Source organism: Chanodichthys erythropterus, chromosome 14, assembly GCF_024489055.1.
Source record: "Chanodichthys erythropterus isolate Z2021 chromosome 14, ASM2448905v1, whole genome shotgun sequence".
In the NCBI taxonomy this organism is placed as follows: domain Eukaryota; kingdom Metazoa; phylum Chordata; class Actinopteri; order Cypriniformes; family Xenocyprididae; genus Chanodichthys; species Chanodichthys erythropterus.
This window is the reverse complement of record NC_090234.1, coordinates 21,497,133-21,553,092: the sequence shown is the minus strand read 5'-3', so window position 1 is coordinate 21,553,092 and position 55,960 is coordinate 21,497,133. Positions and strand designations below refer to the sequence as shown.

The 55,960-nt window shown below is 36.8% G+C and overlaps 2 protein-coding genes across 2 annotated transcripts; one reads left to right on the top strand and one right to left on the bottom strand.

The window, feature by feature from the left end:
* Nucleotides 1-20,138: 20,138 nt before the first annotated feature.
* Nucleotides 20,139-36,089, top strand: nemp2 (nuclear envelope integral membrane protein 2). The gene is made up of 9 exons (XM_067409015.1): nucleotides 20,139-20,332; nucleotides 23,170-23,279; nucleotides 23,446-23,677; nucleotides 23,751-23,823; nucleotides 25,889-25,982; nucleotides 26,291-26,405; nucleotides 29,889-30,114; nucleotides 30,543-30,731; nucleotides 34,225-36,089. The coding sequence occupies exons 1-9, from the start codon at nucleotides 20,242-20,244 to the stop codon at nucleotides 34,529-34,531; spliced, it is 1,437 nt and encodes a 478-aa protein (XP_067265116.1). The 5' UTR covers nucleotides 20,139-20,241; the 3' UTR covers nucleotides 34,532-36,089.
* Nucleotides 36,090-37,806: 1,717 nt separating this feature from the next.
* mfsd6b (major facilitator superfamily domain containing 6b) lies at nucleotides 37,807-54,401 on the bottom strand. The gene is made up of 7 exons (XM_067409014.1): nucleotides 54,157-54,401; nucleotides 51,544-53,089; nucleotides 44,082-44,179; nucleotides 42,818-42,979; nucleotides 40,326-40,424; nucleotides 39,957-40,234; nucleotides 37,807-38,667 (listed from the first exon to the last, which is right to left on the bottom strand). The coding sequence occupies exons 2-7, from the start codon at nucleotides 53,085-53,087 to the stop codon at nucleotides 38,410-38,412; spliced, it is 2,439 nt and encodes an 812-aa protein (XP_067265115.1). The 5' UTR covers nucleotides 53,088-53,089; nucleotides 54,157-54,401; the 3' UTR covers nucleotides 37,807-38,409.
* Between the last annotated feature and the right edge of the window lie 1,559 nt (nucleotides 54,402-55,960).

The following is a 55,960-nucleotide window of genomic DNA, read 5'->3' as shown; positions in this document are numbered from 1 at the left end:
GAGTCTGAATTGTTGAAATCAAATTTCATTGTACCTGTAAGGCCAAATTCACATCAAAATGCATTCTATAAAACTTTGAATCCCCTGTAACACGAGACACTGCGTGAAACGAGCATTGTGGGTACTTCAGACTTTTACTGCCGGTGTATTTCAGGCTGTGGAGAGCATATACTTCAACTCTACCCAATTAGTGTGGTGGCTACAAGCCACAAGGCCCGGTCTGAGCCCGACAGTCTCTGCATGGCCGCCGCGCTGAGGACGCCCACACAGCTCTGCACTCACACACAGCTGCCAGAGACACACTACTGTTATTCAGTATCTAAGACCTCCCTCTCCACACCACGACGCCCACACTCACTCACACACATATAAACACTGAATTCTGCACTCGTTAGGATGCATACGAGAAGAAGAGGAAGAGAGAATGTCCACAGAGGTGAACACGAACAAAGACAACCAGAATTTCCCTTTTTTTTTTTTTTAAGTATGTGTGTGAGGGAGGCAGAGAGTGTGTGAATTTGTACATGTGTGAGAGGGCGAAGCGAGGATTAGATGCATGCATGCATGCAGGGAAGTAGCTGAACGAGGAAATTCATTCGAACGAACTTTGTGTCTTTGCGTATCTTCGCAAACGCGTACAAGTGTGGGCAGGTATTTATGTTTAGTGCGTTCGAGTGTTTGGGAGTGCGTGTGGGTGAGCTGCGCACATCTGTGTTTTTGTGTGTGAATATATCTGTGAGAGAGCATGTGTGTGCGAGCGTGGGCTGATTTTTAGCGCTTGGGTGTGTTTTGGTGTGGGTGGGGGGTATCTGGCATCCAAAGATAGGGACTGGGACTTGGAACCGTCTGGCTGTGTCTGTCTAAGCTTTCCCAGCAAACTTTCCCATGGCTCCAGTGTGGAGTCAGAGGTCATTGCTCACTTCGGTGAAAATTATTTTCCGTGATAGACTTATGATGCTTGACTGAGCCCTATGCTGCCATGGACTTTACAAATTAAAGATTCAAATTCGGTCTTTTAATTTCTGTTATTCTGATATAGCCAGACTTTTGACTGTCAGTCTGATCCACTTTATAACTTAAGCTATAATCAAAAACCACTTGGACAAGAAAGGCCTGTTTAACTGACAAAATTTGTTGTTTAGGGGTTGGTTTATCTGTTTTATAATAGTTATATAATAATGCTGTCTAGAAAACTCCATAAGCAGAAAATGTGTGTAAACTTTGTGATTCAAATTTATTTTATTTTATCCTTAATATTAGTATAGAACTGATTATTTCATTCACAAATAAATAAATAAATAAATCAAAGTTTGGGGTCAGTAAGTTTTTTTAAAAGAAATTCATTCTTTTATTAAGCAAGGATGCATTAAATTGATCAAAAGTGACAGTAAATTCTATTTCAAATAAATGCTGTTCAAACAAAACACTGATCACGGTTTCCCAAAAATGTTAAGAAGCACAACTGTTTTCAACATAATAATAAGAAAAGATTCTTGAGAACCAAATCAGCATAGTAGAATTATATCTGAAGGATCATGTGACACTGAAGACTGGAGTAATGATGCTGAAAATTCAGCTTTGCATCACAGGAATGAATTAGTTTTTTTAAATATATTACAATAGAAAACAGTTATTTTAAATTTAAATGATATTTCATAATATTACTGTTTTAATGTATTTTGAACAAATAAAAGCAGCCTTATACATTAAAAATTCATAGCCACACTTTTGAACGGTAATGTAGTTCATCCAAAAAAGTAAATTCTACTATTACTTTTATTTTGTAAAAGCTTACTTTAGAGCTTTCTCCTGTACAACAACAAAGAAAGAAAGAAAGAAAGAAAGAAAGAAAGAAAGAAAGAAAGAAACTTACAATGATCATGTGTTAAGTGAAAGACAAATTTGAAAACTAAACTAAACAGAGGATCTGAGAGTTGTGTTAAATTCCCTCAAATATCATGGAACATTTTGTGGATTTTTTAAGCATGTCCCCTCATGACCAATGACAGTGTAAATAGAGTACAAACTTCCTGTGTAAGAGAGTAAATGTTTATTGTGTGTGTTTGTTCATGAATGGGCGTATCTCAATGTGAGAAGGGAAGTGAAAGGAGAATTCTAAAAAAACAAGCTTGGCGTGGGACGTGGAGTGGAGTGCCGTGACCCCAGAGCGCCACACACTCATATACACAGTATACACTGGAGAATCATTGACCTGTATGAAGAGCAAAGAGGAAGAGAGACGGTGACCGGATGTCTGGCATCGACCCTTGAAGTGCCTTAACAAATAAAGTATTTGCTAAACCATTTTAGGAGTTGAGTCGGTTTTTAACAGTTTTGCAGTAACACAAGGGGCCTGTCAATTCAAAGCAATAGGCCACACAAACGTGTATGATTATGGGTGATTTTTGAGCATGTATAGAGTTAAATGACATTTTAAACATTTCTGGAATAAAACATCCAACTATTTTCTTTTTGTATCTTGTTTTTTATTTAACATTAATGACAGACAGCAGAAGGTATATTAGCTGTTGTCCCTTTAAGACCTAACATAATGATAGGCTACACATTCAGTTTAGTTTACACTCACTTAAAGTCCCCCTGTAGTGAATAATTTTATCCCTTAAAACTGATCACCAAAATTACATATTTAAACTTCATGCCTTAAAACAGATTGTAAGCAACTCTATATACTTGCCTCATTTAGTATACGCGGTTCTATGATTATCCACTCACTCACACCAGTTCAGAGATCCACTCTTTGATGATCACACGTTGATGTAATTGGTCACAAGGTAGTTTGTGACATCAGAAACACCAGTGATTTCAACTGACAATTTCTACTGCAGTTTTAAAGGTGCTGTAGAACGTCTTTTTAAAAGATGTAATATAAGTCTAAGGTGTCCCCTGAATGTGTCTGTGAAGTTTCAGCTCAAGATTTTTTTAATTAATTTTTTTAACTGCCTATTTTGAGCCATAATTATATATGCACCGATTCCTTGGGAGGCCCCTTTAAATTTCGTGCTCCCCCGCCCACGGAGCTCGCGCTTGCCTTAACCAACATAAACAAAGTTCACACAGCTAATATAACCCTCAAAATGGATCTTTACAAAGTGTTCATCATGCATGCATGTCTAATCGCATAAGTACAGTGTTTATTTGGATGTTTACATTTGATTCTGAATGAGTTTGATGGTGCTCCGTGGCTAAAGCTAACATTACACACTGTTAGAGAGATTTATAAAGAATGAAGTTGTGTTTATGAATTATACAGACTGCAAGTGTTTAATAATGAAAATAACGACAGTCTTGTCTCTGTGAATATAGTAATAAACGATGGTAACTTTAAGAGGCAATTTACAAATATCACTAAAAATATCATGATATCATGGATCATGTCAGTTATTATTGCTCCATCTGCCATTTTTCGCTGTTATCCTTGCTTGCTTACCTAGTCTGTTGATTCAGCTGTGCACAGATCCAGACGTTAATACTGGCTGCCCTTGTGTAATGCCTTGAACATGAGCTGGCATATGCAAATATTGGGGTCATACATATTAATGATCCCGACTGATCCCAACAGTCAGGGTTGTGTTGAGATTCGCCTGTTCTTCAGAGGTCTTTTAAACGTCAAAAAACATTAAAATTAAAAACACCACTTAGACATAAAAACAACATTAAAAACTTGATTTTCACCACAGGGGGACTTTAAAGGGATTGTTCACCCTAAAATGAAAATGAAGTCATACTCACCCTGATGTAGTTCTAATGCAGTATACCCTTCTTTCTTTTATGGACCAACAAAGGAGAATTTTTAGAGAAATGTTCTGCTCGCGCTCGTCGATATAATGGCAGTGAATAATGACCAGCATCAAGATTTTTAAAAAAGACACAAAAGTATCACAGAACGATCCCACGTGACAAGTGTCGTATTTTCCAAGTGTTCTGGGGGTATATGTTATGAAATTTAATGTATTATTTAACGAAAATCCTGACATTGGCTGTTGGTCATCAGTGCACGGCTATGAGGTGTGAGCGCCAGTTCACTCCATCTCACCCAGAAAAAGCTCAGAAGTTGTTAGAAATCAAGATTTTTAAAAATGTGATACAAAATACAATCCATGATGCACCTTCTTCTCTCAGGTGAATATATGCGTTGTGTTCATCATAACAAGAAGTTATCACGTTCACATCTGTCAACTGTCATGTCTGACCATCAACAGAAACAGTTGTCAACTTTCTAAAAGCTTAAAAGTTAACATTTTTTATTTCCGTCTGCAACTTTTGGTTATCTCCAGTAGCTCTCAAAGTGGAAACAGTATGACTATTGTCATTATACACCAGTACATGGCTGTCCAATGATACACTGTCTGTTTTTAAAACAATGATAAATTACATTAAATAGTATGTTTGGAAAAACCAAGTGTTTCAGAGGTGCCATCAGAAAATAACTTTGTATCTTTGGAAGAACAGGGAAACCAGATAACACATGATAGACAAATAAGAAATGAACAAGTGCCAGCTGATTTAATTCAATATGACTTTGAGAATAAATTCTGAACACGATAAAGCTTTTGCAATGAGAAATACAGTATGAAAAAAAGAACTGAAAGTATCTAAATGACTGGCCACACAGGCTCTGAATGAAAGAACAGTAACTTACATCATACAGTTCAACAGCGCTTTTGACTCTACAAGACAGAGAATCACATGAAACCATCACAACAATATCCAGCCAGTTAATGAATAAACAAAGCATGTGACATCCTGATAGTCACAATGAAAGGACTAGAAACACTCAAGAATATGAATGTGAGAAGCTCACAGGGAATTCCAACAGAAATGAGACTGAACACCAGGCAAGGGAGATACCATGATCACAAAATCAGGTTGAGGAATGAGATTAAGTCAATCAGTCTGAGCTGCATTCACACAGAGCTCATGGGGGGCTGTAATATCATGTCAGAGACTATAATTTGGTATATGATTAAATTTCACCCTAATTCCCTTATTTGCTACGGAGATTGAGCAGTGTAATCCCTGCAGTTTGAACACAGATGGCTCCCAGAGTACTTTGCCCCAGGGAACTCTTGTCACACATCAAGGTAGCTTTGCTTTTACGATGGCTATGTTCACTGCATGGAGTAGATAAACCTACTTACTGTACACTGTCAGCTTAGAGAAAAAAAAAATTACCAAAAGAAGTAATTTCTATAATTTTATTATACATTTTTGCACTGTAACATTGTATTTTTAAGGCAATTAAGCACATTTTCACCTCAAATTCTCATTGTTGTGAAGTAAAATGTATGTTTTTTCTGAAAACAAATTTTTAATTCCCAGTATTCACAATAGTGATTCTCATTAAATATTTTACAATGGCGGTTATGCGTAACTACGGAAGAGGATTAGGGCCAAGCAATAATAAAAAAATAAAACTATCTCAAGATTAAAGTTATTAAATTTCGAGAAAAAAATCAAAATTTAAGTCTAAATAAAATGTTGAGAATAAACTTGTTAAATTACGAGAAAAAGATCAAGATAAAATGTTGAGAATAAACTCATTACATTACTAGAAAAAACTTGTTAAATTTCGAGAAAAAAGTCGAGATAAAATGTTGAGAATAAAGTCATTAAATTACAAGAAAAAAGTCGTTAAATTACGGGAACAAATTCGTTAAATTATGAGAAAAATGTCGTTAAATTTCAAGAAAAAAAGTCAAGAAAAAATGTTCAGAATAAACTCGTTAAATTATGAGAAAAAAGTCATCAAATTTTGAGAAGAAAAGTCGAGATAAAATGTTGAGAATAAAGTCATTAAATTACAAGAAAAAAGTCGTTAAATTACGAGAACAAAATTACGAGAACTTTTTTCTTGTAATTTAACGAGTTTATTCTCAACATTTTATCTCGAATTTTTTCTTGAAATTTAACAAGTTTTTTCTCGTAATTTAATGAGTTTATTCTCAACATTTTATTTTGACTTTTTTCTTGAAATTTAAGAGTTTTTTCTCAAAACTTTAATCTCGAGATGGTTTCATTTTTTTATTATTGCTTGGCCCTAATCCTCTTCCATATGTAACAAACTTCCATATTCTGAGAAACATGTCGCATCACTTCCGGTTCAGGTCTTAAGCATGTGCTTCGTTAAATATGAAGTTGTTTTACTCAATATGCCTTCAAAGGAGCTACCAAATATGAGTGTAACCCATAGTCAGAGGGTGAACCAACTCCAGGGTAAGGCTAAGGAGATGCGCTTCCTCTTTAAAAACAAATTTGAATAGAATGTCATTAAATAGTTTGAACTTTCAAGTTACGTATCAACTAGTAACAACCTATCCAGTATAGGCGCTCCCGATAAATTATTTGTTATTAAAGCAGGTATGTTCACACACCACTATAATTTGAACAGAAAAGCATACTGTATGCGTGATTTGGCATAGCAGCCAATTTGAATAATAAATAACCATTGTTTACCTAAAGCAGCAAAACAAAAGTTTTATTCAAATTCTGAAAGGATATTTCACCTAGAAAGCGCACAAAGAGCGCTCCCTAATCAATAAAAAGCTGTCACTCATCTCAATTCCTCGCAATCTCACAAAGTAAAGTTCCGCTATAATTAATGAAGCTGACTGCACAATGAATCTCATATTTAGCCTACATAATGTCTACACCTTTTTTGTTATATTTTTTATATATTTGCGGGAGTGCAAAACTCGGCACTAATCAAACTCCAGTGTTTTGAGAGATGAGTGGATTCTAACTTAAAGTTAGAAAAACAGTAAAATTGTTGTCTATGGACGAGTCAGATACCTCTCGGATTTCATCAAAAATATCTTAATTTGTGTTCCGAAGATGAATGAAGGTCTTACGGGTGTGGAACGACATGAGGGTGAGTAATTAATGACAGATTTTTAATTTGGGTGAACTAACCCTTTAAACCCGTCTGATTAGCCATTGTGCTCAAGAAATCAACAGACATGTTTGTGATTGCTACATTGCTCAACGCTGCAGAAACACATTGTACCTTTGACACTCTTAAGAGCTCAAACATCAAATCTTTCACCAATATGTTATTATTACAGAGAAAACTGATCCTAGACAGCAGTTATGAACAGCAAAAGCAATCAGAAGCAGCAGCAGCCAGTGATTTGAGTGAGAAAAGTCCACGCTATTATACATCATCGCACCATAGGCCCCGCCCACTGGCGTTCAGTCACTTAACAGCAGCTGACATTTAGATGCGAGTGTTATGTCAAAAGCACATACAACCTACTGTAAATCACTGATGCTGAAGCGGTTTACATTGGATACAGTATAGTATACAGATGCACATTCAGTTTCTGACGTACTTGAGTCTCCCGACAGACAACAGGTCAAATGGAAGAGAGAAAGTCCAGTTAATTAGCACGTTTGTGTCTCTGTGCAGACTTTGGAGGGATCCCAGCATCAGGAACAAGTGGATGGTTTATTTTAATGGCCTCCAGATCGCATCGGAGGATGATATGTTTGTTCGGAGCATATTGTTTTGAATATGAGGCACAGTGTAATGGAGAGTTCACAAAGAAACTTCTGTTGACCGATGAAGCAGTCAGCTGTATTGGATCTGACAGCAGCTGCATCACAAACCTTAAGTAAATGATCCCATAATACTTGTAAAAAATGTTTTCAAAACACTTACTCAAGTGCAATAGCGAGTGGGCATTGATGCTGCTTCCTATGCAATGCCAATGACATTAGCCAATCATAACAGTGGCCGTTTGCTGACAAGCCTTAAAGGAGCCGACCCTAAAAAACAGATCATTTCAGACAGAGGGTCAGAACGAGGGTTGAAAATGAGATATAATACAAACAAATCCCATCATGCAGGAACTCAATGCCTGGTGAATTACACCTGTGGTTAATTTGTAGGTGCTTAAATACTGCTGGCTGAATTTAGAATATGAGCTAGTCCTCCAAATAGCCCTGTCAAATGCAAAGTGCCACTGCACCAAACACAAATTTCTGTCTGCACGTCCAAGTAATTATGCACTGCCAACTCCCCAGAGTCAAACTCTGCATCCAATATTCCTCACAAAGGACTTAAGGGCTGCAGCACGGGTGTGTGTGCTGCCCACGTCTTCCTGTGTGTTTCAGGGCACCACCTACATTCGAACACAATAATGACCAGTGTCCTTCCCACCCCCTGTACACACACCACGTTAATGAACTGTAATCACATCTCTGTGCCCCTGGTGGACCTGGCTGTGTGGGTGGGGCTTCTACCACTAGCAGAGTCTGATTGCCGCCCACCCTTCCATCCATTTTCTGCACAGCATGGCTAATGAAGAATGATCCAACCAATCAATGTGCAACCTTAAATAGAGAAATGAAAATAAACGGATTAATTGAGGGTCATGCAGTCCTGACATCTCTCCAACCATAGTTGTTTGGATCATTATGTGATGTGAGGCAAAAAACAGTGTTTTTGGCACACATCATATAAGAAAAATGCTTGAGTACTTGGGGCACAATCACCAAAACAGAAATAATGATGTAAAAGAGATGAAAAGAAAGGTATATATTAAAAGGTATATGTACACTACTGTCAGGATGCATTAAACTGATCAAAAGTGACAGTATAAGACTTTTATAATGCTACAAAAATATCTATTTCAAATAAATACTGTTCTTTTGAACTTTCTATTTATCAAAGAATCCTGAAAAAAAAAAAAAAAAAAAAAATCGGTTTCCACAAAAAAATTAAGCAGCACAACTGTTTTCAACATTGATAATAATATGAAAAATTTATTGAAAACCAAATCAGCATATTAAAATGATTTCTGAAGGACTCTGAAGACTGGAGTAATGATGCTGAAAATTCATTACAGTAATAGAATACAAACACAAAAGAGTTATTAATATTTCACAATATTGTTTCCACTGTATTTTTAATCAAATAAATCAAAATAAGAGGCTTCTTTTAAAAACATTTGAAAAAAATCATACCAAGCCCAAACTTTTGAACTATAGTGTATTTTACCTAAAAATGAAAAATCTCCTATTAATAACTCATTCTTTTGCTACTTTCTTCTGTGGAACAAGATATGCAAAATATAATATCCTTCATAACTGTTGGTGAACACAGCTGCTAAGCTTAAAAAATGACAAAAAGGAACCTTAAAAGTAGAGCCATATGATTTGTGCATCATATTACAAGTCGTTTGAAGCCATACAATAGTATAAACATGTATGACCAAACTACATGGCATTTTTTTATATATTTGTGGACAAGAGTTACTTTGAACTGCATTGAATACAAAAGAGCTGCATGAACATTCTTCAAATAATCTACTTTTGTTCTCCACGGAACATATAACGGTGTACGCTGCCTTTGGAATGGCATGAGGATGAGTAAATAATTACTGAATTTTTATCTTTGACTAAACTTTAATTAAAAAAAAACAACATTTAGCACAAAGAAAAGCATTAAAACATTCAAGCGTTCCCTCAAGTAAAAACTCCTCCTCAGCATCTGCACTACAACAAAGCAAACAAGAGTTGATGCTGAGTTTTTAATGACCCGAGACAGTAAGAATCTCAGGAATATAATAACGCTCAATATGTTGTTCAGCATAAAGCAATAGATGAAATCACATAGCGTAACATATTTTCCAAAACACCCTGTATCTTTAGATGGAATCGTCTGTTTTTTCATGTTTGATGTTTACCAGACGGCAATTAAAAACAAGCTCTGCTGAGGATTGGTTCGCCCCACTCATCCGCCTACCTACAGAAAGACTCAGCCTCGACTGATTTTTTTCAGCTCTCTGCTCATGTCAATCACCGCGCTTGCTCTTTGCAGCCTAGCAGCAGCCTACCACCCTATCCTCCTTTAGGAAACAGAATGGAAAAAAGCATAAACAAGTGCAAGAAAAAAAAAATGAAGAAGAAACTGCCAATCTTTCAACTCGCAAAACAAAGATCACAAGTATGCCACTATTATCACATGACACAAATGACTGCAGAACATGTGGCCTGCACCTCTTGAATGATCACAACAACAAAGGAACAGAAAGATCAAGAGAGAGAAAAAAAAAAAAAAATCACCAACGTTGAGCACTTTCATGGGACAGAAAGCCTTGTGAAAGCCTTCAGAGTTCTCCAGCCATTTTGGGTGTAGGATGGGCTTAAGTGCACCAACATAAGGCCCAGCTCTGTGGGTGTCAGATTTTAGCCCACTAATCAAGAGCTCAGAAGTCATTCTCTGTTTTGGAGAGGCATTTGTCCATGGAATCAGCTCTTTGCCAAAACCTCTTTTTGAAGTAGACAGCAGTTGTTTTTCATAAAACTTGTCTTATTTTTAAACTTGTGTCTCTTACAGTGAAATAAAATAAGGAGAAATAAGAAACAAACGCAATATAAACTGGACAGCAAAACTGCACAGTGTCCATTAATGTATGTTTACAATTAATGAGTGATACAAAAGTCTATTTTCTGTCCAGGCAATACACATACAAGTACAGCTCCTTTCAACTCGAATGAGGAAATTTGTGAGCTTAAAAAAATCTTCAAATTTCAATTATCTGCTCTAAAAAGCTACATTTAACAGGCAAAGGTTCTCTCAATGTTATGAACAAACGTTCTTCCAGTAACGTTAATAGAACGTTTAGTCTATGTTATCTGGTCTTTAATAATGTTCTTAAAACATTAGCAGAACAACACTATTTATATATATTGTTCACAGAACTTTTTTTCTGAAACATTTTATGTTCAGAGAACATTCAAAAGTAACATTCACATAATGTTTACAAAATTATAAAAAGGAATACTTCCTTAAAGGGAACATATCATGAAACCTTTTCCGTGTTTAAAGGGATAGTTCACCCAAAAATCAAAATGTTTATCTGCTTACCCCCAGTGCATCCAAGATGTAGGTGACTTTTTTTCTTCAGTCGAACGCAAATGATGATTTTTATCTGCAACCACTGCCGTCTGTCAGTCAAATAATAGCAGTGATTGGGAACTTGAACAATAAGAGTTGAAAAAACTTCCATAGACAAATCCAAATTAAACCCTGAGGCTCGTGACGACACATTGATGTCCTAAGACACGAAACGATCGGTTTGTGCGAGAAACCGAACAGTATTTATATAATTTTTTACCTCTAATACACCACTATGTCCAACTCCGTTCAGCTTCCGGTTAGTGAGGTCTGATCGCGCTCTGACAACGGAAGTGATGTCTCGCGCTCATTGAAGTATATGGGCGAGACATCACTTCCGTCTTCAGAACGCGTTTTTTGACTTCACTAACAGGAAGCTGAACGAAGTTGGACATAGTGGTGTATTAGAGGTAAAAAATTATATAAATAATGTTCGGTTTCTCGCACAAACCGATCGTTTCGTGTCTTAGGACATTAATGTGTCGTCACGAGCCGCAGGTTTTAATTTTGATTTGTCTAAGCAAGTTTTATTTACTGTTATAGTTGAAGTTCCCATCTACTGCTATTATTTGACTGACAGACGGCAGCGGTTGCAGTTAAAAATCATCATTTGTGTTCTACTGAAGAAACAAAGTCACCTACATCTTGGATGCACTGGGGGTAAGCAGATAAACATCAAATTTTCATTTTTGGGTGAACTATCCCTTTAAGTGCTATATTTGAGACTCGTCAAATATATCTACCAACCAGTGGTGTAGTCCTAAAAAAATAAGTGGTGTAAATTTACCCCCCCCCCCCCCAAAAAAAAAAAAAAAAAACCCAAAAACACAAGTAATTGTACTTTATGTTGTTGTTCACTAGTAACATGCTTCATTAAAAACAAATAAATACAGTGCATTCTAAAATTGGTTGACATTTTTAATGCTTTACAGTTTGACTATTATTTAAACATGTTGCTTTGGAATTATATTCACTGTGAAAAGTGATATCTGAAATTAAAGTTTCATTTTATTCAAAAGGGTGTTAAAAAAGCCAATTATTCGAAATCTAATTTATTAACATTATAAAAATGTGGTCACAAACAAACAAAAACAGTAATCAGGCTGAATGAAAATTTAAACCACTCTCTGTCAGTAGGTGGCGCTTATGGAGCAGCAGAAATAGAGCTGTTTCCCCGGTAACCTCTGTAAACTGTTTTATATTATTTATTACTATATAAGCATATCAGTTTGACAGAATTGTCTACTTCATTGTGTTATAAGAAGTCAAACTATCATTTTCCATTATAAAAGCATTTGTTATGAAAAAATAGCCTATACACATAGCCTATAGAAACAAGATGTCACAGATGTAATATAAATCTAGTGAATTCCCTTAATAGGTTATAAATTCTACAAGTTAGCCAAATTTACCATAATTACTATAAAACTATATAAATTCTAATAAGGGAGGGTCATGAATAGTTAAAAAAGCTCCCTAATAATTGTTGGGGCAAGATTTGTCGTCCTCTTTTCAGTCTTTTGTTCATTTTGTCCATCAGTCTAGATCACGTTTGACTTTCTCTATAGCGTTTAACTCTCAATAGAATTCAAATGGATCGCACATTTTATCATCAGTGTCGGGATGGCTCGTGGAAATCTTATCACACTTTTGGAGCTTAATAAGATTCATAGTAGCAGCCTAGTATGTTTCGCTTTTGATTCGCGCACTAATGCATTAAATAAGCAAGGCTTCATTTGCGTTTATGGTCTTTTCAGTTTGTACGGGAACTTAGCGCTTATAAAAGCTCTGAACGCATGATGTAGGCTATATAATTAATGAATAGTCTTATTTCCTCACCACCATATTTCTCACGCCGAGACCGCTGCAGTGAGAGAACTGCGCTCAATGCGCCGCTCAAAACACCGAGCGGCTTTGATCGGAGTCTCTCACTGCAGCGCGAACACGCGCAGCCTGGTTTTTAGCCGATGATGAGCGGAAAAAGGTAGAATGACAGAAGTGCTCATGCACCAATTACAACAAAGAATTGCGAGTTTACACAAAAGCATTGGACACACAGTTAAAGGAGAAGATAACAGGACATTATTTTATGGACTTTCGAAGCAAAAACAAATGGGTATACGCAAATACTGATCCTTAGAAGTCGTAATACGCAAACAGCCCTGAGCAAAAAGTAAGCATACGGCGTATGCGTGCGTATCGCCCCGACTTCACCACTGCTACCAACCCAAAATGTGACAATCCAGTAACTTTGTTTTGGCAAGCCTTTCTCTACAAGCATGTGAAAAATCAGCCGTTCAGATTTCTCTCCCCTTGTGACGTAGAAAAGGAATCTTTTCAGAATATTACGCCCCTTAATCTGCACGTTTCCACCCACGGCGCCGCCATTTTGTTTTCACAAAGCGAAAACGGTGAACCGTGCTGTGCAGTGCTGTGCTGTCAGTAATAACATCTTTTTACAGCCAACTCTTAATCTTCTCATTACATTTTTTAAACTTTCAATAAGTCAGCCGTTTACTTACATAATGTTAAACAAGTGCAATTTAACCACAATAAACACTGTTCCTGAGGTACTTAAGGAGTTGAATGAGCTGCATATCGCCGCTTTCCGCCATTTTCGAATGTGAAGAATCCACTCCTGTGGCATCATGGGATAGCGCAGCGTCCATCGAATGCCTACTACAGAATGGACTATATGCACGGAGCATTCTTTAGAACTTCCGCATTAATATAAGCCAACTCGAAAACTTCCGGTGAGATGTCATTTGCTGGTGTGTTGAGCATCAGTAGTGTAATACTTAGTTTATAATCAGAATATAGTCACTTAAATAGTGTGGCATAGCATAAATTTAGTTATTCAAACGCAAAACAGCATAAAAAATAAATAAATAAAGACGTACCTCAATGTTCCTCCTCGGCTACATTCAATTCGACCACTAGTTTTCACACTTTTATGTGGAAAATAAGCTTCAAAAATTAAATATTTATTGTGCACTTTAGTTAGATTAATTGAATAAATGTGTGTTTTCACAAGTGTGCTGAAATCATTGATCTTGCACTGCACTGACTGACAGCTGCTGTGATTACAAAGGGAGAGCACGGTGCTCGCTTTCTGTGTAATTCACAATAAAAGTTATTGTTTTTCATAAGATTTTGTGAGTATTTCATACTTCACATTGACAAAATGTATTTTAAACTTAGTTATTTTTTTAATGTTTAATATTTAGTCAAAAACGAAGTGAAAAACGTTTAGAGGAAATGGCTATGTGCGCAAATAAATGCTACTTTGCCGCCATCTGGTGGTTAAAATGCTAAGTACTGTCTTTTTTATTTTTAGATAAGTGTTTTCTATCAAATGTTAAATTTCCTATATTTTTAAACGTTCGGTTTTACAATGGGGACAATCTCAGAAGGATGAACAAATAATGTTTGTGGTCATCACATTAAAAATAACATTTGAAGTGCTGGGAAAAAATGTGTGTGTGTGCGTGTCTAATTACAGACAAGGCATTTTTAAACAGTCCCAATAGCTTCGTCTTTATTGCAATCAATAAAACTGGTTTATTGGCAAATTAGGTAAATGTGATAACTACATTAAAATATAAATACAACATTAAAAAGTCAACCATAGATGGTTTTCTGTCGATGTACAACGACTACAGAATGAACAGCTAACAGTTCACCGGAAGTGCTCGAGCTGGCTTAACTACAACCAGGAAGTAACCCGTGCATATAGTCCATTCAGGCGGAAGCAGTAGGTCATCTGGGTACTTCTCGCCTACTGTTTTTCGAATACTATGAATTCAGACATACTACTCGCCTCGCATACTGTTTTTCGCATACTATATAGTAGGGAAGTATGCGATTTCGGACGCAGCCCAGTTCTTTCTTTTACTGTCTATGGTTCTAAGGCCATAGCAAAAGTTCAAGCAAAGCATGCTAACCGTTCTGTTGTTGGCTGCACAGACGAGCACAGAACACTATTAGAGTTTCGTTAGCTTGGATAGTCTGCAAATTTACCCTGGCATGCTCAAAGTGATATTTTGAAGAAAAAAAAAAAAAATTAGACCACAGCATTTGATAGCAATCATAAACGTTAGCATGGTGTGTATGGCTCTGTTTGGCAAACAGGTAAGCAATGTATAGTGGGCATCCATGCTGGTTTTGCACAAAAGATTAACATGAAGGCACATGCTAGTCGATGAGTTGCATCAACTCCACAGCAACTACATCAATTTATCCACTAACCGTTCAGAAACATCCAGTTGCATTCTAAAAGTTGTAATTTCTTCCTGAGTCTCTCCATCAGTGTCCGACTCTGGTTTGAACAATGAGGCTGAACACCGTTACTGAAAATCGTCATTTTGGCTGTGTGAGATTCTCTAGCTTTGTTGTTGTTGAGCAACCAAAGCAGGAGTTGTTAAAGCTCCACCCTCTTCTGGAAAGCAGGGCCGGGAGCAGCAGCTCATTTGCATTTAAAGGGACAAACACAAAAACGGCACGTTTTTGCTTACCCAAATAGGGGCAAATTTGACAAGCTATAATAAATGATCTATGGAGTATTTTTAGCTGAAACTTCACAGACACATTCCGGGGACACCAGAGACTTATATTACATCTTGTGAAAAGAGGCATAAAAGGTCCCCTTTAACATTTAAATAGAAAAACACTTAATCTGGATAAAAATGTGGACATTTTGAAGTTCAAAGAACATTCAGAAATAACATTTTCATAACTTAATGGGAAAGTTCTTAAAATATATTTTTGTATAATATGTAGCTTCTTTATCTCAGATAATGCAAAAAAAAAAAAGATATATATTTACAGTTACACATACATCTTTTAAAGGTGCGCTAGATTCAAAAATTGAATTTACCTCGGCATAGTTAAATAACAAGAGTTCAGTACATGGAAATGACATACAGTGAGTCTCAAACTCCATTGTTTCCTCCTTCTTATATAAATCTCGTTTGTTTAAAAGACCTCAGAAGAACAGGCGAATCTCAACATAACACCGACTGTTATGTAACAGTCGGGGTGTACGCCCCCAATATTTGCATATGCCAGCCCATGTTCCCAACAATATGAAAGGCTTTAGACAAGGGCAGCCAGTATAAATGTCTGGATCTGTGCACAGCTGAATCAACAGACTAGGAAAGCAAGCAAGGACAATAGCAAAAAATGGCAGATGAAGCAATAATAACTGACATGATTCATGATAACATGATATTTTTAGTGATTTTTGTAAATTGTCTTTCCAAATGTTTCGTTAGCATATTGCTAATGTACTGTTAAATGTGGTTAAAGTTACCATCGTTTCTTACTGTATTTATGGAGACAAGAGCCATTTTTAAACACTTGCAGTCTGAATAATTCATAAACACAACTTCATTCTTTATAAATCTCTCCAACAGTGTAGCATTAGCCGTTAGACACGGAGCACAGCCTCAAACCGGGTGTGTCTCATACGTTCTGAAAAGTGAAGCCACGGGCTCTTTGATCGCCCCCTGGAGGCTGGATGCAGTACAGGTCATAAACCCCGCCCTCTCAATGCAGTCGAATGAGACTTCAGTGAAAACTTAAAAATAAATTCTGCTTCAAATAAAACTTTATGAAAAATGGTTTTGGTCATTTAAGGTAGTTGTTATCACACTGATATATATTCAATTGTTCGTTTTTGTGATGATTTAGATTTTAGCTAGCAATTTGATGCTATAAAAACGGGGCGTGTCGTCATGATTCGAACTTGATTGACAGCTCAGCTTGTCTGAGGACTGTCGGAGCTTCGAGGGGAGATTGAAGATGTATTAACTAACTGTTAATTTTCGATTTCTTTGTTATTTAACACCAACAAAATGAGTTGTTCAGCAGTAAACTGTACTAACCGACCTACAGGATCTGACGGATCACTGAACCTTTTTCTGTAACATTAAATATGGGTGTTATAAGCTAATTAATAAATGTTATTAGTTAAGATAACACACCTAATGTTAACAATGTCGGGAAAAAGCAGGTGATCGTTATCTGGCAGTTACTTATTATTTTTATGGGTATAAAATAATAATTAGCAGGACAAAACTAATGATAGCTTACTCTAATTACAGCAATCGATCTCCTGTAACATTAGTTGAACTTGATTTAAAATGGCAGGACCGTTTCTGACGATTTAGAGTTGTTTCTAGTGGCATATTATATTGATTTTATCTACTGAATTTGCTGTTTTAAAAGTATTATTGCTCTAGAAATAGAATAGCCTATTATTTTATAGGTAGAATTTTAAATTGTATATAATTTTTATAGTCTATTTAAAATACATGAATGATGACGCAGTCGTCTGGGCGGAAGTTTGATATCGCGACTCCGCCTCCGGCTCCACTGACGGTTCCTTCTGCGCATGCCCAGGCTCCAAACTTACGTATTGCGTAACATGTCAGCGCCCATTCGGTCGGCCATTTTGGCTTCAGTTCATTACAATGGAAGGAAGCGACGTCGCGTCGTCCATCTTTTTTACAGTCTATGCCTCAAACTCATTCAGAATCAATGTAAACATCAAAATAAACACTGTACTTACGCGATTAGACATGCTGCATGATGAACACTTTGTAAAGATCCATTTTAAGGGTTATATTAGCTGTTTGAACTTTTTTTATGTTGTTTAAGGCAAGCGCTAGCTCTGTGGGCGTGGAGCACGAGAATTAAAGGGCCACACACCCTGAATCGGCTCATTTATAATGATGCCCCAAAATAGGCAGTTAAAAAAATGAATTTAAAAAAATCTATGGGGTATTTTGAGCTGAAACTTCACTGACACATTCAGGGGACACCTTAGACTTATATTACATCTTTTAAAAAAAAAGTTCTAGGGCACCTTTAAAGGGATAGTTCACCCAACTACCATCAAAGACTATAGAATAACACAAGACGCATCACTTGTATTGTTTTTAATGGGAGAAAGTGTAACGCACAATATGGCGGAATAAGTCCCGCCTTCAAAATAAGAGCTAATCGCCGACAGGTAAAGTCATTGTGTCACTGCAGCGGCTGTTAGAAGCACCGGTTTCTTTAGAAACAGTCAAATGCGTGCCTCTGAAATGAGGCACAAGAGACGCACGTTTAGGTCTGCGCATGAGCATTAGCCATTTGTCATGATTTGAGCGTTTGGAAATTATGAGACAGTTGTTGTCAGAATTCATTGGTGATTTCAAATATGAAATTTAATCGAAAGCTTGGCAAACAGCTTTGGAGAATTTGATGTTTCCCCATTCAAAGAGATAGGTACTTTGCTACCATTCATCATATACTCACCCTCAAGTGTTCCAAACCAGTATAAATTAAACTTGAGGGTGAGTAAATGATGACTAAATTTTAATATTCTGAACCAGTGTCATGCAATGGTCACAAAACCATAAGAGTACTTTTGTTAAAAATTATGACCAAAAGTATGGACTACATGGCAACTTTTATATATTTTTGGATCAAAAGAGCTGCATGAACATTCTTCAAATAACCCCCTTTCATGCTCCATGGAACATTATTTTTCTCTTATTATTCTGTGCAATGGTCATGAAACCAGTTGAGTTTTTTTTTTTGTTAAAAGGCCCTTAACTGACTCTGCATCAAAAACGGGACTTTCTGTACCTTAACAAAAACCACAAAGCCTTCCTCTAACCAACTTTTTTTTTCTTAATACTTTCCCCTGTGGGACATAACCTTGCAACTGTCTGCAACTGAAGATAAACCTCATTGGAGATTGCTGAGCGTAATGAGCAAAAATGCAGCAAAACTATTTAGAGTTATTAAAAAACTGTCATTTAAAAGGTTGATGGAGAAAAGAAATGCACTCTTTCATGGGGAATGAGGTTAGAATCCTTCCTAGAAACCAAAATGACAGCATCTGCATTAGTCAGATGCTTGCTGACTCCATGCAAGCGTAAGTGACAGTGGGTCTCAGCCTGGCGTGGGTGTGCCTGTCAGGAAAAGCCGCTGTTGTCTCTGCATCCTAGAGAAATGAGAAAGCAGCCGCCTGCTGTGTCTACGCCCACCACAAAAATCCCCCTTCCATTTCAAAGGGCGAAGACTGCACAGAGATGACATTTTCATCTGGTCTCCTCTAGATTTTGGTTTAACGTTTTTCTTCCCACCGCTTCATCTTTGCGTTTGCTAAAAGACTGCATTTGCAGGACTAGACATTTTAAGACTGATTTATATTGCTGATAGAAAATAGATTTTCCATGTTCTCTACGTTTAGCTAGATTGTAACGGTAAATACATTTCCAACACATTTTTATCAATGATTTTCTAGTTGTGATATTTTTTTTTAAACATTTTATAGAGATTGCACTCACAAAGAGCCAATTGCATGCATTAGACCTGTGCATAACTAGAAACATGTATATTCACTATAGAAATTTCTATGACTTTTTAAAGATTTTATTAATTTCCATGATAACAGAACAAACTGTAGTCAGTACTGTATCCTATGACTGTATCCCATAATGCATTGTGCTCAACCTTCTTCCAGTTCCAATGTGGTAAATAAACACATCTTAGCTTTTGTATTTTTAACACAAACAAGTTCAATATAAATAGGCTATATTTAGTAAATATATTTATTTCCGAAATGATAACCAAACACTACTTGCTGAATTCATCATGCAACGTGATGAGGTCATGTGACAACAATGCAACATACTACTACAACAAATATTGTTGCATAATGCAAACGTTTTACTGTTTCATATATAATTTTTAAAGATTAGTACGCAGTAATCTTACATAATTAGAAACGCTGAATTGGCAACTTACTGAAATAAGTTGAAGCACTAAAATTATTAATTGAAAAAAAAAACTAAAATAAAAATAAATTAAACCTAAATAGTAATATTTGAAAATAATATTAAAAATATATATATTCAAAATATTACAATATAAAATAGTAGGCTACATAAATCTAAAACAACACTGGTGTTTAGCCTACTTTCAAACGTTTGACTGCGGCTTAAGACCTGACTAATCGAACACTAAAATCCCAAATAGTCTCATTAAATAGACACCATTTTGAACATGAAATGTGCTAATTTGTGTATATAAAGACTTGTTTATTTTATAAATAGACGTTAAAGGCTCTATACTTGATAAATGAGTAAATAAAATATCGGGACCTATCATCCACTCTGAAACTGTTAGTCTGGTCTGGGTTACACGAAGCCCACCGAATTTGAAACCGAAAACATTAGCTTAGCTCATGTTAGCTTAGCGGGCTAATCATTAAGCTGCTGTGTCTGTCAAGTCCATCCATTTAACACAATACTTCACAAAACATGGGGAAGTTAGCTGCTTTTATACCCGTTTTAACTCTATTATGTGCTTACTGGCAAAGCGCAGAGGGAAACAAAGGCTATTCATACACAGGTAAATGACTTGATCCACATGCTAAACAAGACAGCGGCATAAACAAACATCCCTAACATTACAAAACAGTTGCATTGTGTATATCTATGGGGGTTTGAATGTTATAAAACCACAGACTGCAGTTAAATCACTCTATATATTGTGAATTGTATGACCTCTACACAAATGTTGTGTGCCAAAATAGTGAGCTTTGTATTTAAAAAGTTGTAGTTTTGTTTTTTTTAATCTCTTGATGAAGTCAAAGTTTGTTTTGTATTTTGAAGTAAAGTAGAATTTTAGTCAGTTCTCAGAAGTTCTTTTAGATAGAAAATAGTTACATAAGAACCGTATTACATAAGTACAAAAAGACTAGGCCTATTTAACGTGTATGAGTAACATATATTGCAGTTTTTAGTATGTGAGATTTTCAGCATCCATTAAACAACCAAATATAACTGGTTTGTCTGTATGTATCTGTAATCACACCATGGTCCCTCTAACATGTTTGTTTTGTACCTTAAAGTCCCCATGAAATCAAAATATTGCAGTATTTATTGTAATTGATTTATCCATTCACGTTACTATTATTTAAATTCATGTGCCCTCATAATATTTAAAGGCAATGTTGGCAATGTTTTCATAAACACTTTTTGTTATACTGGTTGAAATGCTCTTCACATTCCTGATGGCAGTCAATTATAAAAGTGGTCTAAATATTAAAGGTGCCCTAGAATCAAAAAATGAATTTATATTGGCATAGTTAAATAACAAGAGTTCAGTACATGGAAAAGACATACATTGAGTTTCAAACCCCGTTGCTTACTCCTCATATAAATCTCATTTGTTTAAAAGACCTCCGGAAAACACGCGGATCTCAACATAACACAGACTGTTACGGAACAGTCGGGATCATTAATATGTATGACCCCAATATTTGCATATATTCCAGCCCATGTTCAAGGCATTAGACAAGGAAAGGCAGTATTAACGTCTGGATCTGTACACAGACAAGGTAAGCAAGCAAGAACAACAGCAAAAAATGGCAGATGGAGCAACAATAACTGACATGATTCATGATAACATGATATTTTTAGTGATATTTGTAAATTGTCTTTCTAAATGTTTCATTAGCATGTTGCTAATGTACTGTTAAATGTGGTTAAAGTTACCATTGTTTCTTACTGTATTCACGGAGACAAGAGCCGTCGCTATTTTCATTTTTAAACACTTGCAGTCTGTATAATTCATAAACACAACTTCATTCTTTATAAATCTCTCCAGCAGTGTAGCATTAGCCGTTAGCCACAGAGCACAGCCTCAAACTCATTCAGAATCAAACGTAAACATCAAAATAATTACTTTACTCACATACAGTAATCTGATGTATGCATACAGCATGCATGACGAACATCTTGTAAAGATCCATTTGAGGGTTATATTAGCTGTGTGAACTTTGTAAATGCACTGTAATATAGTCGAGAGCTGGAGCAGGCGATTTAAAGGGGCGGCGCTGCCAAAATCAGTGTATAATTAATGATGCCCCAAAATAGGCAGTTAAAAAAATTAATAAAAAAAATCTATGGGGTATTTTGAGCTGAAACTTCACAGACACATTCAGGAGACACCTTAGACTTATATTACATCTTGTGAAAAAGCATTCTTGGGCACCTTTAAAACATCTACATATATTTTCTGTGGAAGTCTCAGGACCAAAAAATGTTTGTCCAATCATTGCATTTGGTCCAAATGATATGCATTTGCATACTTCCTTGCTCGCCCAAACATCACACGTCATCAACATGTTCCGTGAGGCTATGCACAGTTTTTACAGTTTGCTTTTATGGTTTCTGCTGAACCAAAACAAAAAACTTATGCTGCATTCACGCCATGTCATAATTACCGTAATTAAGAGATGGCAACCCTGATGTTCTACTCAGAGCTGTTCATGTCCTCAGACTCGGAATTATGCTATAATTATGCTAAATATTTCTATGGCAACACTATCAATGCCGAAATTAATCTGTAGCTGTCAAGTGGTACAAGTCAGAGCTTTTTTTTTTTTTTTTTTAAATAAAGCTGATTCTAAAGTTATGTATAAAGTTAACGCCGTCTCTTGTGACGCTTTGCAGACTTTGCTGCGTGCGTTTGTGTTTTGAAGGAGGCGTGGCTCTAAAGGGAGGATGGGATCTTCTGCTTTCAAAACTAGCCTGCCATTGCTAGACATTCTGAAATTGCCTACCCTACCTTCAATCAAAACACTATAAAAATAGTGTTTTTGCAGATTATGTTTTGATATGACTTTCACAGCAACTGTCAGACAGTAGCAACACATGATCCTAAATAGCTCAAGAACTGAATATTTGAAAACTCTAGATATAAAAGTAAAATAATAGTAACAAACATGTGCATTCATTGTAAACCATATAATTTTTCTTATGTTTTCTTATGTTATTTTTCTTATGTCTTTTAAATATGCAAGTAAAAAAAAAATCCTTTTTTAAGTAAGTGCTTTTTTTTTATTATTGTCTTTAATTTAAAATAATTAATGTATTAATTATCAGCAGTAACAGTTCCCTCATGAACCCCAGTTTGGGAAAATCTTATAAATGATAAGTGAGTAATACTGCTGTATAGAAGCAACCACACATGAAAATGTCTGGTTTTTGGAAAGTGAGGATTCAGCATTTGCATTAGTGCAGTGATTAGGATGAATTTAGTCTGTGGGCAGAAGCTCGTAATCAGTGTTCTTTTCTGGGAGGCTTCTGTACTGTTTTAGACATAGAGAAAAATAAAACAGATGATGGGGATCGTTAAATTAAAGCAGAGGAGTAATTCTGAACCTTTCCTGATTCTGACAGATTGCACCTATGTGAAAGGAGACAGTGCCCACGTGTATTTTGGGGGTCGGTGCTTCTGTTACAGCTCTGGCACAGTAATCAAATGGAAGGACATCTGGTCCACCTTCAAGGTAATATATTACATCCTGCTGTGCTATTATTTACTTGTCCTGCAGTGTTTTTTAAATTAACCCGTTATTATTGGAACAATATCAGGTTATGTAAATAATGACAAAACATTTTTTGGGTTAATTCTCACTTTAAATTGAATACTGACAAGACATATGTTGTTCACAGGTAAACGTGACAAGTGATGAGGATGTCTTTGTCGTGTTCCCGATGGAGACTCGAAATTGCCAACATCCGGATGATCTTCTCACGGTTACTAACTGCTTTGTTGAACACTATTGGCCATCCATAATCCAAAGAGAGAAGTCTTTGGACATTCCTATGGTTGATGAAGATGTCTGTTTCATGACCAAATCGCCTAGAAGCAATACTGAGTACACACTACACGTCTCCAACAAAAGTAAGCATCACACACTTTATTCTCATCAATAGTACTTGGGCACTGAATCATAATTGTTTATTTTCTATTACAGGGTTAAATAGAATGCGCTTCCTGCTTTTTGTGTGTGGGTTGGTACTGTTTTTTAGAGCAGGAAACATATGCAGGTAAGTGGCAATTTAGCTCTAGTTTAGATGTTCTCGTCTAGAGAAAATCTACAGTAGAATGTCAGATTTAATTCTCATCAAGGGTGTTTTTTCCCCCTGCACACCTTAATTACAAAAAAAATATACCATGCTTGTCTCTGTACCTTAAACATGAATAAGATAAGGTAGTTTTAACATACAAATTACACTACATTTTAAGAAATAAAAAAGTCACTGTTTACCTTTGTTTTGTTTTTTATTTAAAATGTGGAACCAAAATAGACAATTTATGCAAATATAAATAAATCTTTGGTAGTTCATAGTGGCCACATCTATCATGCACCAAAAAACAACTAAAATAAAAGTGGTAAAAGTGGTCATGATAAAAGTGGTCAGTGCAACTTGTGTGGAACATTCTAGACTTCTGAAGCCATAAAGTAGCTTTGGTGAAGAAAAGAAAGATTATGAAATAGTTATATATAGTATGCAAAGGGTGCTGCTTGGGTAAAAGTTAATATCTACTTGTGCTCTGTGGATGAGGGATATTCATTTCAGTACAAAAAATAGTGAACCCTGAAATACATTCAATTCTTTATTTTAACTGAAATATTTTAATTCAGTTATTTTAATATATTGCACTCATAGTTTGTGTAACTTAAGAAGTTTGAAAACAAGCAGCTTTGTAATTAACAATGGGGGGTGTTTTTGTTGCAAAATATAATAATTGTTCGCTGAATATCTTGCTGTCCATCAACGCTCTGAAATCTATGGAAGCTTGTTTTCGCCACTGAATAAAAAATAAAAAAAGGTAATTGCGACTTTTTATTTCACAGTTCTGACTTTTTTTCTCGCAGTTGCGAGTTTATATCTCACAATTCTGACTTTTCTCAGAATTGCATGATATAAACTCGCAATTCTAAAAAAAAAAAGTCTTTTTTTTCCCTCAGAATTGGACTTTCTAACTCACAATAAATCAGAATTGCAAGAAAAAGTAAGAAATGTGAGATATAAACTTCCAATTGCGAGAAAAATTTTATATCTCACAATTGTGAGGAAAAAAAGGCAGAATTATGAGATTAAAAAGTTGCAATTATCTATTAATTTTATTCTGTGGCTTTTTTCTTTTTTCTTCAGATATGGACTTTGGACTTGAACTCGCAATAAGTCCGAATTACAAGAAAAAAATATATAAACTCACAATTGCAAGAAAGTTTATATCTCACAATTCTGACTTTCTCGCAATTGTGAGTTTATATCTTGCAATTCTGACATAACTATAAAAGATAATTGCGATTTTTTTTTATTTTATTTTTTTTTTATCTCACAATTCTGACTTTTTTCTCTTTTTTTCTTTTTTTCTTTTATTGCGAGATATAAACGTGCAATTGCGAGAAAAAGTCTGAATTGTGAGATGAAAAAGTCGCAATTATCTTTTAATTCTTTTTAATTCCATTCTGGAATCAAGCTTCATTAGAAATCTCATCTGCATCAAGATTCAGTGAGTGATTACTTGTAGCTGTGGAAGATTTTCAGTGAATAACAACCTAAATATCTCCCTAAGTTATCACATGACTTCAGAAGAGAATAGGGCACACAAGAAGTAGGGCTGGGGGATATATCGCATGTGATTGTCACGCGCATGTTGTCAGTAAAGCGGCATCACCTGCTTTCAAATGGAGCGGCATTTAATAGACAGAGCCGTAGATTACTGACAATTTCGCGTTCATTATCGAAGGCGATTCATCTGCGATATGAACGTGATATTGTGTGGCTTGTCAGTGATCTACGGCTCTGTCTATTAAATGCTGCTCCATTTGAAAGCAGGTGATGCCGCTTTACTGACAACATGCGTGTGACAATCACATGCGATATATCCCCCAGCCCTAACAAGAAGTCATATGCCGTGGCCACTATGAATTGTTGTGCAAAGCCAAGAGAAGACTCTTAAAAAAACTCTCCCTTTATATTCCATGGGGAAAAAATAAAAGCATATAGATTTTGATCAACATAAAGATGAGTAAATAATGACAGAATTTTCATCTGTGGTTGTAACTTATTAATCTGACCCAATCCTCATGGTTTCCAGGAGCTCACTGTTTTTCTACACTGCCGGAGTTTCATTGGGAGTCATCGCCACATTTGTCTTCCTGACACTTCTCCTCCGAAACTTCATACCAAAGGTGTGTAATGCTTCTGTCACTACCTTTTATCATGATCTATCACATGTTTCCTCACCGATCAAACATGTTGGATGAGTAGTATGAGTTTAAGCCTGTCAGTGCTGGCATTGTCTCTGCTGATGAGATTAAAGATAAAGGGAGGTGGGGACTCACTCCTCAACACAAACAGCTGCAGGCATGTACATCATTGTAAGGTTTTATGTATAGATCAGGGGTGTGTAATCAATTACAGATTGATTGACAGCTTCCAGTTTTGGGGTAGGTCAGAAGGTCAAGAACATTCACGAAGGCTCTGCTTTTCCCCCCAGCGAGGGCTGTTCCTGGTGCTGTTGGGCGCTGGCTCCGGTCTGTCCTACATGGGGATCCAGAGGGTGTTAAATGAATGGGATGACATCGTGACTGAGCACTGGATGGAATTACTGGGTAACTAGGCAACCTTTCTCTATTACAACCCATCTTGCCCTGTTTTCCTTTGCAATCATCTCATCAGCCAATTAGATCAGACAGTAAGCCTTCGCTAATGTTAATAAATGGTCTTTCAAATGTACCTTTTGTACAGTTTTGCATGTCAGTCGTGTTGTCTGTTAATTTGCTTGCCGTGCTCTTTATACAATAGAATAATTACTGTACATGTCATTTAGACAGATTATCCTTCTACACTCTCGCTGCATATTTCATCAGCTGAATCGCTCACATTAGAACACGCCAGAATCGCATAGTAACAGTCTAGAGCAGATTGAGATTCACCTTTTGTATCGTATATCTTGGCTCCGTTAGTGTTATAATATGAGGGCCAAGTATTTTGAATGCTGAAATGACTGCCTCTTGACTGCTCAATAGATTCTATTCTCTGCCAAATCAATTTCCCTCTTCAAGCACTCGCAGTATGTAAATGCATCGGTGTTTGAATGCGAGAACTACAGGCATATTAAGATTATGGGAAAGAAGCTGCAATGCTTCTGGAACATTGATTTCTATGCCTAAAACAAAAAGGCTCTGGGTGGATTACAGCCCCAGTGTGTGTCTGTTTTCTGGCCCTTTTATTTCCTCTTTGATTTTTTTTCTTCTTCTTTGTTTTCACAGATATAGGCTACTGTAACATTGCAAGAATAGTTTAATGTCAAAAAAGAGCTTTTTGTCATTTTAACTCACCATTGTGTTGTTCCAAACCCATGACTTTATCATCATCTTTCTTTCCTTGTTTTCTTTGTTTTTCTTTTTCATATGATTCCATACAATGAAAGTGAATGGAGACTGGTTTTGTCAAGCTCCAAAAAACAAACAAACTAACAAAAAAAAAAAAAACACAAAAATGACTCCAAACCATGCAAACGCTTTGTGAGGAATTAAATTTATTTGTTATTTAGTGATAAATGGTGCATTGACACAAGTTGTCAGCATTTTCTCCAAATCCAATTGTTTTGGGATTTAATTGATTTCTTTTTTGTATTTTATTTTAAAGCTACAGATGAGGGGTTTGTTGTTAAATAATGTCTTAAAGGGTTAGTTCACCCAAAAATGATTCTGTCATTAATTACTCACCCTCAAGTCGTTCATCTTCAGATTCTTTAAGATATTTTTGATAGAATCCAATGGCTCGTGAGGCCTGCATTGACAGTAGGGCTGGGCGATATATCGAATGCTTTTGTCACGCGCATTTCGTCAGTAAAGCCGGTTCCCTGATTACCGCTAAATCACCATCACCTGCTTTCAAATGGAGCGGCATTTAATAGACAGAGCCGTAGTTCACTGATAAGCCACGCAATATCACGTTCATTATCGAAGGCTATTCATCTGCGATAATGAATGCGATATTGCGTGGCTTATAACCGGTTCCCTAATTATCGATTTAGCGGTAATTAGGGAACCGGCTTTACTTACGAAATGCGCGTGACAAAAGCATTCGATATATCGCCCAGCTCTAATTGACAGCAAGATAATTAACACTTTCAATGCCCAGAAAGCTACTAAAGACATATTTAAAACAGTTCATGTGACTACAGTAGTTCAACCTTAATGTTATGAAGCGGCGAGAATAATTTTTGTGCGCCAAAAAACAAAATAACGACTTTATTCAACAATATCTAGTGAAGGGCAATTTCAGAACACTGCTTAATGATGCTTTGAAGCTTTACGAATCTTTTGTTTTTAATTAGTAGCGGCTTTCGCACCGAATAGTTCTAGGAACTAGCAACTAGGATAGTTCACCGAGAACTAATTTCTCCCATGGGCCATGTCTCTGGTTGCATTTGCGCTGAGAATAGGAACTTGAAGAGGCGGACAGCGACGTCTTTAAGCACGGCATTTACTATACAGATGCTAAAAACCGGTGAATGGAGTTTGTTTTCCATTTTTGTGAAGTAAATATGTTTACATGGCTTTTTAAAAATGCCGGGTGCCCATGTTTTACATGCGTTTGACTAATCAACGTACACTTCGCGGATAGTTCCTATAGTGCTGGTTTAGACCCTACTCTGAAGTAGGAGCTAATTTATCTCCCCCAAAAGGAGCTCCTAGAATTAAAATCGTTCGTAGTTTCTGTGGTGCGAACACAGCAAAATCCAGGTACTTCAACCAATAGTTCTAGGAACTATGTAAAGGTTCCTCCGGTGCGAAAGCCCCTAGTGGTTCAGAGCGCAAAAGTTACATGATTTCAGTAAACGAGGCTTCGTTACGTTTGTGTTTCAAAATTTCAGTGGTTCAACTTTCTGGGCATTTGAAAGTGTTGTCACTGGAGCCCTTACTTGGCTATCGAATTTTATCAAAAATATCTTAATCTGTGTTCTGAAGATGAACAAAGGTCTAACGGGTGTGGAACGACATGAGGGTGAGTAAGTAATGACAGAATTTTAATATTTGGCTGAACTAACCCTTAAAATTTAACATAAAAGTATTGTATAGCTTTTTGTTAAATTTAACTTTCAATTTAAATTTTGGGAGCTTGACATCCACTATCATTATCTGGAAAATATGGTCAAATATTTTTCAAGATTGATTAAAAAAAAAAGAAAAAAAAAAAGTAATAATAATTTTAAAAAAATCATATGCACTACACTGTACCATACACTAGTTTGGGATGTTTATTCAGCAGGTATGCATCAAAAAAAAAGTCACAGTAAAATAAATTTCTAATGTTACAAAAAATATATATATATTTCAAACAAATACTCCTTTGAACTCTGTTCATTGTAGAATAATTAATAAAATTATATATCATGGATTCCATCAAAATTGTTACTATATTTTTTTTTGATCAAGTAATTCCAGCTTTGGTGAGCATTTCAAAAAAACATTTTACTGACCCCAAACTTGTGAACGGTAGTGTAGGTTAGTAATCACTTTAAGCCGAGTAAATAGTAACTCAGTATTTTGATAGAACCAGTTTTGTTATATTACATTACACCAGTATTCTTTTGTTTGTATACTGAAGTATTCAGCAATTCATTGCTTTGTTGCAGCAGTAGCTTGTAATGTTTGCATCCAGTGAGTGTAGGCTGGGCAAATACAGCACGACATCCACTATTTGATATTCATGGCCCACATTTACACAATGCACATTTTAGCAAGTGAAAGCTTGCCTTAAAGGAATAGTTTACCCAAAAATTGATGAATGTCAAAAGATGTGATGTTGAGTTGTTTCAACACATATAGATCTATTGTGACTTTTGCAACTCAGTGTGCTTTGTACGTATGGGTACCTGTGGGTTTATGGGCTGTTTATGAATCACAGGCAAGCTCAGGCAGGCTGCTTCTGTCCGATTCAAATTGTGAATGCATTTTTAATGTTACTTAGCTACATAAATGAGTTAGGTGCTTCATATGTATGTATATATGCAAGAAGGTGGATAACACCAAGTTGGCATTTGAAAATTATTTTTACATTTTCTTTTTTCTCTTTGTCTGCAGTATATGTGCTCATATCGGGCTTATTTAGTTTTGCTGTATGCTATAAACATGGCCCCATCACCAACAAACACACCCTCAACTTTATGACCTGGTGTATGCAAATAGCAGGCATGGTGTTGCTTTACTATGGGATTACATTCCCCCCTGCCTGCTACATACTGATCGCTGTCCTGTTGTGCTCGAAGATTCTGCCCTTGATCTGGAGCCTTCTAATGTGGATTTGCAGGTAAGGAAAGCACCACAAACAGTACTCAAAATTTCTGAGTGAAACAGGATATTCAGTGAGAATATTTTTTTAGGGCAGGGCTTTATTCCCTAACCAAATAGGAAAGCTGTTTCAAATGCAAAGCCAAGATTTCTTTAAAGATGTTCACATCGTTATTGGGTATATTTATTTTATTTACTCAATTATAATTATATTTTATATATATATATATCTTTGTATATTTAATATACAGTCTCTTTAACATCTATCAATCTATATTGTTTTACTGTGTGCACAATAAAACATGCATTAAGAAATTATAGTAATTTTGAAGTCATGTTGACTAAGTCTAGGATAAAAATTGAAAGCTAATTGTATGATGAAATTAAGCTTTGAACAGGTGAAGTATGTAATCCTAAATATCTGTATGTATGAACTTCTGCCTTTAGTCTCTTCTACTCATTCCTGAGCTTGTTCCGGAGGAAGAAACGGCACGCTGTCAGGCTACTGACTGAGGATGAGTACAGAGAGCAGGGAGAGATCCACACCAGAGCCTCCCTGGATGAACTACGGGAGCACTGTAACAAGCCTGGTTTTCCTGCATGGGACACTGTGTTGAAGCTCAGATCACCGCAAAAGTAAGTAAAGTCCCCCTGTAGTCAATAATTTTATCCCTTAAAACTCATCTTTGATCAACAAAATGACACATCTAAGCGTTTTTTTTTTTTTTTTCTGTGAAAATGTTTTATTCATGCCTTAAAGGATTAGTTCACTTTCAAATGAAAATTAGCCCAAGCTTTACTCGCCCTCAAGCCATTCGAAGTGTATATTGACTTTCTCCTTTCTGATGAACAGAATCGGAGATATTTTAATAAATATCCTGATGCATACAAGCTTTATAATAGCAGTGAGCAGGGGTCACTAGTAGGGCTGGACAATAATTCAATATCAATATATATCGCGATATAATTCTTTTCGATAACGATTTTTAAACACATTTCCGGTATTTCGATATACATTACAGCATTTCTCACTGACTTGAGGCGCAGCGGTTAGAAAGAGCAGAACAAGATTGGCTATTTGCGTGATGACGTACACCACAGAGACACGCTGCCATCAGCGTATCTATTGGTTAATATGGTTTGTTTAAAATAGCAACGTGGAAAACAGACAGAGTTCAGATAATGTATCAGTCGATGGATGCGCAAAACGTTACAACAACGATAATCAAAAAGCGTGGACAAAACAGTCACCCTTTGTAAAATGTTAACAGCTAACGTTAGTGCCGTATGCTCTAATGTCCAGTCATTTACGCCTTCATCACCCGGGTGTTGATAGCGCGCGAACGCAGGTGAGACCTGAACAGCACACATTGCTATCTGTGTTTAAACTAAACTCAGTTAAGCCTTGCTGATTTAAACCTTCAAGAACAAGTCGCGAAAGAGAGAGAACTCGCACGCGCTATGAGAAGATTTGTGTGCGCTCATCCGAAGCGCGCACACGCTTATTTCAGACAGCGCGCAAATACTGAGTTCTCTTTCAAGTCTTGCGCTTCGACGGCCACATTCATACAAAAAATGATGTCAACATGCCCGTCTTGTCGAGTATCCTAGCAAACATAGTCAGTTATGTCTTAAGTGAACGTATAACAGTCGAGAAAGACAGCGCATGTGTAACAGTATATGTACTGGTTGTCTTAAAGGGAAAAAAAAACTATTCCTGCTGCCTGTTTTTAATGTTAAATCAAATAACAAAGAAATCACTCACTGATCTTGACTAATAGTTTTTGTAACTTCAATAATGATTCATCTTATATACAGTAAAGATAATATGCAGTGTTATTTTATATTTGATTACTTTATCCATTTTCTGTACCTGAAAACTACTGTTACATACCTGAAAAACCTGAAAAGCACTGTTTATTTTATTTGAATATTTGCTTTATTGTACTTATTTGTGATGTTTCTTGTAGTTTGATTGTTTGTTCTTATTTTCTTTATTTTTATTTGACAGTAGTCCTATTTTTAGGGTCACGGTTTCGGTGCGGTACAGACATCCATTGTGGCCGTTCTTGGCAGTTTTTCTGAGGCTATTATATAGTTCATATCGATATCGGAATTATATCGTATCGACCGAAATTTAGAATTATATCGTGATATAAATTTTGGCCATATCGTCCAGCCCTAGTCACTAGTATGAGCTGAAGAAAGTGCATCTGTGGCGAGCAGGGCGGGCGAGAGCCGTGAGGGAACGGCGCACCGGCCTCGAGTCTCTCACGGAGGAGCTCCGGGAGCATAAAAGGAGGAGCGACGACCGTGAAGGACGAGAGAGGACTGGACTTTATTTTATGTTTTATTATGTTTGTGTTCTTTGTTTATTTTATATTAAAGTTACGTTGAATGTTCGCCGGTTCCCGCCTCCTTCTTCCCGTATATACGAACTACGTTTCATTGGTGCCGAAACCCGGGAGGAAGGAGGGACATGCTGTTTGAGAGCCCTTCGCGGAGGTGCAGCGTGGGAGTGGGAAGACCACAAGAGGCTGCCCGAGGTGGTGGTGCTGGAGCCTAGTGAAAGGTGGGACGGAGACCCTGATGCCGTGCTACTGGATGGCAGCCACCCCACCTCATCCCAGGAGCACGGCATCAGGGTCTCCGTCCCACCTTTCACTAGGCTCCAGCACCACCACCTCGGGCAGCCTCTTGTGGTCTTCCCACTCCCGTGCTGCCCGAACTCCGCAGCACGCGATCCCCCTCAGCAGCGAGGGCTCTCCACAGCATGTCCCTCCTTCCTCCGGGGTTTCGGCACCAATGTAACATAGTTCGTATATAACATTCAACAAAACTTTAATACAAAAATAAACCAAGAACAAAACGAAAGTAATGCCGGCAGACCCTCGCGGACGTAATAAAACATAATAAAACATAAAATAAAGCTACACTTTTCCGTAAGCTGTAGGACGTAGTGTAAACTTTTTAAACTGCAAGAGTTACACTTTCTTTGTACGGTGAATACGGAAGGCAGTCTTGTGGAAGCTAGATATTTTACTTCCTAACTTATTAAATATGGATTTTTTTTTTTTTTACACAAATGCATCGCTTCGCTTCAAAAGGCCTTTAATAACCCCCAGAGCTGTGTGGAGTACGTTTATGATGGATGGAAGCACTTTCTTCAGCTCATACTAGTGACACCTGCTCACTGGTATTATAAAGCTCGGATGCGTCAGGATATATATATATATGATTGTTTTCATTTGAAAGAAGAGAGTCATATACACCTAGGAAGGCAACTTTCATTTGAAAGTGAAATCCTTTATAATAGCTTGAATGTTACTCTACACCCTTGCTTCATTTAGCATAGGCGGATATCCTTGTATATGCAAATTAGCCCCGTCTCCTCTCATTCACACGAGCTCAGAATACCTGATCCACTGGTGGAAATACTGGTTTGATTCAGCCATTCATATGTTTGAACCAGAAACTGATTCATAAAAAGAAGCAGTAGAGTGAATTATACAGGCTCATATACAAGTCGATGTATCAGAATGGTATGTGTTTTATGTATCGCTCTGTATGTCGGACACATAACTTTTGCTTGACTATGTTATCAAACAGCAACACAAACCATGTTCCCATTCACCATCTCACAGTCAGACAACTGCCATCTAATAATCAGTATCCTTAGAAAGGCTTTGAACATCACAGAACGTCAGTGGAGAAAGGCATATAGTTCATCAAAACATCGTTATATACATTATACGTTATGCGTTATATACACGACACGTTATATACATTTTTAATGAGAAAAGCATATTAAAGCACCACATTGACATATAAACAACATTAAAAACTTGACCCCACAGGGGGTCTTTAAACATTTGTAGTCATCAAATAAGCATGTTTGAAAGGGACATATAATGGTGAAAAGGATTTTTTTTTTTTTTTTAAATAGTTTGACATTCACAATACAAAGTTTAAATCATATTTGGTGAAAAATTGTTGTAATTGCTTTAAATGTGTTGCAATTGTGCATAGATCTCTGAGTGAAGGAGAGAAATGCTATGAAATGCTATATGGCCTGTTTTATTTAATGACATTTTAAAAAGTCCTCACCAGTTGTTGCCATTTTTTTCAGGTTTGCTGAATTTCTGCGCAGTGGCAGCCACATCACTCAAGAGGAGCTTCAGAGTCATGAGAATCAGTACGGGGTTGGTGGGGCGTACTATGAGAACGTGCTCTTTAACAGCAGCTCCAGCGAAACCCAGTCTCAGAGAGGAGAGGCAGAGGACAGTAGCGAGGACGAGCTGGTGAGAAATGGTCCTGCAACAGTAAATAACTTCCCCAGTCCTGCTGTATACACCCTAGCTGTGTGCCCATATCCCCCTGTCACCTACACCCCTCAGCCAGAACCCATGGATCCAGAAGACCAGGATTTCTTTTGAAATTGTGCCACTATATGTAGGAGGTGATTTTTATGTACATTTTAAAGACTTTTTGAATTGCGCAATATTGTTAGGAAGGATTGACTCTAAGGAAAATTAGTAGGTCCATAATGATTCTAAAATAATCATTCTCTCTCAATTGTTTGTTTAAATTATCTCTTTTAGGCAGCGTGGGCTGTTACTATATATTTTTTTAGCAGTTTGTATTCTCATACCCAAGTGATGCAGAGCTGGGAATAACACTTTATTGTACATACAGTATGTTAATAGCATGTGTAAATAGATGGTGACTGTGCTTCTCTCAGGTATATTATAAAATCATCAGGACATCTTTGCAGTCAAGAGAATGACTCAACACTCACAGTACAACAGAAGTGTATTTTAAGGAAATAGAGCCCTCTAGTGTTGGTTAAAGAAACATCAGCAAAAATGCAAATTCTCTGATTATTTACTCACCACCCTCATGTTGATTCAAAGCTGTCATTCTGTCTTCTGTGGAAATCAAAAGAGGATGTTTAGCAGAATCTCCCAAGTTGCTCTTGATCATATATTTAAACTAATGAAGGATATATGGTTTTCAAAAGCTCTTAAACCAACATCAAAGCATGTACGTTTTTTTGTGCACTCTATTCCAAGTCTTCTGAAGTCAATATTATAGAATATTGTAGTCATACTATTGCAGAACAGATTATTGAATAATAACTTACATTTTTATTTATTACATACACAAAGCTATCACAGGGGACGTTCAAACAGAATGTGTTTTTGCATTTGCAATTGTTTTTCTTTCTAACCAGAAAGCTAGACTGATGTGCTTGACCATTGCGCTGGAGTCTCGTGTGTTTTGCAGAGTCACATATGACATGGTGTTCTTAAAACGTTGCCCTTAAGTTAAAATAAGTTCAATTTCTAAGAACCTGTCTCGAGACCTTGCTTTTCTGTGGCCATTATGGAGCCTTTCACTCAGAATGTTTTGCACTGATTTTCCACTGTTTTTCTATGTAAATGTAACACCTCCTTTTCGAACCGCCCACTCTAATCGGGACTCAAACCCAGGTTGCTCTAACAAGGAGGCTAAAGACCTCAGTCTTTGCCATCAGTCGCTAGAGTGCCTCTTGATATCAGCTGAGTGAGGTTTACATGCACAGCTCTTACCGGCCTACGTCCATTACACTCAAATTATGTTCAGTGTGAATGCCACCCAATGACTTCAAAAGACTTTGAATATAGTGCATTATGTGGACTAATTTGGGTCTTTGTGCTATTTTTTTTTTTTCCTCACAAAAAAATTAATACAGTTATTATATTTCATTGTTTCTGCGTTTGCTCAATTCTTTTTGCGTTCTCAAAACAAACCTCACAAAAGTTCTTTGCGAGCAAATGCAAAAAATATTTTTGGGGGAACGAAAAACCCTGTTAGCACAAAACATGCGAGAGAAAGCAAAAATCATTGAATATATACAGGTGCTGGTCATATAATTAGAATATCGTGAAAAAGTAATTTTTTTTTATTGTAAATTATTTAAAAAAATGAAACTTTCATTTATACTAGATTCCCTACATGTAAAGTAAAACATTTCAAAAGTTTTTATTTTTTATTTTTTTTTATTTGTTCATTAGAACGTACAGCTAATGAAAGTCCAAAATCCAGTATCTCAAAATATTAGAATATTTACATTTGAGTTTCATTAAATGACCATCCCTACAGTATAAATTCTGGGTATCTCTTCTTCTTTGAAACCACACTAATGGGGAAGACTGCTGACTTGGCAATGGTCCAGGAGACAATCATTGACACCCTCCACAAAGAGAGTAAGTCACAGATGGTCATTACTGAATGTAGTGGCTGTTTACAGAGTGATGTATCAAAGCATATTAAATGCAAAGTTGACTGGAAGGAAGAAATTGGGTAGGCGAAGGTGCACAAGCAACAGGGATGACCGCAAGCTTGAGAATACTGTCAAGTAAAGCCGATTCAAACACTTGGGAGAGCTTCACAATGAGTCAAATGAAGCTGGAGTCAGCGCATCAAGAGTCACCACACTCAGACATCTTCAGGAAAAGGACTACCAAGCCACTTCTGAAACAGAAACAACGTCAGAAGCATCTTACCTGGGCTAACGAGAAAAAGAACTGGACAGTGAACAGTGGTTGAAAGTCCTCTTTTCAGATAAAAGTAAATTTTGCATTTCATGATGAAATCATGGTCCCAGAGTCAGAAGGAAGACTGGAGAGGCACAGAATCCAAGCTCCTTGAAATCTAGTGGGAAGATTCTGAAGTTAGTAATGATTTGGGGGGCCATGACATCTGCTGATGTTGGTCCATTGTGTTTTATCAAGTGCAAAGTCAATGCAGCCATCTTCCAGGAGATTTTGGAGCACTTTATGCTTCCATCTGCTGACAAGCTTTATGGAGATGCTGATTTCCTTTTCCAGTAGGACTTTAGCACCTGCCCACAGTACAAAAACCACTTCCAAGTGGTTTGCTGACCATGATATTACTGTGTTTTAATGGCCAGCCAACACGACCCCTGAATCTATGGGATATTTTCAAGAGAAAGATGAGAAACAGTTGATCCAACAATATACAGATGATCTGAAGGCTCAATAGTGCCTCAGCAGTGCCACAAACTGATCACTTCCATGCCACACTTCACTGATGCTGTAATTTGTGCTAGGAGCAAGTCATTTGCTGTAATATGTGCTGCCGACCAAGTATTGAGTGCACAAATGAACATACTTTAAAGAACTTGAACTTTTCTGTTTTGAAAATCCATTTTTTGATTGATCTTAGGAAATATTCTAATATTTTGAGATACTGGATTTTGGACTTTCATGAGCTGTACGCTCTAATCATCAAAATAAAAAATAAAAAAACCTTTTGAAATGTTTTACTTTACATGTAGGGAATCTAGAATATATAAAAGTTTAATTTTTAAAAATATTTTACAATAAAAAAAAAAAAAAAAACTTTTTCACGATATTCTAATTATATGACAAGCACCGATATAGTTATACTCTAGTTTACTATCACCATTAGGGGCTCTGTAGAATTTATTTTTGGGTGACCCATACTTTTAAAATGAATCAACTCAAAGTTGATGGTTTGCATCTATCCGTACGGATTTACATATCTACAGTACATCCTGCCATTTCATATTCTTTACTTTTTATGGGTCTTTTTTTCAGAAGAATGTATGTTTTCAAGTTTTTACAGCCTTTTATATTACAATCTTATTTAATTAAAGACAAATGGCTAAATTCTCAACCAGAATATTGTATTGTCTTTATATGTAAATATTTCATGTATTTTTAATAGGTCACTTATACACAAAGCTGCGAGGCAGATAGTTTCACACTATAGCAAAACAATACCTTCCAATGGTTCACATTAATATACACTTGGTTTTACAGATCATTGTATATATTTAACAGAACAGAGCATGGCTTTAAACATCTTTTATACAGAGTAGATGTTTATTTTTTAATTTGGTCACAAGTTATATGGAAGCACAATTAGCAAAAGACATTTTATACAGAGTGCAAAGCAACTATGCTTCACTATTGCAACATCAAGTCCCATGAATATTATGCTGAAGCATTTCAGATGCTGGATTATAACCATTAAACACTCAGTAATGTGCAGATCTCATTATAGGCATTGACCTTCATAGACTTGCAGGCCATTTGTGGTCAAGGCAAGACATCAACTGTGGCAGTGCAAAGCATATCGATTCTATTGCCTTAGCAAACAAACCCCTTGCTAATCTAGAATACCTGTTGGTCAACATAACATTTTTGGTCCAAAGACAACTGTCTCCTTTTACACCCCATATCACTGTATGCCTTTAAATCATAAGGCTATATCCCAAACAATTTCAGTTCATTGATTTTGGTTGTGCTATTGGGGGCGGCTGTTGGGAGTGTCCTGGCAATGGAGTTGAGTTTTCTACTGGTTCTTTTCTCACTGTGGACTGAGGCGGTTCTTCCACAGGACGGACAGGATGTGTGTTTTGATGAACAAATGCACTGGTAGAAGGTCCTTGGGAGGGATACTCTACTGGACTTGATGTATTTGGCTTCGATGATGTGGATTCCTCAGCAGGTGGCGTTGTTGAGGTCTGCTCACTTGTCTCCTAGAGGAGGACATCATAACATGAATAACAGCATGTAAGGGTAAACATTTAAAATAAATAATAGACTGAGGAGAGGTACTTTTTTTTTTTTTTTTTGATACAGGGTGTTCTAAGGATAATTATACATATAAAAAAAAAACTTGTTTAAGGGTCCATTTATGGTTTAAGTCATTTCACCCCAAAATTAAATATTAAAATAATTTTATTTTAGTATCCTCCATTTAGGATGGTTTTCATTGTGGTATTATTTTCATAATATTTTTTCCCTCGATTCGCATTAATGTAATGCATCCAGATGTTTCTTTTCATTTTTAATATTCAAAATATTTTATATATATATATATATAAATAAAGGAATATAGATAAATACTTAATTTTTTTAAACAAATTTTGGGAATCAATAGTTTTAAAAGTTAAATCATATGATGTAAAAAATCCCTAATGTTAATAAAAATAGAATTAATATTTTGGGGTGAAATATGACCTAGTCATGTTATTGACACATTTTGTGAGATTCACCAACCAAACATTTGTTTGACTTTAAACAGGTATGAGTCACTGCTTGTAAACATTGTGTACTTTCCAGTTTATCTCTTGTTTTGACAGCCAGATGACAAATAAGTCACTTTTTGTTATTTACATTGTGCCAAATGTGACAAAAACATACAGACATTCATGTAACAAATAACATTTCCTGACTTTGAACGTTTGATCAAAAACAAAAATACATAAATATTTAATTTGGCATTACAATAAAAGCTTTAGCTAAAGCCTTGACAAGTAGTATTCAAATGCAGAGAAGAGACATTTGTACACAAAGCGGCTGAAGCAAAGAAGCGTATTTTAAGAATGGACAAACAAAACTGACAACAGAAAAGCATTTATTTTCAGTAAGAAGTGATTGTTACAATGGTGTTAGTAAGACTCACATAAATTATTAAATAATAAATACAGAATGAAAGATGAAATACAGTAACAGACTGTGCAGAGACACAAAGATTTTTTTCCTCACCTTTCCCCTGAGAAAATGACAGCATGAATGCAAAGAAAAAGAGGTAAAAGTTAAGTAAAAGGTATAAAATAATTTGCCATCAGTATGAAATGTTTACATTTCTCCATATTGGTTTTCACAATAATTACAAACCAAAAAAGCCAAGATGGCAAATGAATACAGATATAAATAAAGAAATTAGCAGGAAAAGGTCATGAAACAAATATTAAACAGCAAGAATGAAACTTTCACCACCTCCTCACGTCCACATCCCATATCATAAAGGGTGCCATCCTACCTGTGGGGCTTGACTTTCACCACATTGGTTGTTCTTTGTCAAAGCCACCATATCTCTGATCTGATAGAGGGCAAAAGCAATGGTGACCCAGGGGGAAGCAGACACCACCCACGCCGGCTTATTGGTATCTTCCTGCTCTTCCTGATGCCTGGTTTTCCTAAGAGGCGTTTTTGATTCAGGATTTGGCTGAGGCGCAGATTGGTTCTGCACCAAGTCAATAGTGGCGATAGGCACTGGGCTGGAGGGTACCGGGATGTTCTCTGCCAACATCGAGTCCTCTGTGAAGAGCACAAAGATGTAATAAATGAGATGTTGCAGGATTTACTGCAAAATAACCTTTTTGTTGTAAAACGGAAGGAAGAAACATACTTTTATCCTCGTTCTGACCTAACAGCCACTGTATCAGAGCGAAGATGAGTAATGTGACCAGAGAGGCCATTCCGAGGCCTCTGAAGGTTTCTGCAGCACCTAAACAGGAAATTTGCAAGATGAAAAAGGAAGCTTGAGAGGAAATGAGCCTGATACTGTTAGATATTGAAGTTATTCACACCGGAAATCACAATCTAAACGTTTTCTTGTTCTTTTTGATATACTAGATTCATATATTGTCAGACTAATATTTTATATATACACATACATATATATATATATATATATATACACACACATACATATATATATATATATATATATATATACACATACATATATATAAAATATAGATAGATGTAGAGTGTAGAGAGAGAGAGAGAGGGAGGGTGTGCAAGCGACATCACTGTTGGTCGAAGCGACTGCGGTTAAGTCTACTGAGAGGCAAAAAGACTGAGTGGCAGCATTGGTTTTCAGCTTGAATGCTGCGAAAAACACATCTAAAACGGGAAAGAGCTTTGCAATTGGCTGTACAGATAGATTTGACAAGAAATGTGAGGTATATATTTAAAGAGCGCCAAAAGCTACAGAAAAAAGAAGCAAATGGATCGCTGCAATTCACAGAAACAGCTGGATTCCAGGCAGTGAAACATGGATTTGCAGTTAACATTTTGTTTCAATATGTTGAATGTCAAGGTAAAATCATACCCTATATATTGCATTGTTATATATTGTATTGACAACTCAATTAAATATTTAGCATCTTATATTCTGCATAATTGTATTGTTTAAATAAACACTGAAAAAAAATATACAAGTTTTAGGGCTGACCGATATGACGATAAATTTAACACTGATTTAAGTGATCACCCAGATTTAGACTTACCTATATTGTATTTATATAAAGTGTTCACAGGTCACAGTTCAAATTTGCTTTATGTATTTCCCCGGTGTCGAAATCAGGCACATACAAATGTCTGGAAACACGATTCCTGGCTGTCAATATCCATGGATCACCAGATCTTTGTTAAGTTGTAAGGAACACTATATCGAGACCAACCTAAAGTTTAAACTGATAATACTTTGTTTTACTACAATATTCACAGTTTCCCCTATTAAATCCAGTCATGCAGCAGGTTCTTTTGCCACTCGGGATGTGTTCCAGTGGGAAAGTGATGCCAATGCATACCCTCTATATATATATATACACACACACGCACGCACGCACGCACGCACGCACGCACACACACACACACACATATGTGCTGCAAATTTCAAGATTCCTGATCATTTTATAAAAGTATAAAGTATAAAAGTATATAATTTTATAATATGCAAGATATATATATATATATATATATATATATATATATTGTAAGATATTGTAGTCTGCCTCAACCCAGATTCCACTCCAAAGTATATTTTAGAATGAGCTCATCCCCAAAATGGTTTAATTATCATAGAGAAGAAGAAAGTCAACTGGTATTTTGTTTATGTACCATTTGGTTGATCAAATGGTAATCAATTGTAGAATGGTAATGGATGTGGGACACAGAGAACCATCTCAGACAATGAGGTGTCACAACTTCATTAACATACAGACCACAGCTGGTAAAACATGAGAATCTACATTTACATGAAGAGTGGTGAACTGTAAACAAGATAAAAGGTTTGAGATTTGGATGTTCTGGGTTCATTCCGACTCTGATGAACCCAAGGTGCTACATGTACTTTGTCACTGCTACGCTGCAATAAACTTCTTCATAGCGATCTTCAACGTCCTCATCATTTTTTCTTACAATACTATATATATATATTTCACCATGTTTTAGGAATAAAATGCTGTATGAAATCAGGCAAATAATATATATATGAACAACAAATCTCTTTGTTAAAACCTTTCAAACATAGATAGTAATAAAACTGTAAAATTTGGGATACGCAAGTACTACTGAAGTGGAGATTTCTGGCTCAGTGCATAAGAAAAAAACTCATTTTGAGAAAACAGCCTTAGAAGAAATGTATTGTAAATGAAATCTACAGGTGTAAATAGATAAAATGCAATAAAATAAATGCTTAAAAGTGTATTTTGGATGTTTTCTGTCCACTATTCTAAAACAATATGTTATGAAAAGGCAAATAGCCCAAAATCGAATTTTTGCCTGTAGTATTTTGCCTGTAGTCTGTGGTTTTCCCCTGGAATTTGGCAACTTTTAATTTAAGTTGTTGCCATGAGTTGATTTCCACCAAGCACTGTATAATTTTGGTGCTCTATCACTACCTAAAAGACTCCCCAACCCCACGTACAAATTGAGAGGAGAATTCAGCACCCCAAGATATATTTTCAAATGGCCATTGGGCTAGTTTTGTCGTGCTGACCTGGCAACCCTGACTACAAGAGTCTGATTCTGTAACCATGTCTAAAAATATAATAGCATAAAAGCATGCGTATTGTGTGTCTGTGATGTCACATGGTCTTTGTGATGTCATACCGAAAAAGTTGACAAAAACTCCTCCTAGCATGGCTCCACAGCCTCTCCCTAGCCCCAGGTGCAGACCCTGCAGGATCCCCTGAGCCGAGGTGCGCAGGGCTGGAGGGACAGCAGCGCTCAAATACGAGATGCATGCCGCCCACACTGATGCATGTGTCAAACCTGCACGACAGATTACATAAATAAACACTCGTGCATCCGCTTGAATAGATAAACATACACTATTCATGAGTACTTAGTAATACATATGACCACAACAATAAGACAATATTTGCACTTGCTTAACAAAATTTGAATAAAACAATAATGAAAAGCAGCTCTATATGGGTTTTAAATAATAATAATAATAATATGATTGTAATCTGCCACAGGAACCAAAATTGAGTTATTTTTGCTGTAAATTTAACAAAGATGGTTTGCCTATTTTGCTATAATCTAGTGGATTTGCCTTACAAATGAAAGGTACTTCAGTATCATGTGATTATTTGATTACTCATTACTTGAAGGCAAACCAAAACGCACAGTTATTCATAAAAAAAAGACTTAAAACAGTAAATCTCATTTTATAAAACAGTTATGACTTAAAATTCTCAAAATTGAGAATGCTGTAAAATAAAAAGTGCATATAATATTTAATTCAAATCAGCAGAATTATATATTAACGTGGCCCATCAACATCCTTCATTAAGTTCTTTCTCATGTTAGATTGATCTCACACTGTACTTTCACATTCCTCTAATGTTTCTTCATAACTTGCATATGTAAATAAGCTGTCTTGCCTACTCCTAACAAGCTAACTATATGGGGTATATGATGTCATACTGCCAAGTAATTGTCCGTTACACCCATGTGAGGTGGGAACAGGACCATCCTGTACAGTATGTCACTAGTCAACATGTTTGCAAGATAATAGTGGCTAAAGCAGCTAAACAGGCTTTCAGAACCTGCTTTAGAAAGGTCCTGACATTTTCGCCTCACCACTATGCCGAAAAACGCACTTTACACATTTATTAAGCACATTTCTTTCAGCTTTGAAACAAACAGCAATGTCTAAACCTGTCTACTTCTAAACTGTAACTGAGTGATTGCAACAGGGTGTCTGATGTGAAATAAGCTGTCAGATGTACTGCAGAAACAGCTGAATCATGTCCTTAGATGAACTCGACGTCAGCCGCGGTCACTCAAGAGCACAGCCCTCCAATCTAAACTCCACTTCCTGTTTGATAATGCCACTCGGGTGACACAAAAACACCTTATTTCTCACCTTGAAGCACCTCCATGGGTAAAACTATCCATGCATTCTCCAGGTAGGAGATGTACAGATAGCGAGCAGTGTTGCAGGCCAGTCCAATATAGAGGACTCTAAAAAAACAAGGCAGACAGGAGATAGAAACACAATTATGTAATACAGGTATATCATATTTCATTCAAACATATAAAAGCTTTTCTGTACAATGAAAATGTCACTCTGGGTGTGGCTAAACAGGTTGCTTTACAAGGCCTATTGTAGTTAAGGCTGGGTGTTTCATTTGCTGGTGATGTCAGTCTCTATTCCGACACCCGAATGAATGACTCACTCTGTACTAAGGACGGTCTGTCTGGGAGCGTGACCACACAAGATCTCACCAGTGCTAATCTACTAACACTGAATCTCGAACAGGAAAAAACAACGTTAATGTGATTATTAACAGTTTAATTTGAATAATGTTTCCAGGAAAACAGCTCTAATGAGACTGGTACTTTGAAAAAATGAAGCATCTAATTTCAGCTCTACTAGAATCACCAAGTGTCAGTTACAGTCAGAATGAAATTAAAATACAAGATCTATTTTCTAAACGCATGTTAGTGATCTTTTTGTGAATAATTCATCCATGTGATTTTTAATCAAAATGTCAAATCAAAACTTGATCTCCCGGTGAAGCGACACGTGACAATCAACAACCGATGAACAGAGCCCAAGCCCAACCTCCCAAATTTTTATTTTCCGATAATCTGTTTAACTCGGATGTACGTCACAATACGGAAGAAATGATCTGTAGCTGCTTCTGTTTCATCGTGACTTAAAGGGGTCCTTGATTATGATTTCACTTTTTTAACTTTAGTTAGAGTGTAATGTTGCTGTTTGAGCATAAACAACATCTGCAAAGTTACGACACTCAAAGTTCAATGCAAAGGGAGATATATTCTTTTACAGAAATCGCTTTTTAAGGACTACAACAAACGGCTGGTAGGGACTACAACGAGCTTCTTCCTGGGTTGGTGACATCACAAACCTCAAAATTAGCATAAACCCCGCCCCCTGGAACATGCAACAAAGGGGGTGAGGCCATGTTGGGCTGCTTTAGAGAAGAGGAAGAGTTGTTGTAGGAGAGTGTTGTTGCCATGCTGTCATTTTACACCGGACTGCTTCACAAAAGAGGGTCAATTCAAGTCTGGATTTGCACAAAAGATTAACATGACGGCACATGCTAGTGGATGAGTTGAATCAACTCCACAGCAACTACATAAATTTATCAACTAATCATTCAGAAATGTCCAGTTGCATTTTAAAAGTCTCTCCATCAGTGTCCGGTTTTAACAATGTAAGGCTGAAAGCCTTTACTGACAATTGTCATTTTGGCTGCGTGAGATTCTCCAGTTTTGTTGTTGTTAAGCAACCAAAGCATGAGCTGTTAAAGCTCCACCCTCTTTTGGAAAGTGGGCCAGGAGTAGCAGGTCATTTGCATTTAAAAAGACACACACAAAACAGCGTGTTTTTGCCCACACCCAAATGGGGGCAAATTTGACAAGCTATAATAAATTATTTGTGGGGTATATAGAGCTGAAACTTTACAGACACATTCTGGGGACACCAGAGGCTTATATTATCTTGTGAAAAGGGGTATAATAGGTCCCCTTTAAAATATTGAACGTTTCAAAACAAGTTTCCCCAAACACTCTCCCAGTCTGTCATTGGTTTAACAAATACATAACCCCGCCCCAAGTTCACGCCATTGGTTGAGTCAGTGTTGCTGTTGTCCGGCTGGTCAGGAAGCTTAAACAAAGCAATGATCTGCGCTGCAGTGTTTACGCATTTTGAATCAACTTCCAAATGGCTTATAGTTATGCGCATTGTAAGCATTTTCACATAGAAAAAAAATAAATAAATCTTTAAACGGTAGATTTTAAACTTTCTCCATGTAACTACATGCAAAAGCAGCTCTGGGAGATATCCATGCAAATGTTGACTCTACTAACTACACAGAACGTCTCACTGTACACTGTGCTGGCTCTGCCATACACTGCGTTGGCTCTGCCACACCCTGTGTGCCTTTAGAAAGCTTTAGAATTGATCCACAATAGAAGCAAGCGCAGTGGATCAATGCTTGAAAGCCTAGACAATGTGTGATGGGGCTAATGGCAAGATAAAGTTACATGCCTCTCCACAGGCATGACTGAAAATAGGCCACTTAACAAAGGCTACAGAGACATAACTGAAGGTATCACATGTATGAACAAAACATCTTTGCCTATATATGAAGATTAACTTTTCTAGATTAAAAATGTATTTAATTTTTTAAACAGTAATTACTAATTTACGTTATATGAACTATAAAAAAAGTAAAAATGTAGCATTTTTAAAAAATATTTTTTAAAAATATAATATTAAAATATATTATATTTTTATAAAATATGTTGTTTTAAAAGTTATATAAGAGATATAGTCACAATTGTGAGATATAAAGTCACATTATGAGATATGAAATCACATTGTATAATATAAAGATACATTGTAAAGTTAAAGTCCAAATTGTAAGATATAAAGTGACATTGTGATATATTAAGTCAAAGCAGAAGCAGTTTCACAACCTCATGTACATTAGATTTCATTAAGTTTTTACAATCAAGTTGTAACATTCTCATTTGAAATTGTCAATGTGATAAGCCAGAAATCATTTTATATTTTGTAGCTACAGTTCTGTTACACATACAGTTTGCTACTGCTACACTAACACGCGCTAGACATAAAATGTATGAAACAGCTAACAGTGTTCTCCATCATATTAAAAAAGGCCAGAAAGAAACAATAACCTTGTTGATTTGACAATAAATAATTAGCTTTTCAGAAAACAGCATCTGTTGACCAATAATATAACATCACCATAAACTGGGAAGTAGTCAGTGAAACTAGTTTGTCTGATGGCAGAGATACTGCCAAAAGCTACCAGCTAACGTTATTAAAAATGCAAAGACTGAGCCACCAGTACAACTTGAACTATCTTTTAAGGTAATTCATCTTGTTCACTCTGAAGAGCCGGTGCTCTGGGAAATGCCACACACATGAGAAATACCACAAAGCAGATAGAGGATGTGAGCAGACCTTTCCATGTGTCTGTTTACCAGTGCCCACAAACGCATGGTAAACATTCTAGAAAAGGGAGGTCTGCATCTTGGATGTACATTGTGTGCCCAAGCTAGGCAGTGCCCATTTTAGAGCTTAGCCAAAGTCAACAATAATTACTGAGTGTGACATTTAAACAACCTTTGGACTTCTCCTGTGTGCCTACGGTACACGTCTATGGCACAAATATACCAGTCTATATTTGTTGAAAAACAAGGCAAGGAAGAAGAAAGAAGAGCATTTACATCACTTTTGATCAGATGTGCCTGGTTGTGTTCTCATAAAATATTGAGCTACCAGGATATGGTAACCATTTCATGAAGGTGGTGCTTTGGCACAGATCCAAAATACATAAACCAAACCTACCATACTAAAATAAAATTGTTGCCTCTGCCCATACAAAGATTTGCTCAACCCTAATCCCTGAGCATTTAACTTTAACTTTTGTGAACATCAAAAGACACGTCTATGGCATACCAAATGCAAAAGAGATTCAAAAGATTCAAAGAAAGACAACTAAACATCATTTTGTTTAGTAAAACACAAGCCCTTTTAAAGCCTTTCTAACTATGTCTATGCACTGAGTTGAGTCAGTAACAAAAATTGTTGTAGCTGCCACAACAGCATGAGTTTGCTTCTGAACAGTGTTTTTATCGTTAACTAAAAATAAAAGTTTCTTTTAGTTGAAATAAAAAAATTAAATAAATATTAGATGAAAAACTGAAACGTAAAAATTATTAATAAAAATTAGGAATGTTGCCTGGGCAACTAACTGAGAATTTTGAAAATATAAACATGACAATGATGTACTAAAAATGGAGTTTATCCTTTGCGTTTTTCACCTACAGACGACAAAGTTGTCAGAATGATTTCCGTTCACACGGATCTGCGAAAATGGCTAAAAATGCTATATTATGTATGCCAGGCCATTAGTTGGCGATGTCACTTAGTAAAGAAACACTATGCGCCTAGAGAAACACATAATACGTATGCACATGATGTCACAGTTTACACAAATTTACCTTTCTGAAGTTTACACAGAGACGGTAACATTATCGTTTTCAAAAACTTGCACTCTGAATCCCATTTTTAAAAGTTTGCATTTTCAGGCCCCCAAAAACGCCAAATGAATGACCAAAACCCATAAGTTTTTAGTGTCCTGTAAATGGCTCTGAGTTGAAGTACTAAAATTAAAGCTAGAACTGAAATAAAAATAAAAGTTAAATATTAAAATTGAGAATATAAAAATACCAGCTAATTCTAAATATGAATAAATACTATAACAGTATATAAATAATACTAAAATAAAACTCATTCATGACTATCTACCTATAGAATGCTATTGACACTTTTCAATTAAAACAATTTCCAATAAAACAGATAAAGGTGCAATAAGAATTTTTTTTAAAGGTGCCCTAGAACTTTTTTTTAAAAGATGTAATATAAGTCTAAGGTGTCCCCTGAATGTGTCTGTGAAGTTTCAGCTCAAAATACCCCATAGATTTTTTTTTTTAATTCATTTTTTTAACTGCCTATTTTGGGGCATAATTAGAAATGAGCCGATTCAGGGTGTGTGGCCCTTTAATTCTCGCGCTCCACGCCCCAAGAGCTCACGCTTGCCTTAAACAACATAAAAAAAGTTCAAACAGCTAATATAACCCTCAAAATGGATCTTTACAAAGTGTTCGTCATGCAGCATGTCAAATCGCGTAAGTACAGTGTTTATTTTGATGTTTACATTTGATTCTGAATGAGTTTGAGGCTGTGCTCCGTGGCTAACGGCTAATGCTACACTGTTGGAGAAATTTATAAAGAATGAAGTTGTGTTTATGAATTATACAGACTGCAAGTGTTTAAAAATGAAAATAGCACGACTCTTGTCTCCGTGAATACAGTAAGAAACGATGGTAACTTTAACCACATTTAACAGTACATTAGCAACATGCTAACGAAACATTTAGAAAGACAATTTACAAATATCACTAAAAATATCATGTTATCATGTATCATGTCAGTTATTATTGCTTCATCTGCCATTTTTTCTATTGTCCTTGCTTGCTTACCTAGTCTGTTGATTCAGCTGTGCACATCCTGACGTTAATACTGGCTGCCCTTGTGTAATGCCTTGAACATGGGCTGGCATATGCAAATATTATGTTGATATTCGCCTGTTCTTCGGAGGTCTTTTAAACAAATGAAATTTATATAAGAAGGAGGAAACAATGGAGTTTGAGACTCACTGTATGTCTTTTCCATGTACTGAACTCTTGTTATTTAACTATGCCGAGGTAAATTCAATTTTTGAAAAAAAAGAGAAGCTTTCCAGTGTTGGAGAGACCTTAGTTAGCGGGAAGGCCTGAAAACGGACGATGAGATTGCTTTATTTCTTTTCGATATGCAAGTATTGTTAGTTTTGCTGTGTTTCACAGAACTAAGATATGTTGTCTTTTGTTTGAATATACTCATGTGTCATCTTGGCTTGATTGTTCATTTGCATTATTATTATAAGCCTGGAACCTCTAAACCTCTTCCACCACCCGTGTCAAGCATCGTCTTCCAAAGTGTGTATGAAACATGAGCTAACATACTCCTAAAATATGTTCCCCCCCTTAATCTTGTCACATTTGTAAAATATTAGTTACTTGAACTACCGTGTTATGTAGGGAGCTGTTCATTAAAACTGTTTGTTCTTTGGGATGGAAGGGATGACTTTGCCATCGAAGGAGTAGAGGAGCTAAATAACAATTTGACATTCAATCTGAAAAATCATATTACCACAATTTGTTCACACTTATTGATGACATCATACCCTCGAGCAGCAGGCACAGATGACTCCGCCATAGTCGTTGCCTGTGTTGCATAGCGTGTACGTGAATGTGGGGGCGGAGGGATAAAGATATAGGGTTGTGATCCTTTCAAGTTTGTTTTGGTAATTTCAAATATTACCAGCTTTTACCAGAAATCACTTACTGCACCTTTTATTCATACTCTCTATTTTTTGGAAAATAATCATAATTATCAATATATAATCATATAATCAATTTAAGAGCATTGTTTTGCTTGGGCACAGTTGACAAAACAACTGTAAGGGGTGTTCTCTATAACAGCTGTTTAATTGCTGGAGGTCTTAGGGGCCATTCACACAGAATGTATTCTTGCGTTTAAGAACTTGCGTTAAAGATTAAACAACGTGGCTAAAAGCAACAAGACAATGCACCAATTAAAGACCTCTGTCTAGTGCACGGACGGTTACATAGAAAAAACATTAATAGCATAGTGGAACACTAAAATGCTTTACGGATGAACCGACTCTCATGTAACCTTAGTATCCAACTCTGTAGCAGAACGTTGCCTGCACTTCCATTAGTTGCCACTGCTCATTAACATAAGTTAAAGTGGGCTCAATTGTCTGCTAAATTGCTCAAATGTCTACTCTCACTGAAACTGAATGACTCACGGTTTCAACAAATTGCTGCCCGAGTGAATGCCCTAAATAACAGGAGTAACCTTGGCCAAACGCTTGCACTGGCATTAGACTGAACGGATGCACAAGTGGTAAGTGGTAATCCTACTTTGGCTAGCACCCACACACCTACTTTTAAACAAATCAAACAGAACTTCTGAGTGCATGCTATGTCACTAAATTAATATTTTTGATCCAGGCCCCCATTTTCCCAATGTAAATGTAGTAGATAAAAACTTACAATACAAATGTCCTTAAAGGATTAATTCACTCCAGAGTTAAACTTTCCTCATAATGTACTCACCGCCACATCATCCAAAAAGTTCATGTCTTTCTTTCTTCAGCTGAAAAGGTTTTAGAGGAAAACATTCTAAGATTTTTCTCCACATAGTGGGCTTCAACGGGTTGAAGGTTGAAAAGCCTTGTAAACACTGGGTCGGTTCTTCCGCCTACCTTTCCAAACGTGACTACGTAACGCGTGAAGTTGTGGACGCGCATCGCAGAGCTAGTGCAAGATTAGCATTTGTGGTTAAAAAGTATTATTATTTTACATTTTTTTAGAAAATGGCCGATCGTTTTGCTAGACAAGACCCTTATTCTTCATCTGGGATCGTGTAGAGCCCTTTGAAGATGCACTGAAACTGCAATTTGGATCTTCAACCAATTGAACCCTGTTGAAGTCCACTACATGGAGAAAAATCCTGGAATGTTTTCCTCAAAAACCATAAGTTATTTTCGACTGCAGAAGGAAAGACATGAACATTTTGGATGACATGGGGTGAGTAAATTATCAGGAAATTTTAATTCTGGAGTGAACTAATCCTTTAAGTTAAAAATGCATGCCATATATTATACATAAGTAAAGGTTTTCATGGTTCCCACCTGATGTGTCCAACAAGCTCAATGAGTTTGTGGCTGGTGAAATAGGCGGCCAGCTCAGATACGTGGCTGAGCACCGAGCAGATGCCGAAGAGTGTGGTGGTGCCCTTTAGGTCTTCCAGATGCCAGTAGAGGAAGGTGAACACGAAACCATAACCAAAGCCCATGAACCAGGCCACAAAGAGAACCGTACCATAGCGGACGCCACAAATGATCCGGAACAGATCTTTGAAGGGAAAAGGTTGTGGGTTGCTTTCAGGGCACACGGGTGCGTCATCTGAACTGGACTCTGGAGTCGAGACCTCCTGAACGACTTGAGGTATTTCCACATCCTCCTTCTTGTCCTCTTCCTCACCTGACCGATAAACCCTGTTGTCAAAGTGGAACTGCGTAGCCACAATCAGCGCCGAGGTCATCAGCACCCCAAAAACTATAAACGCAATTTGGTAGTTCTTATAGTCAGGTAAGACACAACCAGAGCCCTGGATGATGATTGTGATGTGCGTGTGGTCGATCCAAATGCCCACTGACAGCATAGCGATACCCCATCCCAGAGATCCCCACATCCTCTGAAGTCCATAACGGTCTCTGTGTTGGCCCAAGTACTGAAGAGTGACAGTGTCCACAATGGTCACAGCCGGGGCGCTGAAGAACTCACCAATAATAATGACCAACAGGATCAGGAGAAATATAGTATCTACTTGTTCCTTATTGAAGACTATGCTATACTCTTCGAGTTTGGCAGTGGTAGATTGTGTTTCAGTTGTCGAGGTAGATTTTGAAGTAACTGCTGAGGTACCGGGCGGGACCGTGGTCGAGTTAGATACAATACTAATCCCGACAGTCTTCGCAGAAGAGTTTTCAGAGGGAGTGCTTGTGGTATTTACATCTGCACTTCGAATGTATCTAGAGCCAGATCCGAATGCTGCTAATGTTGGCTGAGAAAGTGGAGGAGTGGAGTATGTTTCCTCAATCAAGTATCTTTGGTGTCTAGTATGGTTAACATATTGTGTATCATTTGTTAAATTGGTTGGCACTGCAGCAGAGTCCTTATTGACACAGCTCATAGCTGCTGGCTTAACAAAGCCAATTCCGCAGTTAAAGACCACCCAGCAGAATACAGAAAACAGCAACACCGCCTTCCCTTTCTTGAAGCGGTCCGCCACTACTCCCCAGAACGGTGCACTGCAGAACTCTATAAAATAACGGATCCCAACTAGCAGGCCACTTTGGCTGGGTGTCATTCCCAGCTGCTTGTAGTACACTGCAAGGAGGGGGTGTAAAGAGCCATATGCAGAGTAAAAGAAGAAGTAGAAGACCTTGGAAATCAAGAGATGATTGTCTATTCGCACACAGCACCTCTCCGTGCAGTCCATGCTCTGCGAGGGCTGAAGTGTTTCCGAGGGGGCAGGTGGTGCCGCTTGACTGGATGGTGTAGTGTTTGCCACCTGCCCCAGGGACAGCGTGTTAAATGGTTCAGACAGGACATATTTCCTCTTCTGGTCCTCCTCATCATCTGTAAGGATGGCCACCCGATCGCTCGCCATTTCTGTGTGATAAACAAACATCTGTTAAGGACACTGTGGATAATGTCTTCGACTACTGATTCTCAAATGGTGGGTCGCAACCATTTGGTCAAGGTTTGGCAGATTAGCATGGGTCATTTTGCTGGTAGATGCCATTACCTTGAAGAGCCTTTCTCCACTGACCGCCATTGTAAAGTTGCAATGCATTCTGCTATATATACACATTTCTTTTGCTAGCAACATATTTTATAGTAGACGTTTTGCCAGGGATCAAATATTTGGAGGGCCTTTAAAAGCATGAAATGATTTCTAACATGATTATTTTTATCTTGTATGCTGACTTTCACATAGTATACAATCATGAAGAGCTTGAAACATTCTTGATATGACATCAGCTATTCAGCATTGTCATGATGTTATTTTTCTGCAGCTCTACAGTTGCATTGCATTTATGGGTCAAGTGATTGGCTGAAATCTTTCTATTCACACATGCTAATAATTTGCATGTTGTTTATACAGTTTATACTACCATTAAGACATTTTAGTGTTTAATATTAAGTACAATATTGCTTACTTTTGAGGATTAAACCATTCTGATACTGGCACTTGATGTCAAATGAAGCAAAAAACTGTTAATTATTATTTTTATTATTTTATTTAAGGAAGACTGAATGGTAGGCTACTTTTGTAGTTGTATAAGAATGAGTTTTTGTCATATCCACTGACCTCATACAAAATAAATTCAGTAATTGCCCTTGATTATCAATAATAAAGAACATTAGTATAATTACACACTATTATCAAGTGACTATAATGTGGAATATCAGGTAGTGTTAGTAAAATTAGATTCTTAGGTATGAATTGGAGATCATTGTGTTGCGACATTAGGCGCAGGCAACATCCTAAAACATAAATATCATATATCACAATAAACTTCAAAGGGTGTAGTCCCTTTCTGAAGCGGAGTAGCACACAGCCTTATATTAACAATGTGCATACACATAATGCGTATATGTATTTACAAACACAACTGATACAGTGTTTCAAGTATAAAACAGGCGACGGTGTGGTTAAATACAAGCTCACTTACCCAGTTGTTGTGAGGAAGTTTATGTTATTTCACCGTCTGGCGTTGAAGGAGGACGATCTCTTCATCAGGCTGCTCTCTCCGTCCAACCATCATTTTATTACCATCCTGGATTTTTGCTGACTTTCTCCGAACAGTTTTCAAAAAGAGATGTATTCCCGTAGAGCAGAGGAGCAGGTTTATTCTACGACCGTATTTCATCCGACCTGACGTCAATCTCTCACCTGCTTGCGATGTGCGCAGCGTCAGTGCGCTCGTGGGACTGCCTTCATTTCCACTGATGTCATTAGCAACAGTGACACCCTATTTCGTTTTTTAATTGCTGATTTTTTATTTATTTATTTTTTTTATTATTTGAAGTTTCCCCGTATAGTCTCTAACCAAGAGATGTCTAAGGTGAAGCAGATGTGTTGAATCAAAATAGACTTAAATGTCGTTTAATATAGTTATTTTCTAGGGCTAAATTACTGCTGGATTTAAAAGGCATTTTAATATGAAATATGATTCCATCTCTTAAACTTTCCTCCCCCCTGAGTATACAGAATAGCATAACCATTTATTTTTGATCAGAGAGCTCATGCAATATAATCCAACTCTAGATATTGTGATAAAACAGCGACATCTACCGGCGCAGAATAAAGCTAAAATCCATGAAAGACTAAGATACAATCTTAAAGGGTTAGTTCACCCAAAAATGAAAATAATGTCATTATTTACTCACCCTCATCTCGTTCTACACACCTGTAAGACCTACGTTCATCTTTGGAACACAAATTAAGATATTGTTGATGAAATCCAATGGCTCAGTGAGGCCTCCATTAAAAGCAAAGCCATTCAAACTCTCAAGGTCCATAAAGGTACTAAAAACATATTTAAATCAGTTCATGCGAGTACAGTGGTTCTATCTTAATATTATAAAGTGACGAGAATACTTTTTGTGCGCCAAAAAAACAAAACAAGATAACGACTTTTCAAAATATATCTATATGGGTCGATTTCAAAACACTGCTTCATGAAGCTTCTGAGTTTTATGAATCTTTTGTTTCGAATCAGAGATTCGGATCTCCTATCAAACGGCTAAACTGCTGATATCACGTGACTTTGGAGCTCCAATTCACTGATTCGATTCGTAAAGCTCTGAAGCAGTGTTATGAAATTGGCCCATGTGGCTAGAAAAGGCGATGGGTGTGTAAACCGAGCACTGGGTGTTTTGCTTCGCGTTTGAGAAAATGAAAGCTCAGACAACCCAATCTGGAATCTTCCCCATATTTCGTCATAAGGGGAAAGGTTACCTCCCCTTTCTCTGCTTTTCCCGCCCATGAGAAAATGAGCTACTACAGTGAGATTCGAGCACAATATTTTTTTTTCCTCGAAACACACATCATGCCTTGTATTTTTTTAGTTCCTTCATCCGAGCCTATGAAGTGGGTTAATTTTATTTTCTCTGGTAATGCGCCGATACAACTTCCTATAGTTTTGTATGTCTGCGCCACACATTTCACCGACGACTGTTTCCTCAACGTGGGCCAATACAGCCTAGTTACTGTCGCTAATGTAAAGGTAGACAGCATCAAGTGTGTGTGTAAATACACACACTGTTACGCGAGTGTTGTAACGTACATTTCTTTGTTGTTTGGATAACCGTTCTGCTATATCCATACTTCCAGATTGCAGAACTTGATGTAATTGTAAAACGATTGTAAAAACTTTTAAGATTTATAAAATATAAAATATGTAAACAGATAAATGATGTTGGCATGGTAACGTTAGCACATTTTCCACAATGGCACCTATCCGAAAAGGTATT

Coding starts and splice junctions, on each gene's coding strand:
- nemp2 (XM_067409015.1), top strand. CDS start 20,242: ATGGGGAAGTTAGCTGCTTTTATACCCGTTTTAACTCTATTATGTGCT. Junction 23,824..25,888: donor AGAGCAGGAAACATATGCAG/GTAAGTGGCAAT, acceptor CATGGTTTCCAG/GAGCTCACTGTTTTTCTACA. Junction 26,406..29,888: donor GCACTGGATGGAATTACTGG/GTAACTAGGCAA, acceptor CTTTGTCTGCAG/TATATGTGCTCATATCGGGC.
- mfsd6b (XM_067409014.1), bottom strand. CDS start 53,087: ATGGCGAGCGATCGGGTGGCCATCCTTACAGATGATGAGGAGGACCAG. Junction 42,980..44,081: donor ACCCATGGAGGTGCTTCAAG/GTGAGAAATAAG, acceptor TCTGTCGTGCAG/GTTTGACACATGCATCAGTG. Junction 40,235..40,325: donor AGGTCAGAACGAGGATAAAA/GTATGTTTCTTC, acceptor TGCTCTTCACAG/AGGACTCGATGTTGGCAGAG.